General features: G+C 39.3%; 2 protein-coding genes across 2 annotated transcripts; both read left to right on the plus strand.

The window, feature by feature from the left end:
• Positions 1-3,514: 3,514 nt before the first annotated feature.
• On the plus strand, positions 3,515-26,047 carry LOC122136664 (gastrula zinc finger protein XlCGF8.2DB-like). The gene is made up of 3 exons (XM_042721067.1): positions 3,515-3,818; positions 3,941-4,075; positions 24,820-26,047. The coding sequence occupies exons 2-3, from the start codon at positions 3,991-3,993 to the stop codon at positions 25,668-25,670; spliced, it is 936 nt and encodes a 311-aa protein (XP_042577001.1). The 5' UTR covers positions 3,515-3,818; positions 3,941-3,990; the 3' UTR covers positions 25,671-26,047.
• An 18,824-nt stretch (positions 26,048-44,871) lies between these two features.
• On the plus strand, positions 44,872-61,392 carry LOC109050052 (gastrula zinc finger protein XlCGF8.2DB-like). Its single transcript, XM_042721065.1, has 2 exons — positions 44,872-44,927; positions 59,984-61,392. The coding sequence occupies exon 2, from the start codon at positions 59,989-59,991 to the stop codon at positions 61,138-61,140; it is 1,152 nt and encodes a 383-aa protein (XP_042576999.1). The 5' UTR covers positions 44,872-44,927; positions 59,984-59,988; the 3' UTR covers positions 61,141-61,392.
• Positions 61,393-72,089: the final 10,697 nt, after the last annotated feature.

Below are 72,089 nucleotides of genomic sequence, written 5' to 3' on the forward strand. Positions count from 1 at the left end.
GCATATCTTTTTGGCTTTGTCTTGCTTGTAGGTCAGCTATGTTCTGGACAAGGGTAGGCCTGCCCATGAAATTATTATTAAGGATGGTCCTACATGTTTGACCAGGGAGAACCTTTTATCTTTAGGTCTAAACAGGCGAATGGACTCAATGGTGGGTGAAAGATTTTGTTGGAACGTGAAAGCACTCAATATGTTTTATTTGTAAATACAGTACAAAAAAAAATAATTCAATCATATGCACAGGTGGGAAATGCCTGTCTAGGGCTTGTGAAGGAGGGAGTCGAGCTACAGGTATGTATACATCTGGCATGAGAAGAACAGTCAGGCCTGGGTGTTGAGGTAATGATCATTTACAGCACAATGAAAATATACAAGAAATACATGTATAAGGTTGACAGTCATTGTAAATTCTTCATAATTTGTATTTTTTCTTCAAATAGGGACTACCTCTACAACATTTTGGGATTGACTGTGGAGTATTCATGGTTATGGTGAGTTGCCAAGCTCATTTTAAGGATGTTTATTAATGTCTACACAACAATATGCAGCTGTTTCCTAAACAATCTGTTTATTTATGTTTGACTTTTTGAAGGTAACTACACTCCCAGCAAAGATCGCAAGGGTTTCACAGGATGGTGCAGTGACCACTATTTTGCAGGCACGTGTTAATAATGTTAATGAAAATGGCTTGACTTGACTCTATATTACTTGTAAATCATGTTTCATATCTACAGTTGCCAGATGACATTCTCCAGAGTATCCTTGTCTTCGTCGTTCTAGAAGATGGCTGCTCTGCAATCCTCAGGCTGGCTCTGACATGCCAGAGATTTAACAGCATTGTCAGCCAAGAGAATTTTCAACAGGAGGCACACTTCAGCTGGCTTGATAGTGAGTTCAATAAAGTGTGGTTGTCCCCTCTTGTTTTTTGTGGGTAATCTCACTCTCTTTCCTAAAATGAAACTTTTGACAGTTAAAGATGTTCATTTATTGTCTGAATTGTGTCTGAATGGGCTGTCATAATTGTGTTTTGATACTGAACAGGTGTAGTGAATTGGAAAAAATATTCAAAGAGACACATTCAAATGTACAGAAAGCCGTACACCATAGGTGCAGTCGCCTACAGTGCAGCCAGCTTTACAAAGACTGTGGGGCTGGCTGCCAGGGAAATGGCCAACAGGGAGTGCTTTTGGGGTTTTACTCCTCTATGACCACCCTGGCTACTATAGCTGGGATTGCTTCATAGATGATGGAGGTCTTGGTACAGACGAAGAGTGTAGTTTGTGTGTGTGTGCGTGCAATGTGTCTTCACTGTAACAAACACAGTTACTTGCAGTACATGTGGTTTCAATGTAGTGTAAGATGTATTTTTATACAATTAAACAATTAAAACTTAAATTGTGGATATTATTATTATTATTATTTGCTGTGGTTGATTTATATATTTAGTTTAAAATACAAATAATGTTTCATTTAATGTTCACAGCTAAATATAACAAACATAGTGTTTACTTTCTAAAATGTATGGAATGTTACATTGGTAGTTGAACTATGTATAGTTAAAAAACCAACATGAACAAAAAGGCAGAGGCCCTCAAGATGTGTATTTTAAACCTACTGCAAAAAGCTTAGTTTCTTTTTATTATTATTATTAATGCCCAGATAAAAGTACCAACGACAAAAGTACAGAAAATATCAACATTACGTACAAAGAGGTGCAAAACACCGTTGATAAATGTGTATATAACAATTGATAAATAATACAAAACGAAAACTTCAACAAAATAATTGAAAAGGAATAGCTGTTTTAAAAGTTTGCCCGGACCAACATGGCGGCTGCGTCGCTAGTGGAGGTGACGTATTTGTCGCTAGTGGAGGTGATGTATTTCCGCTCTTGAGTGGAGCTCCACTCGTCCCTATGTCTGCAGCCAGACCCTCTTGCCATTTTAATAAATTTAATAAAAATAAATTGAATAAATGCAGATGAGTCCTACAACATTAAGATCCAATGAAAGGTTGCCTATCATATTTCATAATGTTGCACTCAACATATTTTAATCTGGCGTTATAGATTGGGAAAAGTTCAACAAGTGAATGCGTTTATGTCACAGTAACACTAATATAGGTAAAAACAAATGACTCAACAGAATGAGAATCATTACTTGGACTGAGCCGTGTCGCATCGCAAAACAAAATAACACACCCTTTTTGTTGATATTGGAAGTGTATACAAATAATACTCATAGTTCTTTCATTAATTTAATATTGATGGAAAAATTACATGAGTTTTTCTTTGTAGTGTATTTTTTTTTTAGGTTTGATTACTTTCAAGTTTACATTTCCAATTATTTAGTAATCTGACTACTTTTTAAATGCAGTAATCGGTAATGCAATCAGATTACAATTTTAAGGAACTAATTAGTGATTTGTAGTGGATCACATTTTTCTGAGTAACTTACCCAACACTGCAAATGACACATTTTACAAATATACACTATTAAAGGGATAGTTCGGCCAAAAATGCAAATTCTGTCATTAATTACTCACCCTCGTGTCGTTCCAAACCTGTAAGACCTTCGTTTGTCTTCAGAACACAAATTAAGATATTTTTGATGAGTTCTGAGAGCTCTCTGATTTGAGTGATTTGAGCTCTCATTTTTGGCTGAACTAACCCTTTAAGTAGGCCATGGACTATTACTACATTAAACAAACTTTACATTAAGACTGATTATATTAGTGTTTGTGTAAGACTGATGTCTGAGAAACAGATGCTGTTCCACTGAAACACCTCTGTTTTACATTATAAATGAAGTCTGTCATATCAAACCTTTTCTCTGATTTCATGCTGGACTTAAGAAAAGATCACTGAGAAATTAATACATTAATAAACCTACAAGGTTGATGTACAGATCTGCAGGTATTTATCACGCTAATGCTGTTTGAAGACAACTGCAATTACAAACAAATGTAGCTTACATTTACCTTTGCACAATTAATAACATCACAGCATGTCTAATGACTGTTGAATATTTGCTTGTTTTTGAGTAATCTCTGGACCTAATAAAAGCTCATTTTCATTGACAAACATAGTTCATTGTATAACAGTAAAATAATGAGGCTTACAAGATTTTGGCTCTGGCACTAGAAAATGCATTCACCAAAAATATTAAACTGTCTTCCCATACAAAAATTAACCATGGTTTTATTATATTAAAAGTGGAGTATTGATTTTGGTGTATTGATTACCATGTTTGTTTGTTTGTTTGTTGTTGTTTTTTTATAGTAAAACCATGGTTAATTATTATTATTTATTTATTTAGTTTTTTGGAAAAAAAATAATGGTTCTTAATTCTTACAATAATAATGTATTAAGTGGTTAGAAAAGGTTCTAGCCAACATTTATTTAACCAATAATTAAACTTCAAATAACTAAAAAAAAATACTGAATAACTGCTTGATTTGTTTAACGTGTGAAGGACTTTTATTTTGGTACGCCGCTGTGACGTCATAAGGCAGCGTCGCGCTCCTGTCTGTTGTGATTCGGCTGAAGAAGGGTTTGTGTTTTTAAACATTTACACTTTTTACATCAGTGTAAACCGTTGAGTCTTAGTTTTTACAAGCGATAATTCATTAAGCAGGGAGGGCTTAGTTCAAGCCAGGATTTTGCCGTAGTTCAGTCATTGAAGTAGTTTTTATAAAACTGTGTTAGAAAAAACATTACTGTTGTTCGTCTTGAGACAAAACAAAGGCACTGATATATTTTAAGATCAGTCGGTGCACGTTTCTTTCTGGAGAAAGCGCTCAGACTGTGAAACTTGTAGGTGTGTTAATTATTGTTACTCTAATCGAGTCCCTTACCAGTGTGCTGACTACTGAACTAGGGATTGAGATTTAGTTTGGATTGATTTCTCTTTGTTAATTATTCTCATCTTAAACATGACAGATTGTCCAAACAGACAGAAAAACTCCTGAGATCCACACACTGTTATAAAGATGGAGTTTATTAAAGAGGAGAGAGAAGATGTGAAGATTGAAGAAACATTGAGAGTCAAACAAGAAGATACTGAGGAACAAACAGGTTGGTTTTCATTCTCCTTTGATACTTATTAAAAAAATGTCCAGGTGTGTAAAATACTTGAGAAATTTAACTTAATTACTGTACTTAATACTTTTGGGGAATTTGTTTTTGACTGAAGTACAATTTCAAACTTTTAAACTTTCATTTGATCACGTTTCTGAGGAAAAATTCATACTTTTTACTCCTTACAATTTAATTTCAACTTGAGAAGTAGGCTACTAGTACTAGTTATATATATATTTTTTTGCATTTTATTTAGTAAAGTTGCTTCCCCCAAAAAAATTTTCATTACTTTTGACTGTTTTGATGTAAACGTTAGCTGTCCATGTAGTGTAATGGCTGAATGCACAAGACTGAGTGCCAAAAATAGTGAGAAATTACATAAAATGTAATATTTTGGATGCAGTTCTTTCTCTCTTTCTTTCAATTAAATCTTACAATTCTTCAAAAATTGGATGACACAATGACATAATGACATATTGAGTAATAATTAGGGATGTAAGGATGAAAGAACCTGAGATCCTATGATTTCCTGAGAAACAGACAATACAAACATACACGGGCATCTTCGAGACACCCCACAGAGTGGAGGTGCAGGAGACCTCCTTCCCTTCTGGCCATTTGTTTCATTTTAAATCTCTTCACCCATGCTTCCTTCTATTCAATCTGCTCAAAATGATTACATGTCAATGCGAGTGAACTAACAGTCATGTCTGGTATCATTTGAAATGTCTCAGTGCAACTGGTACAATGGTCTCAATCTTACAAAAGTAGATTAAAAGATAATACAGATCCTAAGAGTTAAGAGATATTTTGCCTACTGTAACGGGAGTGCCCCTTCCCAGGGTCCTCCATGTAAATTACCTCCTGTTCCCATTGAGTTGTAAAACCACCCAGGCTTGGGACCTGAGTTAATGCAAATTCCAATTGTTAGATCCTGTCTCCATCTCGGGGGATGTTTGTCTTGGTCTGAGGTATTTAAACGATTGCAGCAAAAGGATCAGGGCCTTCTGTAGCCAGAATGAGCCCTTAGCATGAAGTGTATCCACACACTTCATACTTATGTATTTTTCTAAAAGTCAGGTATGCATCTTTTACTCTTAGATTCACCTTGAGAATTTGATGTCTTGTATTGATTTGATATCTCTGAATTGGCTATGTAATTGGCATAAAACTTACCTGACTGATAATAAATTGTTACATTTGATTTACTCTGAGTTAGGGCTGGGCGATATGGCCTAAAAAAAAAATCCCCGATTTTTTTCACCAAAAATCCGATTTACAATTTAAATAGATTTTTTGCCCCCCCTACAATATTCAAATGACAAAGAAATTGTTCAAAACACGTTTTAATATAATTCATTATTTATTATTTACCAGTCAAATTTATAACTGAGAAGATGATTTTTTACAATTTTTATTTAATACTAGCCCATCATGCATCTAATCATCCACTCGGCGTTAAGAACTGTTAAAATTAAAATTGGCAACTACGCAGTGAGTCATTTTTTTCTTATATAAATTATTTGTAAATAGAGCAGACACTGTCTAACTGTGTCTACACTGGACGCGAGAGTTGTCGTGCTGCGCCCCGCTGTGCTAAAAGTCTGTCTAAACTTGACCTCACACTACAGTTGCGAATCATCTGAACGTAGTGTCAGAACATTTTGTCATAAATAGAACGAGCATCAGTTTACTGATGGGGTTGGTGTCGCATCACGCCGCGTCCAGTTTAGACAACATCACTGGGTTCTATTGTCTTTTGTCGGATCGCACCATTCATGCCCGGTGTGACATTGCATGCGTTTTTAAATGGGTTATGTTACAGCCCTGCTTGTTTTTAATTTTTTTATTAAATATCTGTATTGACTGCATGATCATATCATCGTATTATTTACTGCCATGCGAGCCACAAAAGTAAAGCTTGGTGAGCCGTGAAATGAGCATTGCTGCAGGTTGCTTTTTGGCGGATATGCTGTGCTTGTGCTGCCGCGGTCTTGTTCATTTTGTAGGGCAAAACATCTCTCTCACTCGGTAGCGGAGTATGTGAGTGGAGTGGAGCAGCAACTATTTCCCTCCGCGTTCCGAGCATTTAATAATCACTCCACGCTCACTGATACCAGAAACACCGCTCCGCCTTCGCTCCGTGGCTAAAGTATTTCAGTATGTTTGAAATGTTATGTTAATAACATAGCCTATATTAAAATAAAAAGTAAATAAAATAACAGTAGAGTTTCAAAGTGGCTTAGGCTATTGTGTGCAAACTTTTTTTTTTTTTTTCCTACCACATGCCAAACTAATGACATTGTCAGCATTAAAAGGTATAATTGCTGCTTTCTGCTGTGCAAATTTTGTTTGTAATGAAAATAGCAGTTCATTTTCGTCAGTTATTTTATCTACAGATCGATGCATTTCTTACAGATTTCAAAATCAGATAAAGATGAAGTATTGTAAGATTACATTTGTTTGAATGCATTATTCCGAAAGCGATTGCGTGTGAATGTGCTGTATCTGTTTAAATCATGCTTTAAACCCAGAAATATTCAGTAAAAAAGAAAAGACAAACTCCTTGAGAACTAGCCTATAACTTCCCGCTCGGTTATTCCCGTCATTATAATCTTCTGATTTGAGAAATTCATCTGTATCAAGCTATAGCTAAATATGTTTAACATGTGAATTATTGCTAAATATGCAGTTATATTACGGGCCGTTCGCATGAATTGTACTCGTGATGGAGCAGTGGAGGAGTGCTCTTGGAGCGAGTGAAAACCACGACGCTCTGACTTTTAAAAAAACCCGCGCCTCGCTCCAGTCAAAATCACACCGCTCTACTCCGCGCTCCGGAGAAACATACTTTGCTCAGCAGCATGTCTTTATGGCAAACGCACGGAGGAGGGTTGAGCCCAATCGGAACAACGGGAGCCCTGAGTGGAGCGTCGGTGGATGTTAAAAAGAAAACCGATTTTCATTCAAACAAACCGATGTAAACTACACATTCGAGTTAATCGATAAAATCGATTTATCGCCCAGGCCTACTCTGAGTTACTCTGAAATTGTTTCCTCAAGTAGATTAAGTGAAGGCTAGGTTTCCGCAAATCTGCGTCCAGGGTTAAGTGCATACTAAAACTCAGGCTAGATGGAGCATGGGGCACATCAGGTGAGGTTTTAGATTTCTGACAAACCGCTTGACTTTAGTTAAGTTGTACTCAGTTGCAGTAACTATGGGGGGCTAGTCAGACCACTGGTCATAACCGCTGGTTATTGCCTCAGCTTTAATTAAGTTGTACGTAGTTATATAACTGTCGGGGGACTAGACAGATAGTGCTAGCATAACCGCTGATTATTGTGGTGAGCTTTAACTAAGTTGTACATGGGTAACTGAGGGGGACTAAACGAAAATACGGTTTCAAATATGGTAAGTATGGGTAACCTATTAAATAGTATTAGTCATAACCTCTGACTACTGTTTAGACTGGCGAGTTTGTGATCGTGGGGCACACGTAGAAGAACGGCCGTCGTGGGGCACCCTGAGCGACATAGATTCCTAATGAACGAGTAAATATAAAGTAAAGAGTTAACTAGAATAATCCAAGGTCAGAATAATAACAATAATAATTAGAGACAGACAATCAACCAATTTGCCTTTCAACCTAAATTCGAGGTCATACTAAAATGGAGTCAGATTACATCATTAAATGGAGTCAGATTAGAATTGGATTTAAATTGAATAACTCTACGTGCTGAAAAGACCGAACGCGCAAGAAACCTTCAGCCAGCACCGGGTACCTTCCTTGGACCGTGTGCGTGGACCTTACAGGGATGTCAGTTAATTATTTTTTAATCTAAATAAGTGGATGATTTTTTTCATGAATTAATCTAATTACAAATAACTACATAACAATAATTGTGGAGAGAGAAAAAAACCCTCTAAATGCCCCAAATAAATATTTAAAAGTTCATTATTTCAGACATGGACATTGAATACACAAAACAAAAGGTGGTCTTTTTAAAACATTTTAATTCTGTCACTCATCATTAAGGGTGTATTCACAAGTGTCCTGTTTGGTTCAATTTAATCAAACTCAAGTTCATTTCCCCTCTTAGTGCGGATCTTTTGGGCAGGTGTGAATACAGCAAACAACCGAACCGAGAACCAGCTCAAGAGGTGGTCTTGGTCCACTTCCAAAATAACTGGCACAATTCGTTTAAAGCTGCAGTCTTGCAAGTTTTAGCGCTTAATAAGCAGAACTGCATGCGTCTTGCAGAAGAAGATTGTAGCCAGAGCTACTTCTCTCTGTTTATGTCTATGACGAGTCACGCAGGTCTGGTCTACACCCCAGTGGTTCCTACTCGAGTCTAAAATAGTCTGAATATAAACACTTATTATAGGTGTACCGTAGTGCCACTGTCAGCATGCCATGGCAGGTGCACATAAGAAGAGATTAGGCTCTTTCACACAGTAACACCAGTAAATTGCTGTAAAATTACCAGAACGACTTTACCGGGAAATTCAAAACTGCGCTGTTCACACGGGCAACAGCATTCTGTGTTTTTTTCCGGAAAGGTACCATTCTATGGAATTACATTTGCTTCTATAAAAATGAACGAAACTTTATAAAACTGAACGTAACTTTTTCAGAAACTATCAAAAATATGCCATTACAAAAGAAGAAAAACACAATGAAAATGAAAAAAAATGAACTCAGTCGCACAAATTTAACTGGCTCTTCAAATATGCTTCATTCTTTGTTAATGTTTTTCAAAGATTAATTTTCGCTAATCGTGGATTCTGAATGCATTGCCACAGATTTCGCTTACGCTTTGAAGCTTTTCGTTTGGTGTTTTGACACAAACCTCTCGTGGGGGCGGGCTTAACAGTGATCTACTCTGATTGGATAGTGAGCTTTTGATGGACAGGTGCTCTCTGACCAGGAAGTACAGACACCACTCGGTGGCGCGCATATTGGAAAGCTCTCGCGGTGCTTTGTATTGCTAAATATGTAAATAATATTTGGCCTTCGATCGTCTCAGTCTGTAAAGATGAGCTCTTGTCCTGCAAGGCAGCTTGAAGTAAGCTTGTGTTACTGAATGACAATAATAACCCGCAACGAACTGCTGCACACTGTAACATGAATAAAACTTGTATCGATGTTATTGGTTACTTCAGTTACACAAGCTTACTTCAAGCTGCCTTGAAGGACAAGCGGAGGAGAAAGATGATGGCGCTCCGTGTGTCTCCTGAGAGCTCATCTTTACAGACTGAGACGATCGAAGGTCAAATATTATTTACATATTTAGTAATAAAGGCACGACGTATTGCATACAAATCACCGCGAGAGCTTTTTTTTTCTTTTTCTTTTTTTATTAATGCAGAGAACAAAAACATACAAAAGTATAAACATACATCACATAATATCAACCACAAAAAAAGAAAGAAAAAAAAAACAATAAAGAATAAAATGGAACTAAAGAAAAAGAGGGCCAAAATCTAAACAAAATTACACAAGGAGATCAAAGGCAGAGCAAATTCTAACAGTCCTTATAGCTTTCTTATTAGTAGATACTGAGATTACATTCAAATAGTTTTCCATTTCTTTTAGGAAAACAGGAGACAGGTTTACAGTTGGAGAATTTGCATTTGTGAATGTGAAATTTGTTTAGGAAAAAAATTAATAATTAATAACAAAACTGATATTTTCGTTTGTGGGGTCAGAGTCATAAAACCCAAATATAATGTTTTACATATGTACTGAGAAGCCTGGCAAAATCTTACTTGACAAACACACCAATATCATCCCAGAGTTTCTGAGTGTAGTGACATGACCAAAATAAGTGTACAGTTTCTTCAGAACTCGAACAAAAAGAGCTTGTAAAATCAATGTCAGATTTAAATCTTTGTATAAACTTCTTTACATGGTAGAACCTGTGTATAAGCTTAAAATAAATTTTTCACTTTGTCTGTGAAAAAGAATTTTTTGTGGTAGAGGCCAGATTTAATCACCGCGAGAGCTTTCCAATATGCGCGCCACTGAGTGGCGTCTGTACTTCCCGGTCAGAGAGCACCTGTCCGTCAAAAGCTCACTATCCAATCAGAGTAGATCACTGTTAAGCCCGCCCCCACGAGAAGTTTGTGTCAAAACACCAAACGAAAAGCTGCGAAGCGTAAGCGAAATCTGTGGCAATGCATTCAGAATCCACGATTAGCGAAAACGAATCTTTGAAAAACATTAACAAAGAATGAAGCATATTTGAAGAGCCTGTTAAATTTGTGCGACCGAGTTCATTTTTTTCATTTTCATTGTGTTTTTCTTCTTTTGTAATGGCATATTTTTGATAGTTCTGAAAAAGTTACGTTCAGTTTTATAAAGTTATGTTCATTTTTATTGAACCAAATGTAATTCCATACCATTCACACATCAGTTTTAAATTACTGGTAAATTCTGTGACATCATAAAACGGGAACGACCTCTAAACCTGTATTTGTAAACATGGAGGGGTAAACGCGATCAGTATTTTTGTTGATGTTTTCACTTTTGTGCCAAACGTTCACATTCATGCTGCTTCTTTTGGCCCAGAGACATCGCATTACACGACTTCAAACACAGCACGTGGAGTAAATGCATCAACTGCATCAGAATGTTATGATTGGCCCAGAGCTGTTGAATTTTGAATTTCAGTGGCTCTGGATTGGCCCGGAGTAGATGTCTTATGTCACCACGTTCTGAACTCGTACGTGCTTATACCGGTAATTTTCCTTCTGCGTTCACACACAGCAGAATTCCAGCAATTTACTGGTAATGCTACAACTTCTCATACTTCTCATTAAATTGCCGGAACGAATTTATCGGTATTTTCGAAAAGGTCCTGTTCACACATGATCTCTTTATGGCAATTTACTGGTAAATTTGTGGAAAAGTCTGTATTTGTGAAAGGTCTTATTGATTTATCAGCTGGGGTCATATGGGTAACCATAATGTTCACTTTCTGTAGTTTTACAAAAACTATATTTCAACATACGAAACAGTTTATTTTAGAGCAGTGGTTCTCAACCACAGTCCTGGAGGACCACCAACACTGCACATTTTGCATGTCTCCTTTGTCTGACACACCCATAACAAGTCTGTGAGTTTCTACTAATGAGAAGGTGACCTGAATCAGGTGTGTTTTGATTAAGGAGACATGCAAAATGTGCAGTGTTGGTGGTCCTCAACTATATATTAAATTGTACAAGACAAAAGAGTATGACCAAAACTCTATTTCATGGTATGAACAGTTTTATTTCACTGTAGTGATATCGGGAAAATTGGCAAGAAGGCCTTTATATAATAAATAAACAAATATTTCTCAACCGTAAAGGACTTCACCTTATTTGATTACGTTTTTACTTGGAACTTGATAAATATAGCCCATGAAACATGAACTAACATTAACCTTAGCATAACAACAATTTCACTGTATGCCACTTTTCACAGTATGATGTGGACAAACCTATTATGAACTTTCCTCAATTAATATCTTTGACAGGTGTGATATAAATTCAAATTCAACAATGGGGGGAACATTTGAAAATATATAAATGTGTAAATGCTTTAAGAAAATATAAAACTTTTTTTTTCCCCCAAAAAAAATCAGTCACATGTTTAAAGTATAATAAATATCAAATGAAATAAACACTTTAATAATAATTAATTAAACAAAATAAAAATATAAAATTTTTCTATCGAAAAAATACAAATTGGGTGCAAGGGACACAAGCTGGTCAACTTTATTATGGCACTTTTCCACAGCATGGTAAGGCACGGTACAGTTCAGTACGGCTCACTTTTAAGGGGTCTTCCACTGGGTACAGTACCTGGGTACTTTTTTTAGTACCACCTCGGCCTAGGTTCTAATTGAACTGTACCGTTGGCAAAACGTGACGTGTAAACTCTGCTGATCACTGATTGGCTGGAGAAAATCGTCACTGCCTGAACTTGCAGCAGAAGACACAACAGACCCGCTAGATTTAAATCAACAGTCAGCGAAGGGTTGAACGCAGGGGCACGGGAAGATGTTTTAGGTTGGGGGTGCTGTACGGGCTGGGGGTTCACGAGATAGAGCTAAGTGTAAATAGCAGTATTTTTTAGTGATATGCTATTAGCTAGATTCTATTTATACTAAAATAGCAGATTATTCTGTTAATTACTTGTTGCAAATAGTGGCAATTATATGCACCTCAGCATTGTAATACATTTTAAAACAGTATCCAATAATAACATTGATTTATTTCAAATAAATATATTGATTTAATTCAAGATATATAATGGATGCCACCTTACTGGGACAAAAGCACTAGACCTACCCGTTTTTATACAGTCTATGGACCTACCCTAACCCTACCCAATACTTTATTTTCAACTTTTTGATTATTTCCTTAATTTTTATTAATCTGATGTGATTTGAAATTTGAAAAGGGAGGAAAAAAAGTTCACCATAAGGCAGATTTGAACCAGGGTCGATCGTGTCAAAATGAATATGACCCACATTTTATCATCTACACCACTGCATCTGATATCTGAAGACCGTCTTTTATAATATTGACTAGCCCAATCACACATTGGTGGGTGAAGCTGGTGTCTCTCCCAACAAGGCGACCTATTTGTGCTTAGTGTAAATAGACACTCCGATTTTTTTTTTAATTATTATTCAGTTATTATAACCATTAAACAGTTGCCCACAGAAAAAAACAAGGGGTGCTGCAGCACCCTCAGCACCCCCACTTCCCATGCCTATGATCGAAAATAACTGTTTTGGATGAGTGCACCTTTCTTTTAACAACCAAAAAATGGCTGTTTCGTTGTCTGTTGAGGAAGTGCAGACTGTCCTCTCGTTGATGGCAGAGGAGCGGATCCAGCGAGAGCATGACGGAGCGACGCGGAATTAAAAAGTTTTTCAGTAGTCACAGCAGTAGAGTTGGTGCAACTATAACGACATTTTTACTACAGGGCCATCATCTGATAGAGGTCTTGAGGTGTGGTAACCGTAGTATAAGCGGAATACTCCGCTTTGCGTCATGGCCGCATCACTACCTCGGGTGTGACCACGCAAGTAATCCAGGCCACTCTTAAGCGTTACTAAACTGCAGTGGAAACTCAAACCGAGCTGAACTGAGCCGAGCGGTACCACACAGTGGAAAAGCACCATTAAGTTTTAGTGCTGATCTGTGGCATGTGATATTCCCACTTGTGCTGAAAGCCTGCTCAGATGGGGAACTTGTGGCAGGGATGCAGAGTTATTTTTTTGCTAGACTGGCCACTCCAGGAAAATTAGCCTTGTGCTGCTCACCATCAACTTCAGCTGTCTGTAAATGTTCAGCTCCATTTCAGTGGATTCTCTGACTGAGGGACAGTTTAGCATTTACATCAGGGATAGGCAACTTCGGTCCTGGAGGGCCACTATCCTGCAGAGTTTAGCTCCAACCCTAATTAAACACACCTGAACAAGGCAATCAGTGTTTTCGGGATTACTAGATAGATACAGGCAGGTGAGTTTTTATGAGGGCTGAAGCTAAACTCTGCAGGATAGTGGCCCTCAAGGACCGGAGTTGCCTATCCCTGGTTTACATGATGCGATTTTGAAGAAGCTGCCCAAAATAATCTTTTTCTTAGCAGGAATTTCTGTCTTCTCTACATCTTCAACTGGCCCAGATATAATTCAAACAAAGTTTGTTTTCTTTATTCTTTTGGGGGCAAAAAGAAATTTGAAAAGGCTGAGCGACAGTATACTGTTTTCAAACATTCCAACACCCCTGCGCTGCTGGAGGCGGGGTGTAAATTTATGTAAATGTGTTGTGCACAGCAACACAACAACAATGCAATGATGAAGTGTATCAAGATATGAGATGAGCACCAATAGTCAGAATATTATTGACAAAAGAATAATGATTAGTAGCAGTTCAGAGTCAAATTTGCAATACAAAAGAACCATTCCATTTCCATTATCAGTCCTTAATGGGAAGTGTGAATTGCTCATAGACTGATAATTTTAGCATGATGTAAATAAAATTAAATTTAAAAAAATCACAACACAAACCTGTTTGTTACTTTATTATTCATTTATTTTATTAAACTGGGTAAATTATTACACTTTTTATATTTTTTGGTGTCATTATTTAATTTTGGTAAAACAAAGATTTATTATTATATGGTCATTTGCCTTTTCATTTATTGCTTAACTTTTATATTCTCTTGTTAAAAAAAAAGCAGCATCAACAGTATTGTATAACATTTATTTGAAACATGTTTTTGGTGTTTTGCCGCCTTGTCTCCACTCTTTTCAGTCATTCTTTTCATGCTTTTGGAAAACTTGTCTCAGATGTTCCTCTACATCGCTTTTTTGCATAAACCCGATTTGTCGACAACAAGCTGTGTTGCAATTTCTTTCTAGGAATTAAATGCCTTCAAGCGATGGTACAGGTGTGGATACAGTTGTACATACTCAGCTATTCGACACAGTGTATTCATGTTGCTAGTAACTTCTTGTTCTCCTGTCTGACCTACGTGGAATGAGAGAAAGTCAAAGTAGGTGGAGTTCCTGAACACACCCACTGATTACATAATTGCCACAGACCAGTGGTTGCTCAAAGGTGTTAAGGAGCCAAAGTGAACTCCTCCAGGAAGTTTGTTATGGTGAGCCTTTTCAAACTGCCAAAATGAGCCAAAAAAAAAAACCAACACGTTACATGTCCCACCAGAGACAGTAATACAGGTGCTGGTCATATAATTAGAATATCATCAAAAAGTTGATTTATTTCACTAATTCCATTCAAAAAGTGAAACTTGTATATTATATTCATTTATTACACAGAGACTGAAATATTTCAAATGTTTATTTCTTTTAATTTTGATGATTATAACTGACAACTAAGGAAAATCCCAAATTCAGTATCTCAGAAAATTAGAATATTGTGAAAAGGTTCAATATTGAAGAAACCTGGTGCCACACTCTAATCAGCTAATTAACTCAAAACACCTGCAAAGCCTTTAATTGGTCTCTCAGTTTAGTTCTGTAGGCTACACAGTCATGGGGAAGACTGCTGACTTGACAGTTGTCCAAAAGACGACCATTGACACCTTGCACAAGGAGGGCAAGACACAAAAGGTCATTGCAAAAGAGGCTGGCTGTTCACAGAGCTCTGTGTCCAAGCACATTAATAGAGAGGCGAAGGGAAGGAAAAGATGTGGTAGAAAAAAAGTGTACAAGCAATAGGGATAACCGCACCCTGGAGAGGATTGTGAAACAAAACCCATTCAAAAATTTGGGGGAGATTAACAAAGAGTGGACTGCAGCTGGAGTCAGTGCTTCAAGAACCACTATGCACAGACGTATGCAAGACATGGGTTTCAGCTGTCGGAATCCTTGTGTCAAGTCACTCTTGAACAACAGACAGCGTCAGAAGCGTCTCGCTTTCAAAAAGGACTGGACTGCTGCTGAGTGGTCCAAAGTTATTTCTGATGAAAGTAAATTTTGCATTTCCTTTGGATATCAGGGTCCTAGAGTCTGGAGGAAGAGAGGAGAGGCACACAATCCACGTTGCTTGAGGTCCAATGTAAAGTTTCCACAGTCAGTGATGGTTTGTGGTGCCATGTCATCTGCTGGTGTTGGTCCACTGTGTTTTCTGAGGTCCAAGGTCAACACAACCGTATACCAGGAAATTTTAGAGTACTTCATGCTTCCTGCTGCTGACCAACTTTATGGAGATGCAGATTTCATTTTCCAACAGGACTTGGCACCTGCACACAGTGCCAAAGCTACCAGTACCTGGTTTAAGGACCATGGTATCCCTGTTCTTAATTGGCCAGCACACTCGCCTGAAATCTATGGGGTATTGGGAAGAGGAAGATGAAATATTCCAGACCCAAGAATGCAGAAGAGCTGAAGGCCACTATCAGAGCAACCTGGGCTCTCATAACACCTGAGCAGTGCCACAGACTGATCGACTGCCATGCCATGCCGCATTGCTGCAGTAATTCAGGCAAAAGGAGCCCCAACTACATATTGAGTGCTGTACGTGCTCATACTTTTCATTTTTATACTTTTTAGTTGACCAAGATTTCTAAAAATCCTTTCTTTGTATTGGTCTTAAGTTATATTCTAATTTTCTGAGATACTGAATTTGGGATTTTCCTTAGTTGTCGGTTATAATCATCAAAATTAAAAGAAATAAACATTTGAAATATATCAGTCTCTGTGTAATGAATGAATATAATGTACAGGCTTCACTTTCTGAATGGAATTAGTGAAATAAATCAACTTTTTGATGATATTCTAATTATATGACCAGCACCTGTATATTGGATCATTGTTACACAGCTATAAAGGATGCATATTACACAGGCAGCTTTGGGGCTCTCTGATCACTGTCTAGTTCATCTCATACTGACATACAAGCAAAAACTTAAATCAGCTAAACCTCTATTAAGGAAAATATGGACCAGTGAAGCAGAGAGGGATTTACAAACCTGTTTCTCACTCACTGATTGGAGTGTTTTTGAAGCTGCTGCCACCGATCTGGACGAGCTCATAGAGACTGTATCGTCTTATATCAGTTTCTGTAAAGATATGTGCATTCCTACCAGGACTCCAACTATGACAAACCATGGTTCACTGTAAAACTCAGACAGCTCTGTCAGGCCAAAGAAGATGCTTACAGGAAAAGGGGACAAAGTCTTGTATAAACAGCCCAAATACACACTGGGAAAAAGAGATCAGAGTGGCAAAGTGGAATTATTCTGGATAGCCAGACCAATTCTCTTCCAGTGATTCTGCTTCAGTGTGGAACGGTATGAAAGAGTGGAATCCAAATCTTCAATACTTATCTTGCTTGATCTGTCCACTGCTCTTGACATGGTTAACCACCAGATTCTCCTGTCAACCATACTGGAGAGGTGAGATGTCCAAATCGCAACATCTAACTACTGGGGTGCCTCATGGCTCAGTTCTTGGACCACTTTTCTTCTCTGTTTACATGACATCATTAGGTTCTGTCATTCAGAAACATGGCTTTTCATACCACTGCTACACTGATGACACTCAACTCTACCTCTCATTACATCCTGATGATCCAAAGGTAGCTGCTCGCATCTCAGCTTGTCTAACAGACATTTCTTTCTGGATGAAGGACCATCACCTTCAACTCAACCTTGCCAAGACAGAACTACAAGACATAACAATTTCACCATCCAGTTAGGCACATCAACCATAACTCCTTCAAAAACAGCCAGAAACCTTGGAGTTATGATTGATGATCAGCTGACTTTCTCAGACCACATTGCTAAAATTGTCCGGTCCTGCAGATTTGCTTTATTCAACATCAAGAAAATCAGGCCCTTGCTTTCAGAACATGCTGCACAACTCCTTGTTCAAGCTCTTGTTCTGTCCAGGCTAGACTATTGCAATGCTCTCTTGGCAGGTCTTCCAGTCAGTTCTATCAAACCTTTACAATAAATCCAGAACGCGGCAGCAAGATAAATTTTTAATGACCCGAAAAGAATACACATCACACCTCTGTTTATCAATTTGCACTGGCTACCAATAGCTGCTCGCATAAAATTCCAGGCATTGATGTTTTCCTACAAAACCACCACTGGCTCTGCACCCCTTTATCTAAATTCATTACTTCAGACTTATGTGCCTTCTAGAAGCTTGCGTTCTGCAAGTGAACGTCACTTGATTGTGCCATCCCAAAGAAGCACAAAGTCACTTTTATGGACTTTTAAAATAAATGTTCCCTCTTAGTACCTGCCCAACTCAATCCAAGCAGCTGAGTCCTTAGCCATCTTCAAGAATCGGCTTAAAACACATCTCTTCCATCTTTATTTGACCCTCTAACTTTAGCACTCACTATTCTTATTCTATTCCTAAATGTGTGTGTGTGTATGTATATGTGTGTGTGTGTGTGTGTGTGTATATATATATATATATATATATATATATATATAATATATATATATATATATATATATATATATATATATATATATATATATAGCTTTCTAATCATTTTGTATTCTATCTGTTTTTCATTTATTATACAATTAACAAAAGCAAAAAAAGAAAAAAAAACACCTCTTACACTAGCTTGCTCCATTCTTTTTCTATTGTTTTATTTTTATTAATTATATTATTTAAAAGCCCTTGCAACGTGTACTGCGTTAAGCTAACTGAGATTTGTTATAGCACTTGTATAGCATTGCTCTTTTGTTGATTTTGATTACTTCCATTGTCCTCATTTGTGAGTCTCTTTGGATAAAAGCGTCTGCTAAATGTAAAGACATGACCAATTACAAGACACCATCCCCCAGCACTGTGGAGAATCAAAAACTGGCAGACGATCTGAATGAGTTCTATCGAAGGTTTGAAAAAACTCCATTAATACCTCCTGCAATCCCCCCTCTCCCCCACACCTGCACTGCAGATAAGTGAAGTTTATGTGCGCCAGGTCTTTATATAGAACAAAAGAAGAAAGGAACCAGGCCCAGACTGTGTGACTCCAGCCTGTCTGAAAGCCTGTGCTGACCAGCTGGCCCCCGTCTTCACACGGATCTTTAACCCTCTGGGACCTGAAGGTGTTTTGGGGGACTAGAGGAGTTTTAACATGCACTGATATTTGTGTTTTGTCAGTTGCTTACAAACACATAAATGGCTAAAGTCTAATAACACTGAAATCAGCAAAAACTGAGCTACAATAATATGTGAGCAGCATGTATGTACATGATTGTGTTTTTGAGAAAGCACCGTTTATGCGTGGTTAGTGAAAAACTACAATTTTGAAGTCACTGAAATAAGGCAATAAAACAACTAGAGAACATTTGTTCACAAGACTTTTGAGAACAGATTTTGAAGCCTGGAGTTTTTGCTTCAAAATGATGTGAAAATCATCTTGATAACTCGTTCAAAGAAAACAAAATATTGATTTACATTTTTTAAGACACTTTTTGTGTAGGAAAGGTATATGCGAGAAGGCGTCAACTATCTTGCATAATACTGTGAGTCACACCTGAGAAGACAAAGGCCCGCATAATGAGCTGCATAATGAGCCTTTCAGCCAGGTGTGTGACTGAGAGAGAAGAGTTACAAGAAAGACTCTGAGGACAAAATATATTTTTTAAACTACATTATTAACATTATTGGGATGGTCACTGATACTAGTACAAATTTGTAGAAAAAAAAAAGAACACAATTACCACATAGCACACACATTATGAGTGATATTTAGAGATTACTTAATACATTTACACCTCAGAGGATCCCGGGTATAACACATTCAAAATACTTACACCAAAGTAGATATTTATGAAAAGAAGCTTAGTTACATAAATACAAGAATGCTTTGTATGTAGGCCTATACAATATATATAGTTATAAACATATTTGGCTATATTCATGAACAGAGAATAGCCTATCTCAGTAAAGTTTTATCTAACCATTCTTACTGACATTAGGCTAGCAACAGTATTTTTTTTATATCGTATTGCTGTTTATGTTATATAACATTAAAAAAACATCCTGGCATGGTGAGACATTTAGATGCTGTGAATGAAACTTTATAATGTTTCACTTGATTATACATTTAGTCAGGAGTTATAGTTTGTAAAATTATAGCTAGTAAAATGTGTACAGGTTATGTGAAAACTAATACAAGTAGGATAATAAAAAAAGACTTACTCATGTTTAGGATCTCTGCTTGATCAAGCTGCTGCGTCAATAATCCAAAGTTTCTTGAGGTGAATTCTTTCTTATTTGTCACAGCAAGTCTTTTCTGTGGTGAATTCAGTCTCATTCCTCTCAGCACGAAGTGCAAAGTAAAATGTAAAAAACTTGCTGCTTTGTTTGTTGTTATGGGGCATTTACCAGCTTCAAGATTATAATCTCAATAGCACGATCGGTGCGTGGGCATGGTCACATTAGATATAATGAAGGGAGACGTGAAAGACTGGACATAGCATTGGTTTCATATAGATTACTTTATCACAGAATATTTGTTTTTGGTAGCACTTACTAGTAGACATGTAGACAAAAGTAGACATGTCAAGCTTTCTATAGATATATCTCTCATGTCTCTGTGTTGAGTATTCTCTGAGTTACAGTTCATTTTAAGTCAAGTCAAGTCTGCTTTATTGTCAATTCTTCCACATGTACAGTACATACATACAGAGAATCGAAATTGCGTTACTCTCAGACCCCCGGTGCATACAGATAACACTAACAGTAGAGCCTAAAAATCTAGATCAAATATAAAATATAAGATAAAACTATACAATAAGTGAATGTAAAAAAGACATAATAGAAAAAATAAAATAAAAAAATAAGGTTAAATAAAAGCAGCGCAAGGCACATGGCAGATAGAGTGCAAACCAGTGAACAAACAGTGCAGATAAAAAGATTTTTAGTGCATAAAAAAATAGCTTATTCAGTCTGATTAAAAGTGACAAAGTGACAAAGGGCTCAAGAGCAGTTATTTTATTAAACTGACTGATGAGGTGGTAGAATGACGTCAGTTCCATGGTGAATGAGTGAATGAGGTAGTGAGCAGACCCCTGCTGCACAAAGTGACTGGTGCATGACATCGTATGTTAGGGGGGGGGGGGGGGGGGGGTGGACCTGGGGGGGTGGGACCCTGGGGGGGGGGGGTTCATAGTTCAGTGGTGCCTGAGGCAGAAGAGGGACGGGGGGGCAAGTTCGGGAGCGAGTTCAGCTTCCTGACAGCCTGGTGGATGAAGCTGTCCTTCAGTCTCTGGTCCTGGCCTGGAGACTCCGCAGTCTCCTCCCTGATGGCAGCAGACTGAAGAAGCTGTGTGACGGTGAGTGGGATCACCCTGCAATGGAGAGGGCTTTTCGAGTGAGATGGGTTCCATAAATGTCCTGGAGGGAGGGGAGAGAGACACCAATGATCTTCTCAGCTGCTCTCACTATGCGTTGCAGAGTCTTCCGGCAGGACGCGTTGCAGGCGCCATACCACACAGTGATGCAGCTGGTCAGAATGCTCTCGATGGTGCCTCTGTAGAAGGTGTACATGATGGGGGGTGGGGCTCTGGCTCTCCTCAGTTTGCGGAGGAAGTAGAGACGCTGTTGTGATTTCTTGCCCAGTTGTCGGTCCAGGAGAGGTCCTCTGTGATGTGCACACCCAGGAACTTGGTGCTGCTCACTCTCTCCACAGTCGCACCGTTGATGGTCAGAGGAACATGTTGAGTGTGCACTCTCCTGAAGTCAACAACAATCTCCTTCGTCTTCTCCACTTTCAGAGAGAGATTGTTGTCACTGCACCACCCGGCCAGGCGACTCACCTCGCTCCTGTAGTTTGTCTCATCTCTGTTGCTAATGAGACCCACCACAGTCGTGTCATCCGCAAACTTAATGAAGAGGTTGGAGTTGTGTGACGGTGTGCAGTCGTGGGTCAGCAGAGTGAAGAGGAGGGGGCTCAGCACACATCCTTGGGGGGCCCCAGTGTTCAGTGTGATGGTGCTGGATGTGTTGCTGCCGACGCCACGTACTGCCTGAGGTCTTCCAGTCAGAAAGTCCAACAGCCAGTTGCACAGCGAAGTGTTGAGCCCCAGCTCGACCAGTTTGTGAATGAGCTGTTGAGGAATGATTGTGTTGAATGCTGAACTGAAGTCTATAAACAGCATTCTGACGTATGAGTCTTTTTTTTTCTCTAGATGTGTGAGTGCTGAGTGGAGGATAGTTGAGATGGCATCATCGGTCGACCGGTTGGACCGATATGCAAACTGGAATGGGTCAAGGGAGGGGGGGGAGGGCAGACTTGATGTGGTGCATGACTAGCTGTTCGAAGCACTTCATGAGGATGGGAGTAAGTGCAACTGGACGGTAGTCATTGAAGCAGGATGGAGATGGCTTCTTCGGGACTGGAATGATGGTGGTAGCTTTGAAGCATGTGGGAACAACAGCCTGACTAAGTGAGATGTTGAAAATGTCTGTGAAGACATCAGTGAGTTTCTGCTGCACAGTCTCTCAGTACACGCCCAGGAATGTTGTCAGGACCCGGAGCTTTGCGTGCATTGATCCTTCTGAAGGATCTCCTCACGCTGTCCGGGGTCAGCATCATCACCTGGTCACCGGGAGGAGGTGGAGTCTTCTGTGCAGTGGTGCTGTTTTGTGCCTCAAAGCGAGCGAAGAAGGTGTTAAGCTCGTTCAGCAGAGAGATGTTGCTGTCACAGGTCCATTGTGGGGGCTTGTAGTCCGTAATGGTCTGTATCCCCTGCCACAGGCTCCGAGTGTCTCTGCTGTCACTGAATTGATGGGCTATCCTCCTGGAGTACTGTCTCTTAGCCTGTCTGATGCCGCGGGATAGGTTGGCCCTGGCTGTTCTCAGGCCCCCCTCGTCTCCAACTCTGAAGGCAGCGTTCCGTGTCTCCAGGAGTCTGTAGACTTCCCCTGTCATCCACGGCTTCTGGTTGGCCCGGACAGTAATGGTTTTTGTGACTGTTACATCCTCAATACACTTGGTTGATGTAGGCAGTGACAGTCTCCGAGTACTCCTGGAGGTCAGTGGAGTTATTGTAAGTGGCAGCCTGCTTAAACATATTCCAGTCAGTTGTATCAAAGCAGTCCTGAAGAGCGTCAGACGACCCTTCTGGCCACACTTGAATCTGTTTCCTGAACTGGTTTGGTGACTTTAACGAGCGGTCTGTATGCAGGCATTAGCATGACAGTGATGTGGTCTGAGGCACCGAGGTGGGGGAGGGGGAGGGCTTTGTAAGCTCCCCTCTGTGTGGTGTAAACAAAGTCTAAAATGTTGCTACCTCGTGTTGGAAAGTTAATGTGTTGGTGTATTTTTGGAAACACACACTCTTTAAGTCAGCATGGTGGAAATCCCCAGCTATGATGAGAAAAGCATCGGGGTGTGCTGTCTGCTGCTCGCTGATGTGCTGGTACAGTTCATTTAGTGCATCGTTCCTGTTGCTGTTGTTGTTGTTCGGGGGAATGTAAACCGATACGAGCAGTATGGCAGTATATTCCCTCGGCAGATAGAACGGCTGGCACTTAATAATCATCAACTCCACCAGGGGTGAGCAGTATTTGCAGATCACAACATCACCCCACCACCACCCGCTCTGTCTGTAAACACAAAGCCCGCCGCCGCGGGTTTTTCCTCCCGCGACGCGAGCTCTGTCTGCTCGATAGCACGTCAGCTGGTCGAGCTGAATGGCGCAGTCCGGAACGCTGTCGCTGAGCCATGTTTCCGTGAATACAAACACACACAACAGTCTCTTACAGTCCTCTGAGTTGAACGTAGTAATCGGATGTAGACCAGTTTATTGTCCAAAGAGCGTACGTTAGCCAGAACGATGGTGGGGATAGATGGCTTGTGTGGGTTAGCCGTTAGCCTAGCCCGGATACCTCCGCGCTTACCCCTCTTCTGCTTCCTCTCACGCCGCTTGTGGCGCCTCCGCTGTGGGCGAGATGCAGTAGTGGGGGTCGGTGATGATGTAGGCCTCCGTAGTAGTCCGAAGGCCCGCAGCTGTTTTAGAGTTTAACTCTAAAAATGCGGCTCTGCCGACATCCAGCAGAAACTCACGACTGTATGCGCGCTTAAAGACAGATAGACGCGATGACGACGTACAAAAACACTGCGACTCACAAGACAAAAAACACGAAAACACTGTTCTGTCGGGACAGAGAGAAGCCGCTGCGTGTGGACGCGCCGCCATCTTGGTTAAGGTTATAATGACACGTTTGTAACTGAAGATCAGCGCAGACAAAGGCTGCAGACAGCACACCCTGTTTGTTTTCTTTATTTTATAAATGCACAAAGTTTTGTTATCGTGTGTAAACAAATAAAAGTAGACCCTTTACAGATTCAATTGTTGTATTGCTCTTATCTGTACGATCAAAACTGAAAGTGTAATTTAAGTTCTTTTGGGGGTTATCAGGAGAAAATGCCTCAAAACGCATATTTGCGTTAATCGGCCCCAGAGGGTTAACAGATCAATGGAGCTTTATGGAGTCCTTTCTGGTCTTTGGATGATGCAGTCAACATGGGACTGCACTACATCCTGCAACATCTAGACAGAGCAGGGACTTTCATGAGGATCCTGTTTGTTGACTTCAACTCTGCTTTTAACCATCATCCCATCACTCCTCCAGACCAAACTAACTCAGCTCTCTCTGTGCCCGCCTCCATCTGTCACTGGATCACCAGCTTCCTGACAGACAGGCAGCAGCTTGTGAGGCTGGGAAAATACACATCCAGCACCCGTACGATCAGCACTGGAGCTCCTTAGGGCTGTGTTCTCTCTCTACACTGCTCTTCTCCCTATACAACAACGACTGCACATCTTAAGACCCCTAAACACTGTAACCTCGTCCAGTCGTTAAGTTTGTTTGTTTGTGGCATTATCACTAGTGACGCAGACTCGGTGCTCCTCTCGCAATGAAGCACTTCCTTTAATAGATTAGTGGATATAGTTCGGGGATGTCAAACTCAGTTCCTGGAGGCTTGAAGCTTGAAAAGTTTAGTACAAACCCTGCTCCAACACGCATATCATTGTTTTCAAATAAGCCTTAATGACCTGATTAGCTATATCAGGTGTGTTTAATTAGGGTTGCATCTAAACTGTGCAGGGCTTTGATCCTCCAGGAACTGAGTTTGAAACCCCTGATCTAGCTTGTTGGTAAATGTTTTGATGTCTGTTTCTTTGTGCTATTAAACTGGGCTAACTTTCATTTGCCTTTTTTCATCATAGACCTCATGCTGCTGAAAGAGGAGCGCATAGTACCGAATGAAACGGAGGAGGAAGAACAATGTGACACTCATCATGATTTTAAAACCGAAAAAGAATCTTTCAGTTGGCCACAGATTAAAGAGACTTTCTCACAGAAAACAGCTCATAAAACTGGAACTAAAAATTATTTCAGTGAACATGGAAACCTTAAGGTCCCCCTGAAAATTTACACTGGAGGGAAGACATTCTCCTGCCAACAGTGCGGAAAAAGTTTCAAGCATAAAGGAGACCTTAACAGGCACATGAGAATCCACACTGGAGAGAATTCTTTTACCTGCCAACAGTGTGGAGTCAGTTTCACATATAAAGGAAACCTTTACAGGCACATGAGAATTCACACTGGAGAGAATTGTTTTACCTGCCAACAGTGTGGAGCCCGTTTCACATATGAAGGAAAACTTAAAGAGCACATGAGAATTCACACTGGAGAGAAGCCTTACACCTGCCAACAGTGTGGAGTCAGTATCACATATGAAGGAAACCTTTACAGGCACATGAGAATTCACACTGGCGAGAAGCCTTACACTTGCCAACAGTGTGGAGCCCGTTTCACATATGAAGGAAATCTTAAAGAGCACATGAGAATTCACACTGGAGAGAAGCCTTACACCTGCCAACAGTGTGGAGTCAGTTTCACACATAAAGGAAACCTTTACAGGCACATGAAAATTCACACTGGAGAGAAGCCTTACACCTGCCAACAGTGTGGAGTCAGTTTCACAAATAAAGGAAACCTTTACAGGCACATGAAAATTTCACACTGGAGGGAAATCTTACACCTGCCAACAGTGTGGAGTCAGTGTCACTCATGAAAGAAACCTTAAAGAGCACATGAGAATTCACACTGGAGAGAAGCCTTACACCTGGTAACAGTGTGGAGTCAGTTTCACACATAAAGGAAACCTTAAAGTGCATTTGTGATCCTGGACTACAAAATCAGTCATAAGGGTAAATTTCTAGAGACTGAGAGTTATACATCAAATAAATAAATAAGCTTTTCATTGATATAAGGTTTATTAGGATTGAAGAATATTTGGCGAAGATACAACTTTATGAAAATATGGAATTTGAGGGTGCAAAAATATCTAAATACTGAGAAAATTGCCTTAAAAGTTGTCTTAATGAAGTTTTTAGCAATGCATATTACTAATCAAAAATTAAGTTTTGATATATTTAGAGTAGGAAATTTTACAAAATATCTCCATGGAACATGATATTTACTTAATGTCCTAATAAGTTTTGGCATAAAAGAAAAAATCAATTTTGACCCACACAATGTATTTCTGGCTACTGCTATAAATATACCCCAGCGACTTAAGACTGGTTTTGTGGTCCAGGGACACATTTGAGAATTCACACTGGAGAGAAATCATACTAATGTCTTCAGTGTGGAAAGAGTTTTTCTCAAAAAGGAACCCTTAAAATGCACGAGACTTCACACTAGAGAGTCCTTTTATCTGCCAACTGTTTGGAATAAGCTTTGTTAAAAAAGGATTCTTTAACAGGCACATGAGAATTCACACTGGAGAAAGTGTCACATGTGCCATCATTGTGGAAGAAGTTTCAACTTTCAGAGTAATAATAAATAACAACTTGCTCTCTGAAGATAACCTGCTCCGGAGTATGTTCTGTTTCAGGTTTAGCTTACTTCAGAGCTATCAGCGCATGTGTGCGTGACTTATGAATGAGATCTCCATTTTCTATAATGTATTTCTATAATAAAAATATATATCTGATATGACTTGTATAAAGGCATTAAACAAACAATACAATTCTTATTTTCAAGGATTAAAGATAAATTACACTGCACACCAGCTTTTGTCCCTTAAACAGAACTATCCTCTGGCCAAAGACATCTATAGCTGCGTTTCAACTGCTGGAAATTTACCCAGGAACTAGGGTCTTTGGGCTGGTACTCGGTGTGTTTCCACAGCAGGAACCAGGATCTAAATAAAGTTCTTGGTAGAAAATGTCCCTCAGAAAGTCCCTGCTGGCGAGGTAGTACTTTTTCAAAGGTCGGGAACTCTCAGGGTTGGGACTTGGGCGCTTAACATGCTGACTGGTTGAGTTCACGCAGCATCATGTTTCAACCACCATTTATTGTAATCATTTTCAAAATATTACTGTTATTGTGTCATGAAATGTAGTTTTAAAAGTATTTCAGGCGAGAATGTAGTTGTTTAAAACTCAAATCTGTGGTTTATTTATAAAGACAGCGCCTAATTAAAAATGTGTTTCGCCGATTTCGGAGACGATCAGCTCCACGCGATCAGCGGGAGCTCAGTGCTCATGTATCCGCCTAGAGCAGCCTCACCTCGGCTAGTCCTTCTGATATCTCTTTAGTGGTTATACATAAAATATAATTCATTTTGGGTAAATCTAACAGGTAATCTTTGGTCTTTATTTAATTTATCTATTGTAATGGTTGTATATATACACATTTCCCTGAATGAAGTACATTTACAATGAAAACAAAAGGAGGCAGTGGTATTTGATATCATATTTCATCTTATTGTAAATATACAGTGAGGAAAATTGCAGTAGGCAAGGCGAGCTGACTGATGTTATCAAGCACGCTGCTGTTTGCAGAATTACAGGACTTGCCTCGTTTCGTCCGCGGGAGATCACAAACTCGCAAAGTCCGAACTAACGAGGATGCAAGTCCGAAATTTGCATACTTTGTATTGAGAAACACGCGCAAGTTTACGTCACCAGACTATTTGCCTAATCTTCACTGTAAGGGAAACAGGTCAATTTAGCTCAAAGGGAATCATTTAAGATTTTAAAGGGAATTCGAACAGAATCACTGTTTCACGGCTGATCACTGAAACGGCCAGCGATTCACTGAACGAGCCGTATAACATCAAATCTGCGCTGGATATTAATATCCAAAGTATAGTGAAAACACTATTAATTAGCACAGTAACAAGATCGGCAGTTTAAGACATTAACTTGTGAGCACAAAACACAAGATACTTCTCTTTTCAATATAAATAAGGCTTTATTAGATAAATCTAAGACATATAAACTAATCTAACACATAAGCACACGCACTCACACATTCACACAAGTTGCAGGAGGATAGAACGTTAGGAAAGAATGAGTTTAAGAGAATGAAAATGTGAAATCCCAAGTTTACAGCAATACGTGAAATTGCATAGACATGAACAAACATCAATCACTCAATTAACCCTCGCATTGAGTTCATCAATTAGGTGAAAATTATAATAGATAACACCAGTACAGATCAGAGTCTGGAGGTACGTTACTTGTGATGCCTGTTTAACGGGGTTCCCTTTGTTGTCGCTGAAAAGGGGGTTTCCCGAAGTTGCTGATTGGCTGGAAGTTCAGTAGTCGTTGAAGTGACGTCTTGGGAAGCCCGTGGTTGGGCGTTGGCTGAAGATGCGGAGTTGTGGGCTGGCTGAAGTTGAACGGGCACTCGAGGTCAGACTCGGAGACACGGCGTTACAAAACTTAACTCAGAACACGAAACTCTCAAACGGAAAAGAAAAGAAGTAAAGTTTGACGAGACTAGGTGGTGTTTCTTCTCATCGTGGCTAAGTAGCAGCAGGCGTGCAGGCCGAAGCACGCTGGAACGGCGCTCGAAGAACGCTAAAAGTGATGACAAAGCATGACTAAAAGCTAAAGCTAAAAGCTAAAGCTAGGAGCAGGCTAAAAGCCGGCATGACTGATAGCAAAAGCTAAACGAAAGCTAAAAGCTAAAAGCATGACTAAAAGCTTAAACTACAAGCAAAGCTAAAAGCCGGCATGACTGATAGCAAAAGCTTGACAAAAGCTAAAAGCAAAATTTGATGGTGTCCTGAGTATTTAAACTGGCCTTTTGGCCACACCTCAAATGTTGTCTTGACCAATTAGATGCTGTCTTTTCTCAGGGTGTTGCATTGTCTGTCCCACCCATTCATAAATCATATGTTATCTTATCAAGCTCGTGGTCCGAATTTTCCCGCTCTTGCAGGGTATAATTTGGACATGATTCCTATAACAAGAATATGATACATTTGACAAATAACTAATGGTCAGAAACGTTTCAAGCAAGAATATTTGAACACACACATACTAAACATGAATATGATCCCTTAAGCTATTCAAGAGTTATTTAAAAAAGACATACACAATAAGTGATTAGAAACATTAAAATCAAATGTGTCGGTTACATAAATGATATGGAGTTAAGCAATGGACTGATATCCATTTAGAAGTCTTTTTTTGAGTTCATTTTGGTGCATATATGCATTGGAAGGCATTCTCTGTGCCATTCTGGGGAGTAAGGATATGTCCTGTGGAGACCAGAGGGGTTAACAGGTCTCCTTAGGAATTTCAGTCTGGTTTTGCTAGGTGGGGGGAAGTCAATCCAACGATCTTGTTTTCTCTGTCATGGCTTTACATGTGAGTGTCAGACTGTCCATCTCTTCGATTACTTGCCCCAAATTAGACAATCTCTTTGAATTGAAATTGTCAATAATTGTTCTAATGGTGTTAATGTTGAAAGCTGTTCTGTGAAAGAGTTGGTTATCAGATTGTGGTGCTGGGAGTTGATTTACAACATCCTGCCTTTCTGTGGAATTCGGCTCATGTTTCACCCAGGACCCCCAACGAATCTTTAAATTTTATTCATCACACAACATAACGGTACTTTAGACCGCGGTAGAAACACAGAAAGCAACAGGTCTGCGGGGGAAAATGGTTCCTGGGAAAAAAGTTTGTTACAATTGTTCCGGGAATTTCAGTGGAAATGCGGCATATGACTGCTGCGGCCAAAGCAGCACATTCACTGGAGTACAAAGTAAAGACTGGAATACCCTGGTGTTGTCCCAGGTAATTTACTACCATTGCCCTGGGTGGATCCTACTTTTCTCAGATTATTGTAAATAGCCTAAATAATCCCAGGCAGCACTTTCACACTGTTAACTGTCTTCTTAAAGTGATGGTGCTAATTCTCAAACTGCTTCAGTTCAGTTGTGTAATGATTTTCTCACCCATTTTAGTGCTAAAACTGCTCGTGTCCGTAAACATGCATTTTATTTCTCTGGCTCACAGACATTGGCAGTCAATTTTTCATGTTTTTCTGGTACTCCTCTATCCACATTTTCTTCAGTTCACCCTGGATCACTCTGTGTGCAGGTATCTAGTATGAAAGCTACCAATTGCGTACTTGATCCCCTGCCAACTAAACTAGTTTATTTAAATCTTGCTTTGGCATTCTGTGTTCTACTGTTCTTTCAATCATAAATGATTCTTTGTTAAACAGTGTTGTGCCAGCAGCAATTGAAACTGCTGCTATCACCCCTTTTCTAAAAAAGCAAAATGACGATGTGAACAATTTAAACAGTTTTCGACCAGTATCAAATCTTCCATTTTTGGCTAAAATTTTAGAGGGTGTTGTTGCTTCTCAATTACACAATCATTGGACTGTTAACAAACTTTTTGAGCCATACCAGTATGGGGTTCAGAAACTGCACAGTACTGAGACAACCTTGGTCAAAGTTACTAATGACTTGATATTAGCATCTGACACTGGATCTGTGTCAATCCTTATCCTTCTGGATCTAATTGCAGCTTTTGATACCATTGATCATACGGTATTACTTAAGCCCTGTTCGCACGGGATTAGTATCTGGGGAACTTGTGTGATTTTGAAATTACCCTCCCACATCTGAATTTCGTGTGGTGCATTCGCACGGGATAAGAGAAGCCTGTGAATATGGTAGGTCTTTTGCGGGGGAATTTTTACTTTACAAATTACAGACATGGCTGATTCGCACGGGATTAAGATCACAGACAACATCCGCAATTATTACAAATGACTGGAGGTCACCAGGTAATACAGGTCCTTCTCAAAAAATTAGCATATTGTGAAAAAGTTCATTATTTTCCATAATGTAATGATAAAAATTAAACTTTCATATATTTTAGATTCATTGCACACCAACTGAAATATTTCAGGTCTTTTATTGTTTTAATACTGATGATTTTGGCATACAGCTCATGAAAACCCAAAATTCCTATCTCAAAAAATTAGCATATCATGAAAAGGTTCTCTAAACGAGCTATTAACCTAATCATCTGAATCAACTAATTAACTCTAAACACCTGCAAAAGATTCCTGAGGCTTTTAAAAACTCCCAGCCTGGTTCATTACTCAAAACCGCAATCATGGGTAAGACTGCCGACCTGACTGCTGTCCAGAAGGCCATCATTGACACCCTCAAGCGACAGAAAGAAATTTCTGAACGAATAGGCTGTTCCCAGAGTGCTGTATCAAGGCACCTCTGTGGGAAGGAAAAAGTGTGGCAAAAAACGCTGCACAACGAGAAGAGGTGACCGGACCCTGAGGAAGATTGTGGAGAAGGACCGATTCCAGACCTTGGGGGACCTGCGGAAGCAGTGGACTGAGTCTGGAGTAGAAACATCCAGAGCCACCGTGCACAGGCGTGTGCTTTTGAACCAGAGCGGCAGCGGCAGGAGCACCTGACCTGGGCTACAGAGAAGCAGCACTGGACTGTTGCTCAGTGGTCCAAAGTACTTTTTTTCGGATGAAAGCTAATTTTTGCATGTCATTCGGAAATCAAGGTGCCAGAGTCTGGAGGAAGACTGGGGAGAAGGAAATGCCAAAATGCCTGAAGTCCAGTGTCACGTACCCACAGTCAGTGATGGTCTGGGGTGCCATGTCAGCTGCTGGTGTTGGTCCACTGTGTTTTATCAAGGGCAGGGTCAATGCAGCTAGCTATCAGGAGATTTTGGAGCACTTCATGCTTCCATCTGCTGAAAAAGCTTTATGGAGATGAAGATTTCATTTTTCAGCACGACCTGTCACCTGCTCACAGTGCCAAAACCACTGGTAAATGGTTTACTGACCATGGTATTACTGTGCTCCAATTGGCCCATGCCAACTCTCCTGACCTGAACCCCTTATAGGGCCTCCATAAACACCTCAGAGTGGCACTGCTGGGATATTGTGAAGAGAACCAGTTGAGAGAAGCAAATTATTTGAAGGTTGACAACACTCTGGATGATGCTTTTTTTGAGATAGCTATCGGGTTTTCATCCTGGGCCAAAATCATCATAACATAAAAGACCTCAGCAGTGGTGTGCACTAGGAAAGTGATTGCCTCCATGCCACGCTGCATTTTTGAAGCAGTACATTTCTGCAAATAGGATTCCGACGACTTTGGGGTGACAGAGTATGCTCTGAGTGCATAAACTGACCATAATTCATTTGAAGGTTGACTTTTTTACTGTATTAAAAACACTTTTCTTTTATTATATGTTTCGGGGAAATATGCTAATTTTTACGCTGAGATAGGAATTTAATCCGGGTTTGAATATTTACATGAGCTGTATGCCAAAATCATCAATCAATTGTATACAAGTGTAATAACAGTAATGGTTGCAAATTGTTTTATTTTGACTATAAGTCTATGTTAATTCACAAATTATCTCAAATAACATACACAGCGTTTTCTTTGTATTTTCCTGCACTCAAACCTGCCATCTAGTTTATGCATTCAGCAAATTAATTTTGTGTTGGGCGATGACCTTGTTGGGAAACCAAATACTACCTCGGCGATGTGGAGCCATCTCCATTCATGTCACCCATCCACATTTGCACAAGTTCCCATGATCGCAAACACCTGGCTGGTCAGATTTGGTGAGGCTTTCTCCAAACACAAATGAGACTGTGATAAATGAAAGATGTTAACAAGAAACATGGCAACGATTCCTATTTCAAAAAGAGCGCATGCAGACAATGAGTTAATGCGCTGCTTGCTTGGCAGGGGAACAGTGAACCGTGTCTACACCGGACGAGACACCACTGCATCGCAACAGGTTTAGTCTGTCTAGTGTCTACAGGACATTTGAACTCTGTGTCAGTACCTCATAAATAGGACGAGGCAGTATACTGTCAGGGATTTGTCATGTCGTGTTGTGCTGCATCCAGTGTAGCATCACTGATGTCCGTTAGACGGTGTATTATATAAAATTTCTTATTTAGGCTACTTTCTTGTTTAACTGTATTATTTCTTTGATATTTATTTTAGTGTTTTGCAGGCTGTGTATTCACTGACAGAAGTGCTAAAATAAACACGAGCTGACGAGTTAAATCGGGTGTGTTAGATGAGTGAGACAGTGCTGGGCTGTTTTTAGAGACGTGTATAAATATATATATGATATATAAAAATATATTACATGCATGCACAGTTTTAAGGCAGCTTTAATTGCCTTTTTGGTAAACCCACAACTAAACTGAAAAAAACAATTCAATAACCTATTATATTTTCCATATAAAAGTATAATAAGAAAAAACATTCATAAAAAACACTATCCAACAACCCTAAAATATTTTAACAATTGTGTTAAATATTTTTAAGGCGTTAAACAGAAAAAAGTAATTGCCTTTGTTAATGCGCAAATTTTGACACCACTTATATATTTATTCAAATATTTTATATATCCACATTATTTTTCACATAAGCGATGGCGCCGCCATTTTAGAACCATAATGTGTCAGATTTCCGGTAAAGCACTAACGCTAATAGTAGCTGTATAGTGATTCAGTAGTTTCGCAGTCACTGTGTAGATCTTACAGGCTAGTTTACTTTTAATATGGACCACAGAAAGACTGCCGTACTTTGCGTAGTTAAGCGGTGTCATAATAGCTGGTTCAAGAGTGAAAAATACCTGCAAGACACTTGTTTTGACCATAATCCACACACCAGAGCTGAATGTGGATGGGGACCCTATGATTTGCACGCCCCTCAGAAGGGAGAATAAGCTTGTTGGCTTTGGTTAAAACTAAAAGCCTTAAACTTAAAGAAACCACCAAAATTTCCGTAAGTTTGCTCTTTCCACTTCGTTGATGGTAGTCTGATGGTTGATGGTAAATCATCCATTCCCCGAGAAACGATGATCCAGTGAAGACTCCGAGGCGACGTCTCATCAGGATATATCCATACACAAGTATGTTACAGATTCTTGTTGAGTTAGGTGCTCTAACAAAAGACATTGTTATAGATGACATTCCTATTGGGCATGAATAAAATTCAGTGCTAAGCTGAAGTTGTTGATAACAGTAGAAAACTGTAACAAAACAGCGCATAGAGGGATAGCTAAAATTAATTAAATATGTCATTTACTTACTCTCAAGCTGTTCCAAAACTGTGGAAAAGGAAGATATTTCAAAGAATGTTTGTTACCCAGCAAATCTTGGGTCCCATTCACTTCCATAGTAGTAAGAAATAAGGATGGAAGTGAATAGGATCCAAGAATAGTTTGTATATTAACATTATTCCAAATATCCTCCTTTGTGTTCAGTAGAACAAATAAATTTATAAAGGTTTAGAACAACACAAGGTTGAGTAAAGGATGAAAATGTTCATTTTTGGGTAACTATCCCTAAAAGCCAGGTAACATTACTGTGATTGTATTGAATAAAAGTACCACTGTACTGGGACCTGAACACCATGGTGCCATGTACAAAATACTTTGCTACATTTGTAAATAGGGGGTGGAGAACTTATCAGTTTCTCCTGAGCATCTGACTGACTTCAGTGTTGTGTTTTTTGCGGATGATGAGCAAGGTGACCATGAGACCGGGCACCCTTCAGTACAGTGATGCCTGAAGTCCAGGCATTGACTGACCACACTTATAGGATAAAATAATGTTACACAAGGCAATACAGTTTCACAGTGAAGATCCCTTAGCCCTTGCCATTCTCAAGAAGGACACTATCTCTTTATTGTACACTGTTAAATTCTACACTTCCAATTTTGAGATGCACATAATGGATCAAATTCTGATGACCATGATGAAGCTGAAGTTGAATTTATTTCAAGGAGATCTTGCTGAATGCTTTGAGAAGGAGCACATGAAATTTAGAATGGTGTAGTAATTTTGGAGACATTGGGTAGTTGTTTGGTGTTTAGGTGTTTGAATTATTCAGTAAATATACTGTTTTTACACAATTTTTTTTTAAATATCTTATATTACTTCTTTCTCCTTATATATGCACACACACAATTAAAAAATATCAAGGTGCAGTTTTAGACCCCCCCCCCCACTGAAAATAATGACACTTTAGCAATGCTAGGTAAATAATGGGCAATTTGTCATTTTTTTCAAAATTCATGGAACAAAAGGAAAACATTATGAATATTACTGTAAAAAAACGAATAATTGCAATCCAAAATAAAAAGTTATATAAATAAATATATAAAAAGTACACATTTATTTAGTTACAACTTATATTTTAGATGCAATTCTGCATTATACAGTAATCAGTTTACGGATAAGGGTAAAAAAAACAATTAAGTTTTCCTACTTAAAACATTAAGTTTTTTTACAGATGAAAGTGAAAAAAGGAGACACTCATAGAGGGACAATACCAGTTACCTAAATCCTCAATGCAATCACATAATTTAGGGGCAGCTGTGGCTTAAGAGTTGGACCTGTAACCTGAAGGTCGGAGGTTTGAGTCTCAGTGCCAGCAGGAGTTGTAGGTGGGTGGGGAGTTAATGAACAGCACTCTCTTCCACCCTCAATACCCATGGCTGAAGTGCCCTTGAGCAAGGCACTGAACCCCCAGTTGCTCCCTGGGTGCTGGATATATAGCTGCCCACTGCTCCGGGTGTGTGTTCATGGTGTGTTCACTTCTCACTGCTGTGTGTGTGCACTTGGATGAGTTAAATGCAGAGCACCAATTCCGAGTATGGGTTTTTTTTAACTACAGGGATTCACGTCTGCTGTTAAAAACATGAATTCGCTTTCTGTTTCATGTACCAGCACTTGGCAGACTTTTCCGCTGTGCAGGTAATGTTACTGATAAATAGGTAATGTTACTCAGTGTTTTATAATTCGCCTCGAAGACCTGTCTACTCCAAGCACCAAAACAAAATATTTAAAAAGTTTTTGCAGGCCACTTCTTCATTTCATCCTCCATCTATGTCATACACCGCGGGTGTGGAAAATATTTACCATCACATTGTTTAATTAGTGTTCTGTGTGTGGGGCCACCATATCGCTCATAAGCTTCTTACCTACCGGCTAGTGAAACGGAAGTTTAACACATTATAAGTACGTCATTGTACCTACTTCTGCATTGCAAAATAAGGTGGATATAATTTATATATATATATATATATATATATATATTCAAATATTTTATATATAAAAAAACACCACTGGCCGGCTTGTTGGTCCATTACCACCGATTATCGTGTGGTAAAAATTCTTCCACCGTCATATCCCATTTCACACTGTCTTTCTGAGATAAAGTTGTGGATGTCTAAAATGATATTGTGTTTGAATCGACGAGGGCAACCTACCTTCTCTCTGGAAAGCCTAAAAGCAAGTGACTAAAACTGCACATTCATCGACTGGCCGCTAGAGGCCGGCTCCAAAAGGGACTCAGTCCCGTAGACTCCTCATGTTAAAATACACAAGAATTACATCAAAAATTCTTTTACAAAAAGTGGTTTTGGTCTACATAGCTAATTTTGCCCTTCATGACAACTCCATTTCATTACATGGAAAGTGACAACTGTGAGGGGTGATTTTTTTTTCTTAGAACCCATCCGTTGTGCTAAATTATATTAAGCACTTAAAGTTTTGTATAATTAAGGCCGTGAACCACGGTTAAGTGACTCGCACTTTATTCAGTGAAGGGACTAGGTGGATTGTGCTGACTGCTCACCAACGGCTTTTTTTGGGGGGGCAGGGGAGGGGTGTCTTGGCATATACTGGAATTTGGCCGCATCGTCTCCCGTGTGAAAGGGCCTTATGGGTGCTTTCACACTTGGTTCGCTTGCCAGGTCTGAACCTGACAGCGTTCACATCATCCAAACAAACCGAATTCTGATGTTAATCGAACCCGGGTGCGCACCAAATGTGCTAGTGTGAAAGCACCCTATCTTGCAACATGGAAGCAAATATGATTACGTACTTCCTTACAATGTGTTAAACATCCGTTTTGCTAGCATGGCATAAGGAGCGTATGGAGTGATGTGGTGGGAGCACACACAGAACACCATTAAACACCATGATGGAAAATATTTACTACACCCGTGGTGTATAACACAGTGGGAGGATGAAATGAAGAAGTGACCTGCCATAACTTTTTGTGAGAAGAGTACTACTCTGGTTAGGACCCTAAAGTTCCCAATCTGGGTTGTGCACTGTTCTCAGCAAATTCTTTATTTTAATTGCTATTAATATGAAAACACTTTAAATAATTAAACTTGAAATTATTTTGATTGAAAGTCCTATGAACAAATATTAAAGACATACATACTCTTTCATTTTGCTGTCGTTCCATAACATGCTCAGACTCATAGATGGAGTGTTTGGACAGACATGAAAAGCAGAAAAATACTTTCTGTTTGCCTGTTATGCCTCTGCTTCTTTTTCTCGGTGGCAATGTAGCTAAACCACATTTGAAGAACTCCCTCTGTAAAAACAATATGAGAACCTCAAGGTAAGTTAATCCTTTTAAACCGGCTGTGGATGTGCTCCGGTTGAATTGTAAACAGTGGCATCATGTATATTGCTTATCAATTTGAGCCTAAATGAGACTCTGAAAATATTATTGAAGAGGATTGGGCAGAACCTGTGCCAGCACGGCTCTTAATAGTATGTTTGTTGTTGTCTCATACTTTTAGATACACTGTTTATTGTAAATGCTACTGCTTCTGTTAGCTTCTAATATACGATTTTATTTTGATTAAAGCGTTAAAACAGTACGGAAACTCAGGGGTCCATGTATAACGCTTCTCATAGCTATGTGAAATTAAGTGTGTAATTGGAACAGTTTGTTGGAGCTGATCTGACAGTCTGAATGAGAGAGAGATGCAGAGTGTGTGCAGAGCAGGTGACGCAATGAACAGTATTAAGAGCCAATGCTTAAGAACATTGATTTTGAAACTTGTGAATACATTGGAATCATTAGAAGACAGAATACCAATTCATATATGAACAGATTTCACATGCACCCCCTAGTTTTCTCTTCCTCTACTCTAAAGAAGCACAGCATGGCCTTGCCCCCTTTATTGCGTGTTCCTGGGGGCAGGGTTTATCTGGATTTGTGACGTAACAGACCTGGGAAGAACCTCATTGAAGTCTCTTACCAGACATTTTTGTAGGCATTAAACTTCCAGAACTTTAAATGACAGAATCTCTGTTTGCATTGAACTTTCAATTTGATTATGCTCAAACAGCAACATTACACATTAACGTTTAAAAGTGAAATTGCAATTAATCACCCTTTTAAACCTTTTATCAGTATAAAGTTAAAGAGATAGTTGCCCCAAAAAGGAAAATTCTGTCATTAAATACTCACCCTCATGTTTTTCCAAACCCCTACAAACCTACAAATCACATCATCCGTCATTATGTTGAGTATCATGATGCGTGCATGTGCTTTCCTCTACACCTGATGTTCTTACTTCATAGCTTTCTGACCCTCCATAGACAGCAATGCAGAGGAACAACACATAACACACCTCAGTACTGCACATACACTGTAAATAACTCATCAAACCTTAATCTGTAAATAGCACATATGCACATTCACAGTTCTGTCACCAATGGACATTTTACATATATAATATATGGTGTGTGTGGTGTGTGTGTGTATATATATATTATATAGATATATATATATATATATATATATACGATATATATACACACACACAAAACCCGATTCCAAAAAAAGTTTTGTACAGACACTGTACAAATTGTGAGTAAAAAAGGAACGGAATAATTCACAAATCTCATTAGCTTATATTTAATCACAATAGAATATAGATAACATATCAAATGTTGAAAGTGAGACATTTTGAAATGTCATGCCAAATATTGGCTCATTTTGGATTTTATGAGAGCTACACAGTCCAAAAAAGTTGGGACAGTTAGCAATAAGAGGCCGGAAAAGTTAAATGAAAATATAAGGAACAGCTGGAGGACCAATTTGCAACTTATTAGGTCAATTGGCAACATGATTGGGTATAAAAAGAGCCTCTCAGAGTGGCAGTGTCTTTTAGAAGTCAAGATGGGCAGAGGATCACCAATTTCCCCAATGCTGCGGCCAAAAATAGTGGAGCAATATCAGAAAGGAGTTTCTCAGAGAAAAATTGATTGCAAAGAGTTTGAAGTTATCATCATCTACAGTGCATAATATCATCCAAAGATTCAGAGAATCTGGAACAGTCTCTGTGCGTAAGCGTCAAGGCCAGAAAACCATACTGGATGCCCGTGATCTTCGGGCCCTTAGATGGCACTGCATCACATACAGGAATGCTACTGTAATGGAAAACACAACATGGGCTCAGGAATACTTCCAGAAAACATTGTCATGAACACACAGTCCACCGTGCCATTGCCGTTGCCGGCTAAAACTCTATATGTCAAAAAAGAAGCCATATCTAACATGACATAAACATGATCCAGAAGCGCAGGTGTTTTCTCTGGGCCCAAGGCTCATTTAAAATGGACTGTGGCAAAGTGGAAAATACTGTTCTGTGGTCAGAAACGAATCAACAATTTGAAGTTCTTTTTGGAAAACTGGGACGCCATGTCATCCGGACTAAAGAGGACAAGGACAAGTTGTTATCAGCGCTCAGTTCAGAAGCCTGCATCTCTGATGGTATGGGGTTGCAGAGTGCGTGCGTGTGGCATGGGCCAGCTTACACATCTGGAAAGGCACCATCAATGCTGAAAGGTGTATCCAAGTTCTAGAACAACATATGCTCCCATCCAGACGCCGTCTCTTTCAGGGAAGACCTTGCATTTTCCAACATGACAATGCCAGACCACATACTTCATCAAAGTATCACATCATGGCTGCGTAGAAGAAGGATCCAGGTACTGAAATGGCCAGCCTGCAGTCCAGATCTTTCACCCATAGAAAACATTTGGCGCATCATAAAGAGGAAGATGCGACAAAGAAGACCAAAGACAGTTGAGTAACTAGAAGCCTGTATTAGACAAGAATGGAACAACATTCCTATTCCTAAACTTGAGCAACTCAGTCCCCAGACGTTTGCAGACTGTTATAAAAAGAAGAGGGGATGCCACACAGTGGTAAACATGGCCTTGTCCCAACTTTTTTGAGATGTGTTGATGCCATGAAATTTAAAATCAACTTATTTTTCCCTTAAATTATACATTTTTCTCAGTTTAAACATTTGATATGCCATCTATGTTGTATTCTGAATAAAAATATTGTAATTTTAAACTTCCACACCCTCATTGCATTCTGTTTTTATTCACATTTTGTACAGTTGTCCCAAACTTTTTTGGAATCGGGTTTGTATGTGTATATATATATATATATATATATATATATTATATATATATATATATATATATATATAATATTAGTGTTTTATTTCCTTAATTTTATGTATATCTGGACTATGTTTGTACTTTCTGTACTGGAAAGATCCTAACACCGAGACAAATTCCTTGTGTGTGTAAATGCTCTTGGCAAAAACACTCATTCTAATTCTGAAATTATATGTATTTTCCCAAAACAGCAGTTTATTCCATTTATGTCTCAAACCCACTGTACTGAACAAAACCACACATTATCAATATTATTAAAAATGATCACTGTTTTCTGTAGTATCAGCACCAAACCAGCAAACAAAAACAGACTAACTGAAAAATGTTTTACACATGATGATAAATTGTGTTTTTGTGAAGAATCATCTGACTGGTGTACATCACATGAAATCAAAACTGTACAGTGTATAGTCTTCTATAGAAAGTGTTTTATATACATTACAAATGACCAGTTGGGCATAATGCATTACACAGTAACTTACTGTATTCTACCTTACTGTATAATTACTTTTCTTGGTAATGCAGTAATGCGTTACATTTTAACTTAATGTAATTTTATTACAGTTACTAATGTCAATAAAATTGTTACTTTTAGTTTCCACGAATGCAGTGTTAAAAATCTGAAATAAAAATCATGTTTTGTGTGTCAGTATGCTCATTAAAGGGGTCATCTAGTACAATTTCACCCTTTTAACTTTTGTTAGTGTGTAATGTAGCTGTGTGAGCATAAACAACATCTGCAAAGTTACAAAGTTCAATGCAAAGGGAGAAATTATTTTACAGAATTAACATATCATCGCCTACAGCAAACGGCTGGTAAAGGACTACAACAAAATAGTTACAGGTTAATGACATCATACACCAGGATAACCCCCCGCCCCTGGGAACATGCTAAGTGGGTGAGGCCATGCTGTGCTGCTTTAGAGAAAAGGAAAAACGTGGACGTAATAATATATTCATAAACTGTATGAACAACAATTCTCCCCTCAAACCATTCAAATCCTCACAATCACACTCTCCACAAAAACACACACATTCAGATCAGCTCAACTCCAACAACAAACTGTTCTCTTATCTGCATCTCATCGGGCTGAAATTGATAAGCAAAATAGACGACAGTCGCATAGGCGCAATTCAACTTGAAGCAGCAGCACTGTGCAGAATGATCATTGTATAACATCAAAGTATCGCAAGAGCGATTCGAATGCATAGGATCCGTCTGCTCTCATCGCTTTTGTGGTACTTTGATGTCATACACTGATCATTCTGTGCAGTGCTGCTTCAAGTCGAACACGTCTATTGTTACACAATACAACCGGAGCACGTTGCTGAGCTGAGGGGCATTATATTTAGACGCGTAGTAGAGGCAGTTTAGCCAATCACAACACATTGGGCCAGCTAACCAATCAGAGACCATTGTGAATTTCTGAGGGAGGGCCTTCACAGAACCCGGAAATCAAACCGGCCGTTTTGATGCTAGCTGAATATCAGTGTTCAATACAGGTAAAATGTTTGAAAAATAATGTGAGTTTTTTTTTCTAAATGAAGCATGAACACACGTTGCTTGTGTGAATAAATTGAATAAATGCAGATGACTAATAAAAGTAGCTGAGATGAACTTGATGAATCTTTCTTTGTTTACAGAGGTGATGTGGGCATTTACATATTCCACCTCTCAATTGGGTTTCGAGTGGACGATTATCATATAGCACGCTATGTATGTGGATGTGATCACATTACGGGTGAGCTCAGACGGGAAAGACTGTACCTCGCATTGGTTTCAAATAGATTATTTTATCAGAGAATATTTGTTTTTGACATGACTTCATTTAAAGGGGTCATATGATGTTGCTAAAAAAGAACATTATTTTGTGTATTTGGTGTAATGTGTTTATGTGGTTTAAGGTTCAAAAAACAATATTTTCCACATAATGTGACATTATTGTTTCTCCTCTATGCCCCGCCTTCTGAAACACGCAAATTTTTATAAAGCTCATCGTTATGAAAAGCGAGGTGTGCTCTGATTGGCCAGCTATCCAGTGTGTTGTGATTGGCCAAATGTTTCAAGCGTCTGACGGAAATGTTACGCCCCTTAACATGTACTGTTATGGCGTGTCCCGGTCAGAATACAGGTGCGAAAAGACAAAACCAATAAAACCCATTACAAACCAGGCATTTGTTGCATCCAATGGGGACATAATTACCGATTATAATGACTTGTACTGTCTTTTTATGCATTGTGTTGCATATCGCGCAGCGTAAACATAAAACCATGTCTGCATTTGTGATCGGAGAAATGACAAACAACAAGTGCTACTCTGATGATTCAAACACGAGTTTGGTAGTGGCAAGCAGTGTAGTGGCAAATCATTTACATATGTAAACCTACTTACAGGCCGTGAGTCAGAAGCGCCAGGCTGTCCTTGCAAAGAGTAAGGAATGGCCAGCAGCTTGAGTGAGCAGCAGCCAGCGGCTATAACGAGAAATGGCCGGTGGATTCGACGAAGGAGTGGCCGGGGGTTGCGGCAACTACATGTGACGACCCCGGGCTGTGAATGTGAAGTTTGTGAAGTTGAGTTGAGCCACAGTATATTGTATTTCCTCAGCGACCAGCACAGATCAGCTCTAGGCATGACGAAGCAGATATCGTGCTTTTTTGAAAGGCCAAACAAAATAGTTTCACTTTCACAATGAAACACACAGCTTCTCCACAAAATGGCACCGGCGGCAACAGAGAGAATAAAAGGTACGTTGCGTGAACATTTGGGCTACGTTTTGCAGATTTTCCCACACAGTGACGTAGAGATGTGGGGGCGTGTTTAAACGAGTCATTTTAGGGGGCTGTGGACGAGGCTTAACTTTTATAAAGAATATCTCTTTGGATTTGAGACTTCAGTCTTTGCAACTTTACAGATCTTCTTTATGCACCAAGAGCTTGTAACACTTCAAAGAGAAAGGAAAAATTAAAATCGCATCATATGACCCCTTTAAAAATAAACACTTAAAGCTTTCTTTAGATATATTTATTGTAATCTTCGTTCAATTTAAAAGACTTGTTTCAGGAAGATATTCACAGAGACTGAAAAGTGCACCCTATTTGTTTTATTTATTTTACAAAACAGAAAAAAAGAATTGTAGATATTGGAATTGTATACAAATAATACTTATATTTCTTTCATTAATTTAATATAGACTGAAAAATTACATGAGTTTCTACCTCAATTGTAATTACATTAACGTTAGATCAAATTATATATATAGGGATCAAGTTAATTAGTAAATCTGATTACAATTTTAAAGAAGTAATTAGTGATTTGTAGTGGATCACATTTTTTCTGAGTAACTTACCCAACACTTGCAAATGACACATTTTACAAATATACACTATTAAAGGGATAGTTCGGCCAAAAAATGCAAATTCTGTCATTAATTACTCACCCCTCGTGTCGTTCCAAACCTGTTAAGACCTTAGTTTGTCTTCAGAACACAAATTAAGATATTTTTGATGAGTTCTGAGAGCTCTCTGATTTGAGTGATTTGAGCTCTCATTTTTGGCTGAACTAACCCTTTAAGTAGGCCATGGACTATTACTACATTAAAATACACAAACTTTACATTAAGACTGATTATATTAGTGTTTGTGTTAGACTGTGTCTGAGAAACTGATGCTGTTCCACTGAAACACCTCTGTTTTACATTATAAATGAAGTCTGTCATATCAAACCTTTTCTCTGATTTCATGCTGGACTTAAGAAAAGATCACTGAGAAATTAATACATTAATAACCCTACAAGGTTGATGTACAGATCTGCAGGTATTTATCACGCTAATGCTGTTTGAAGACAACTGCAATTACAAACAAATGTAGCTTACATTTACCATTGCACAATTAATAACATCACAGCATGTCTAATGACTGTTGAATATTTGCTTGTATTTGAGTTTTTGAGTAATCTCTGGCCCTAGCAAAAGTTCATTTTCATTGACAAACATAGTTCATTGTATAACAGTAAAATAATGAGGCTTACAAGATTTTGGTTCTGGCACTAGAAAATACATCCAACAAAAATATTAAACTGTCTTCCCATACAAAAATTAACCATGGTTTTATTATATTAAAAGTGGAGTATTGATGTTGATGTATTGATAACCCGTTCTATAACCACAGTTTTACTATACATACGATGGTTAAACTCTTGAATAACTGCTTGATTTGTTTAACGTGTGAAGGACTTTTATTTTGGTACGCCGCTGTGACGTCATAAGGCAGCGTCGCGCTCCTGTCTGTTGTGATTCGGCTGAAGAAGGGTTTGTGTTTTTAAACATTTACACTCTTTACATCAGTGTAAAACGTTGCGTCTTAGTTTTTACAAGCGATAATTCATTAATATTGACTGTAACATTGTACAGCTTTATCTAACGATTATATACACGTTATTTTGAGCGCATCCACTCATGAATCAGTTTAATCTAATCGAGTCCCTTACCAGTGTGCTGACTACTGAACTAGGGATTGAGATTTAGTTTTGGATTGATTTCTCTTTGTTAATTATTCTCATCTTAAACATGACAGATTGTCCAAACAGACAGAAAAACTCCTGAGATCCTCACACTGTTATAAAGATGGAGTTTATTAAAGAGGAGAGAGAAGATGTGAAGATTGAAGAAACATTGAGAGTCAAACAAGAAGATACTGAAGAACAAACAGGTTGGTTTTCATTCTCCTTTGATACTTATTAAAAAAATGTCCAGGTGTGTAAAATACTTGAGAAATTTAACTTAATTACTGTACTTAATACTTTTGGGGAATTTGTTTTTGACTGAAGTACAATTTCAAACTTTTAAACTTTCATTTGATCACGTTTCTAAAGAATAACTCATACTTTTTACTCCTTATAATTTAATTTCAACTTGAGAAGTAGGCTACTAGTACTAGTTATATTTTTTGCATTTTATTTAGCAAAGTTGCTTCCCCCAGAAAAGTTTCATTACTTTTGACTGTTTTGATGTAAACGTTAGCTGTCCATGTAGTGTGATGGCTGAATGCACAAGACTGAGTGCCAAAAACAGTGAGAAATTACATAAAATGTAATATTTTGGATGCAGTTCTTTCTCTTTCTTTCTTTCTTTCTTTCATTCAATTAAATGTTACAATTCTCCAAAAATTGGATGACATAATGACATATTGAGTAATATTAAGTTAGGGCTACATAACAATAATTGTGTTTGGTTCAATTTAATCAAACTCAACATCAATTAACCTAATAACAAATAACTACATAACAATAATTGTGGAGAGAGAAAAAAACCCTCTAAATGCCCCAAAATAAATATTTAAAAGTTAATTATTTTAGACATGGACATTGAATACACAAAACAAAAGGTGGTCTTTTTAAAACATTTTAATTCTGTCACTCATCATTAAGGGTGTATTCACAAGTGTCCTGTTTGGTTCATTTTAATCAAACTCAAGTTCATTTCCCCTCTTAGTGCGGATCTTTTGGGCAGGTGTGAATACAGCAAACAACCGAACCGAGAACCAGCTCAAGAGGTGGTCTTGGTCCACTTCCAAAATAAACTGGCACAATTCCTTTAAAGCTGCAGTCTTGCAAGTTTTAGCGCTTAATAAGCAGAACTGCATGCGTCTTGCAGAAGAAGATTGTAGCCAGAGCTACTTCTCTCTGTTTATGTCTATGACGAGTCACGCAGGTCTGGTCTACACTGCAGTGGTTCCTACTCGAGTCTAAAATAGTCTGAATATAAACACTTATTACAGTAAAACCCTAGTGCCACTGTCAGCATGCCATGGCAGGTGCACATAAGAAGACATTAAGCTCTTTCACACAGTAATACCAGTAAATTGCTGTAAAATTACCAGAACGACTTTACCGGGAAATTCAAAACTGCGCTGTTCACACAGGCATCAGCATTCCATGTTTTCCATGACATGACAGGTACCATTCACACATCGGTTTTAAATTACTGGTAAATTCTGTGACATCATAAAATGGGAATGACCTCTCATTTTGTTGTTTTCACTTTTGTGCCAAACGTTCACATTCATGCTGCTTCTTTTGGCCCAGAGCCATCGCATTACACGACTTCAAACACAGCACGTGGAGTAAATGCGTCAACTACATCAGAATGTTATGATTGGCGCAGAGCTGTTTGAATTTTGAATTTCAGTGGCTCTGGATTGGCCCAGAGTAAGTCAGAGCTGTCACCACGTTCTGAACTCGTACGTGCTTATACCGGTAATTTTCCTTCTGCGTTCACACACTCAGCAGAATTCCAGCAATTTACTGGTAATGCTACAACTTCTCATACTTCTCATTAAATTGCCGGAACGAATTTACCGGTATTTTCGAAAAGGTCCTGTTCACACATGATCTCTTTATGGCAATTTACCAGTAATTTTGTGGAAAAGACTGTATTTGTGAAAGGTCTTATTGATTTATCAGCTGGGGTCATATGGGTAACCATAATGTTCACTTTGCAAGTGTACGGGATGTTCAAAGATGACACTTCAAAAACTACACACTTAAAGTATGACCAAAATTCTATTTCATGGTATGAGCAATTTTATTTCACTGTAGTGATATCAGGGAAATTGGCAAGAAGGCCTTTATATAATAAATAACCAAATATTTCTCAACCGTAAAGGACTTCACCTTATTTGATTATGTTTTTACTTGGAACTTGATAAATATAGCCCATGAAACATGAACTTACATTAACCTTAGCGTAACAAATTTTACTGTATGCCACATTTCACAGTCTGATGTGGACAAACCTATTATGAACTTTTCTCAATTAATATCTTTCACAGGTGTGAAATAAATTCCAATTCAACAATGGGGGGAACATTTGAAAATATATAAATGTGTAAATGCTTTAAGAAAATATAAAACTTTTCCCCAAAAAAAATATTGTCACATGTTTAAAGTATAATAAATATCAAATGAAATAAACACTTTAATAATAATTAATTAAAATAAAAATATAAAAATTTTCTATCGAAAAAATACAAATTGGGTGCAAGGGACACAAGCTGGTCAACTTTATTATGGCACTTTTCCACAGCATGGTAAGGCACGGTACAGTTCAGTGCGGCTCACTTTTAGGGGGTCTTCCACTGGGTACAGTACCTGGGTACTTTTTTTAGTACCATCTCGGCCAAGGTTCCAGTCGAACTGTACCGTTGCCAAAACGTGACGTGTAAACTCTGCTGATCACTGATTGGCTGGAGAAAATCGTCACTGCCTGAACTTGCAGCAGAAGACACAACAGACCTGCTAGATTTAAATCAACAGTCAGTGAAGGGTTGAACGCAGGGGCACGGGAAGATGTTTTAGGTTGGGGGTGCTGTACGGGCTGGGGGTTCACGAGATAGAGCTAAGTGTAAATAGCAGTATTTTTTTTAGTGATATGCTATTAGCTCGATTCTATTTATACTAAAATAGCAGGTTATTCTGTTAATTAGTTGTTGCAAATAGTGGCAATTATATGCACCTCAGCATTGTAATACATTTTAAAACAGTATCCAATAATAACATTGATTTATTTCAAATAAATATATTGATTTAATTCACAATATTAAATGGATGCCACCTTATTGGGACAAAAGCACTAGACCTACCCGTTTTTATACAGTCTTTGGACCTACCCTAACCCCTACCCAATACTTTATTTTCAACGTTTTGATTATTTCCTTAATTTTTATTAATCTGATGTGATTTGAAATTTGAAAAGGGAGAAAAAAAAGTTCGCCATAAGGCAGATTTGAACCCGGGTCTATCGTGTCAAAATGAATATGACCCACATTTTATCATCTACACCACTGCATCTGATATCTGAAGACCGTCTTTTATAATATTGACTAGCCCAATCACACATTGGTGGGTGAAGCTGGTGTCTCTCCCAACAAGGCGACCTATTTGTGCTTAGTGCAAATAGACACTCCAATTTTTTTTTTATTATTATTCAGTTATTATAACCATTAAACAGTTGCCCACAGAAAAAAACAAGGGGTGCTGCAGCACCCTCAGCACCCTCACTTCCCATGCCTATGATCGAAAGTAACTGTTTTGGATGAGCGCACCTTTCTTTTAACAACCAAAAAATGGTTTCGTTGTCTGTTGAGGAAGTACAGACTGTCCTCTCATTGATAGCTGAGGAGCGGATCCAGCGAGAGCATGACGGAGCGACGCAGAATTAAAAAGTTTTTCAGTAGTCACAGCAGTAGAGTTGGCGCAACTATAACGACCTTTTTACTACGGGGCCATCATCTGATAGAGGTCTTGAGGTGTGGTAACCGTAGTATAAGCGGAATACTCCGCTTTGCGTCATGGCCGCATCACTACCTCGGGTGTGCATTATTTTTCTAATAATTCAACGGCCCATCATCAATTATTCCTTACGCAAGTAATCCAGCCCACTCTTAAGCGTTACTAAACTGCAGAGGAAACTCAAACCGAGCTGAACTGAGCCGAGCCGTACCACACAGTGGAAAAGCACAAGTAGGTTTTAGTGCTGATCTGTGGCATGTGATATTCCCACTTGTGCTGAAAGCCTGCTCAGATGGGGAACTTGTGGCAGGGATGCAGAGGTATTTTTTGCTAGACTGGCCACTCCAGGAAAATTAGCCTTGTGCTGCTCACCATCAACTTCAGCTGTCTGTAAATGTTCAGCTCCATTTCAGTGGATTCTCTGACTGAGGGACAGTTTAGCGTTTACATCATGGATAGGCAACTTCGGTCCTGGAGGGCCACTGTCCTGCAGAGTTTAGCTCCAACCCTAATTAAACACACCTGAACAAGGCAATCAGTGTTTTCGGGATTACTAGATAGATACAGGCAGGTGAGTTTTTATGAGGGCTGAAGCTAAACTCTGCAGGATAGTGGCCCTCCAGGACCGGAGTTGCCTATCCCTGGTTTACATGATGCGATTTTGAAGAAGCTGCCCAAAATAATCTTCAATATTCTTCAAATATGCATTTCCTTTAGAAATCAGGGTCCCAGAGTCTGGAGGAAGAGAGGAGAGGCACACAATCCACGTTGCTTGAGGTCCAATGTAAAGTTTCCACAGTCAGTGATGGTTTGCGGTGCCATGTCATCTGCTGGTGTTGGTCCACTGTGTTTTCTGAGGTCCAAGGTCAACACAACCGTATACCAGGAAGTTTTAGAGTACTTCATGCTTCCTGCTGCTGACCAACTTTATGGAGATGCAGATTTCATTTTCCAACAGGACTTGGCACATGCAAGTCATGGCCTAATGGTTAGAGAGTCGGACTCCCAATCGAAGGGTTGTGAGTTCGAGTCTCGGGCCGGCAGGAATTGTGGGTGAGGGGAGTGCATGTACAGTTCTCTCTCCACCTTCAATACCATGACTTAGGTGCCCTTGAGCAAAGCATCGAACCCCCAACTGCTCCCCGGGCGCCACAGCATAAAATGGCTGCCCACTGCTCCGGGTGTGTGTTCACGGTGTGTGTGTGTGATCACTGCTCTGTGTGTGTGCACTTCGGATGGGTTAAATGCAGAGCACGAAGATGCATATATAAAAAGTGAAACAATATCCCCACTCTCCCTTACTCTCTGTCACAGTGCCAAAGCTACCAGTACCTGGTTTAAGGACCATGCTATCCCTGTTCTTAATTAGCCAGCAAACTCGCCTGAAATCTATGGGGTATTGGGAAGAGGAAGATGAAATATGCCAGACCCAAGAATGCAGAAGAGCTGAAGGCCACTATCAGAGCAACCTGGGCTCTCATAACACCTGAGCAGTGCCACAGACTGATCGACACCCATGCCATGCCGCATTGCCGCAGTAATTCAGGCAAAAGGAACCCCAACTACGTATTGAGTGCTGTACGTGCTCATACTTTTCATTTTTATACTTTTTAGTTGGCCCAGATTTCTAAAAATCCTTTCTTTGTATTAGTCTTAAGTTATATTCTAATTTTCTGAGATACTGATTTTGGGATTTTCCTTAGTTGTCAGTTATAATCATCAAAATTAAAAGAAATAAACATTTGAAATATATCAGTCTGTGTGTAAAGAATGAATATAATGTACAAGTTTCACTTTCTGAATGGAATTAGTGAAATAAATAAACTTTTTGATGATATTCTAATTATATGACCAGCACCTGTATATTGGATCACTGTTATACAGCTATAAAGGATGCATATTACACAGGCAGCTTTGGGGCTCTCTGATTACTGTCTAGTTCATCTCATACCGACATACAAGCAAAAACTTAAATCAGCTAAACCTCTATTAAGGAAAATATGGACCAATGAAGCAGAGCGGGATTTACAAACCTGTTTCTCACTCACTGATTAGAGTGTTTTTGAAGTTGCTGCAAACGATCTGGACGAGCTCATAGAGACTGTAACATCTTATATCAGTTTCTGTAAAGATATGTGCATTCCTACCAGGACTCCAACTATGACAAACCATTGTTCACTGTAAAACTCAGACAGCTCTGTCAGGCCAAAGAAGATGCTTACAGGAAAAGGGGACAAAGTCTTGTATAAACAGCCCAAATACACACTGGGAAAAAGAGATCAGAGTGGCAAAGTGGAATTATTCTGGATAGCCAGACCAATTCTCTTCCAGTGATTCTGCTTCAGTGTGGAAAGGTCTGAAAGAGTGGAATCCAAATCTTCAATACTTGCTTGATCTGTCCACAGCTTTTGACATGGTTAACCACCAGATTCTCCTGTCAACCATACTGGAGAGGTGAGACGTCCAAATCGCAACATGTAACTACTGGGGTGCCTCAGGGCTCAGTTCTTGGACCAATTCTCTTCTCTGTCTACATGGCATCATTTGATCCTGTCATTCAGAAACATGGCTTTTCATACCACTGCTACACTGATGACACTCAACTCTACCTCTCATTACATCCTGATGATCCAACGGTAGCTGCTCGCATCTCAGCTTGTCTAACAGACATTTCTTGCTGGATGAAGGACCATCACCTTCAACTCAACCTTGCCAAGACAGAATTGCTTGTGGTTCCAGCAAACCCATTGTTTCATAACAATTTCACCATCCAGTTAGGCACATCAACCATAACTCCTTCAAAAACAGCCAGAAACCTTGGAGTTATGATTGATGATCAGCTGACTTCCTCAGACCACACTGCTAAAATTGTCTGGTCCTGCAGATTTGCTTTATTCAACATCAAGAAGATCAGGCCCTTGCTTTCGGAACATGCTGCACAACTCCTTGTTCAAGCTCTTGTTCTGTCCAGGCTGGACTATTGCAATGCTCTCTTGGCAGGTCTTCCAGTCAGTTCTATCAAACCTTTACAATAAATCCAGAACGCGGCAGCAAGATTAATTTTTAATGACCCGAAAAGAGAATACACATCACACCTCTGTTTATCAATTTGCACTGGCTACCAATAGCTGCTCGCATAAAATTCCAGGCATTGATGTTTTCCTACAAAACCACCACTGGCTCTGCACCCCTTTATCTAAATTCATTACTTCAGACTTATGTGCCTACTAGAAGCTTGCGTTATGCAAGTAAACGTCGCTTGATTGTGCCATCCCAAAGAAGCACAAAGTCAGTTTTATGGACTTTTAAAATAAATGTTCCCTCCTAGTGCCTGCCCAATTCAATCCAAGCAGCTGAGTCCTTAGCCATCTTCAAGAATCGGTTTAAAACACATCTCTGCCTTTATTTGACCCTCTAACTTTAGCACTCACTATTATATCATTTTGTATTCTATCTGTTTTTCATTTATTATACAATTAACAAAAGCAAAAAAAAAAAAAACCTCTTACACTAACTTGCTCCATTCTTTTTCTATTGTTTTATTCTTATTTATTATATTATTGAAAAGCCCTTGCAACGTGTACTGCGTTAAGCTAACTGAGATTTGTTATAGCACTTGTATAGCATTGCTCTTTTGTTGATTTTGATTGCTTCCATTGTCTTCATTTGTGAGTCTCTTTGGATAAAAGCGTCTGCTAAATGTAAATGTAAATGTAAAGACATGACCAATTACAAGACACCATCCCCCAGCACTGTGGAGAATCAAAAACTGGCAGACGATCTGAATGAGTTCTATCGAAGGTTTGAAAAAACTCCATTAATACCTCCTGCAATCCCCCCTCTCCCCCACACCTGCACTGCAGATAAGTGAAGTTTATGTGCGCCAGGTCTTTAGATAGAACAAAAGAAGAAAGGAACCAGGCCCAGACTGTGTGACTCCAGCCTGTCTGAAAACCTGTGCTGACCAGCTGGCCCCCATCTTCACACAGATCTTTAACCCTCTGGGGCCTGAAGGTGTTTTGGGGGACTAGAGCAGGGGCGTGTCTAGAGCATTTTAAATGGGGTGGCCAGTCTGGGGCACTGGCTGAAAAGAGGGTGGCCGGGGTTGGGGGGGTTATGGTTTGCGGCATGATGTATGTTAAAATACATCGTGTATACACTCACTAAACAAAGAGTGGCAGCTTTTTTAGTGGTAATGAGCACTCTTTGCAAGCTTTCTAGTCTATGATCCATTTAAAATGTAGAACTTTGTTTTCTCAGCCACACACACGTTGCAAAGTTTCGGGAATGACATCTGCATATTTATGTGGGATTCACTCTCGAAGAAGCAGTGATTGACACAATGATGACCAAAGCAATAGACGAGAGAAAATATGTGAAAATGGGCATTAAGACTTTAACTTTAATTAACTATATTTAATTTATAGATCTAATACAGATGTAAACTCCTGTTTCTGTCAATGCGCCAGTGAAAAATACCACAAACCATACCATAAATAAATCCATGTAAGATTTTATATGGTCACATTATGTAATTATATATATATATATATATATATATATATATATATATATATATATATATATATATATATATATATATATATATATGTTTAATGTTTTTAAACATTTTATATATTACATCATTTTAACACCTAAATGTTTCAGAAGAGTATAGGGTACATGTGATATTTAAATCAGAACTCAAAGGATTGCTTTGTTGTGTTTATATGTGTATATAAAAAAAAGTTATGTCGATTTCCTGAACCTGTTCTGCACGTTGTAGATTCGTCCAAGAAAATCCTTATCCCGACGGTCAAATTTTGAACTTCATATAACTTCATGTAGTTTGACGTCCAGATATGTACCGGATTTGCACGTCGAGTAGACGTCCAGATATGGTCCAGATGACCAACGCAATTTAGACTTGATCTGCATGTCGTATAGACGTCTCATGTTTGTTGGGTAGAGCACCCTCGCTATTTTTAGAAGCACCCTCAGTGATTATTTCTGGAACCTGGTTAATACGCTTTTATTGCAAAACTATATACAAAAACAACAAAATACAAATGCACTTAATAAAACAATTGAATAAATGCATATTTATAAGTTAAGCACTTTATTTATTTATTACCTTTATTTAACCAGAATAAAACTCATTGAGATTAAAAATCTCTTTTCCAAGAGTGTCCTGGCCAAGACAGGCAGCAGCACAATTAACAAGATTACAAACATAAAAACATATAACATATAACATCAACGTATAACAATTTGTACAAGTAATAAATAATTATAAAGTCATAACAAATCAGAATTTCACATATTATCGCAAGCGATAAGCAACAGCAAGGATCGGCCGTCATAACTGAGTCAGTCATAACATCTACAGCCAATTTGTGTAGCTTCCATGTTATTTAAAAGTAATTTAAAATCAACCAATGAAACTGGCCCCTTAAGATTCAGGACATTTTGCAGCTGATTCCAAGTGCAGGGGGCCGCATACTTGAACGCCCCTTTTCCAAATTCGGTCCGGACTTGAGGGACAGATAATAATAAGTCCTCAGAACGAAGACAATATCTTCCTGTACTTTTCTTTTCGATATAAGATTGGAGGTATGGGGGAAGTAGACCAAGAATTGCCTTATAGATAAAATTTACCAATGATTAAGTCTACGGGTGGACAATGCAGACCAACCAACCCGATCATACAGAGAACAGTGATGAGTAAGTGCTCTAAAGTTTGTGATAAACCTAAGAGCTCCATGATAAACAGTATCCAACAGTTTCAAGCTTGTGATGGAAGCATTCATGTATATAACATCGCCATAGTCCAGCACTGACAAGAAAGTGGCAGCAACAAGCCTCCTTTTGGCCTCAAAGGAAAAACATGACTTGTTTCTAAAATAAAAACCCAATTTCAGCTTTAGTTTTTTTACCAACTGTTGAATGTGAGGTTTAAAAGAAAGTAAATCATCAATTAGGATATCAAGATACTTGAATTGAGATACAGACTCAATCTCGGAGCCCTGAGAAGTAGTGATGGGTAGAAGCTTCCGTGACTTTGATTTTACATTTGAGAACAACATAAGTTTTGTTTTGTCATCATTCAAAACAAGTTTTAAATCGAACAAGGTACGTTGTACAGTATCAAAAGCAAGTTGAAGCTGACAAAGAGCTTGGTTTGGAGTTGATGCAGAGCAGTATATCACAATATCATCAGCATAAAAATGAAAGTTTGCGTTGGAGACATTTTGATCAAGATTGTTGATATATAAAATAAATAGAAGTGGTCCCAGCACTGACACCTGGGGCACACCCTTGGATATACTAAGAGGGCTTGAAGTGAGACCATCTGCCTGTACACACTGGGATCTACCTGATAGATAGTTGTCAAACCAGCAAAACTGTATGTTCTGACAACCCGACACTGAGAAGTCTTTGTTTTAATATTGCATGATCCACAGTATCAAAAGCCTTCGATAGGTCAATGAAGAGGGCTGTGCAATGTTGTTTTTTATCTAAAGAGTCAATAAAATCATTTACTACTTTTAGGGCTGCTGTAGTTGTGCTGTGTTTTTTATGAAAACCTGATTGAAAATTAGAGAGAATATTGTTGATAGTTAGAAACTCTTTCAATTGTTCATTTACCAGAGTTTCCATAACCTTGGCCAGGACAGACAATTTCGAGATGGGTCTATAATTATTTAAAACAGTTTAAAACAAATGCGGATTTCCATATAAGTGGAATTTAATTTGTGTCCAGAGAAAGATTAAAAAGATAAGTCAAAGGCGGTGCAATAAAATCAGATGCTAACTGTAGAAAATAAGGCTCCAAGTTATCAGGACCAGCCGATTTTCTAATGTCTAAAAGTGTGAGGGCTTTATGCACTTCTGAAACTGAAAGTGGCTTAAAACTAAAAGAATTACTGACTCCAGAATGATCATGAGAATTACCTTTTGGATGATTCTGATGTGAATTGTTGAGGGAATCAAATAATAAACCAGAGGCAATAAAATGCTCATTAAAACAGCCAAGCATCTCAGCCTTATCAGATAATTTATGTGAGTCCTTAAGAATACATGGTGGCAGCTCAATGCCAGTTTTGTTTCCAGCCAAGGATTTAATCGTCTTCCAGAATTTTAAGGGTATATTTAAATTATTTGAAGTTTCTATAAGAAAGTGGTCAGCTTTGGCCTTCCTGATAGCCACAGTGCACAGATTACGCAGTCTCCTGAAAAGCAGCCAATCAGAATCCAGGCTTGTTTTCCTGGCTTTTGCCCAGGCCTTATCACGCTCATGAAGAGAGTTGGCTAAATCTACAGTGAACCATGCATTGTTTTGACCTTTTACTCTGTTTTCTGAGGGGAGCATGCTTGTCAACAATTCATAAAAACCATCATAAAAAAATTTCCAAGCGTTTTCAACATCTGCAATAAGATACATTTTATCCCAATCAAAATAAAACAGGTCATATAAAAACCCTTGTACCGAAAAATGTTTTGTGTCACGCTTAATAATGATACGTGGCTTGGTTTTGGGAATTTTTGTGTTTCTGACCGTGGCAACAACACAATGGTCACTAATGTCGTTTGCAAAACAGAAGCTGCTGAGTATTTGTAAGGAACGTTGGTTAGGATAAGATCAATTAAAGATGATTTATCTGGACATTTCAGGTTAGGTCTAGTGGGACTGTCAACGAGCTGAAAGAGATTTAGCGAGTCACAATAAGCTTTAAATTCATCAGATACTTGATGTAACCAGTTCCAATTTAGATCTCCAATGACTACAATTTCGTTCTGATTTAGCCCTGATAAAAGCTGCATTAAAGAATGCAGAGCACCCCTGAAAAATTCGAATTGCTTACTCACTGATTTAGAGAGAAGCATATTTACACAAAACTTATTTTTAACATATACCGCGACACCCCCACCCCTTCTGGGACGATCAGTCCTATATACATTGTAACCATCAATACTGATATCCTCATTCAGAACAGATTTGCTTAGCCAAGTTTCTGATAAAACAATTACATCAGCTTCAGTTGAGTGTGCCCAAATATGAATCATATCTATCTTTGCAATCAAACTACGAACATTCAAGTGAATAAAACCAAGGCCAGCCCTGGATTTAAAATCAGCAGGGGTATTGAGACATATAGCAGAGTCTGGGCCTGGATTAGGTTGCACATTTCCTGAAATCAACAGCAACAGAACAATTAAACACCTCAGCTTAAGTGATTTAAATGATTGAGTAGAGGATTCATTCTTTGAACTTATTTTTAGTACAAAGCTACGAAGGCAGCTTTCAGAAATAGTACAATTTGTCTTTTAAAGCCATAACACTGATCAGACGGGCCAAGTCCGCAGTGTCAGAGGAGAGGAACAGAGGCAGGTGCATTGATTTAATGTCTGGCGCACAAACAGATGCGCACGTCCCCCAGCGTATTGTGACTGTATTTAAAAGACCTGCACGGGAGTAGTTGGACCTGTGCGGGCTTTCATACAATCCACTCAAGGGTAGTAAACACATTACAAAAAACTTAACTAAAATAAGTAGGCTATTAATAAAATAACTAGTGAAGGCTGACTATAATCAGCTTGCTTCCATTTAATGATAAGCCTACTCCTCATCTGAATTAGAAAAAAAGCGCTTCTAGTCTTCAGTGATGCAAGAACGTTTGAGCATACACGTAATCTCTGAGCAAAAGCAGAGCCAATTCATAGAAGAACAATGTATATTTAAAAGCACACATCCAGTTTTGTGTGAGTGAAGGAAATCCACTTGAGAGTGGAGATTCGTGCTCGCGCATTACATGGACCACGTAACATTATGCGCTCTCGATATGTCAAATATCACGCTATAGAAACCGCCTAAAATTAAGTATAAAGAGGAGAAGAAAGCGGCCCTAGGCAGCTACACATGCCAGGATCCGCCACTGCCAGATGCAGTTAGAAATTTACTAAAAACAAGTCTATCGCAAGACATCTGGTGGGGGGGCACCTGGGGTGGCCAGCCAAATTTCGGGGGGGGGGGGCACCACATAGCCACCACATAGCCACCACATAGACACCACATAGACACGCCTCTGGACTAGAGAAGTTTTAACATGCACTGATATTTTTGTTTTTTCAGTTGCTTACAAACACATAAATGGCTAAAATCTAATAACACTGTAATCAGCACAAACTGGGCTATGATAATATGTGAGCAGCATGTATGTACATAATTGTGTTTTTGAGAAAGCGACGTTTATGCATGGTTAGTGAAAAACTACAATTTTGAAGTCACTGAAATAAGGCAATAAAACACCTAGAGAACATTTGTTCACAAGACTTTTTGAGAATAGATTTTGATGCCTGGAGTCACACCTGAGAAGACAAAGGCCCGCATAATGAGCTGCATAATGAGCCTTTCAGCCAGGTGTGTGACTGAGATAAGAGTTACAAGAAAGACTCTGAGGACAAAATAAATTTTTTTTTACTGCATTATTAACATTATTGTGATGGTCACTGATACTAGTACAAATTTATAGAAAAAAAAGAACACAATTACCACATAGCACACATATTATGAGTGATATTTACAGATTACTTGATACATTTACACCTCAGAGGATCCCGGGTATAACACATTCAAAATACTTACACCAAAGTAGATATTTATGAAAAGAAGCTTAGTTACATAAATACAAGAATGCTTTGTATGTAGGCCTATACAATATATACAAACATAAACAAATCTAGCTATATTCATGAACAGAGAATAGCCTATCTCAGTAAAGTTTTGTCTAACCATTCTTACTAATATTAGGCTAGCAACAATATTTTTTTTTATATCGTATTACTGTTTATGTTATATAACATAAAAAAAAAACATCCTGGCATGGTAAGACATTTAGATGCTGTGAATGAAACTTTATAATGTTTCACTTGATTATACATTTAGTCAGGAATTATAGTTTCAAAAAAGTCTAACTAGTAAAATGTGTACAGGTTATGTGAAAACTAATACAAGTAGGATAATAAAAAAAGACTTACTCATGTTTAGGATCTCTGCTTGATCAAGCCGCTGCATCAATAATCCAAAGGTTCTTGAGGTGAATTCTTTCTTATTTGTCACAGCGAGTCTTTTCTGCGGTGAATTCAGTCTCATTCCTCTCAGCACGAAGTGCAAAGTAAAATGTAAAAAACTTGCTGCTTTGTTTGTTGTTATGGGGCATTTACCCGCTTCAAGATTATAATCTCAATAGCGCGATCGGCACGTGGGCGTGGTCACATTAGATATAATGAAGGGAGACGTGAAAGACTGGACATAGCATTGGTTTCATATAGATTACTTTATCACAGAATATTTGTTTTTGGTAGCACTTACTCAGTTTAAAAGTAGACATATCAAGCTTTCTATAGATATATCTCTCATGTCTCTGTGTTGAGTATTCTCTGAGTTACAGTTCATTTTAATGATGCATTTGTAAATGAAGATCAGCGCAGACAAAGGCTGCAGACAGCACACCCTGTTTGTTTTCTTTATTTTATAAATGCACAAAGTTTTGTTATCGTGTGTAAACAAATAAAAGTAGACCCTTTACAGATTCAATTGTTGTATTGCTCTTATCTGTACGATCAAAACTGAAAGTGTAATTTAAGTTCTTTTGGGGGTTATCTGGAGAAAATGCCTCAAAACGCATATTTGCGTTAATCGGCCCCAGAGGGTTAACAGATCAATGGAGCTTTATGGAGTCTTTTCTGGTCTTTGGATGATGCAGGTCAACATGGGACTGCACTACATCCTGCAACATCTAGACAGAGCCGGGACTTTCATGAGGATCCTGTTTGTTGACTTCAACTCTGCTTTTAACCATCATCCCATCACTCCTCCAGACCAAACTAACTCAGCTCTCTGTGCCCGCCTCCATCTGTCACTGGATCACCAGCTTCCTGACAGACAGGCAGCAGCTTGTGAGGCTGGGAAAATACACATCAGCACCCGTATGATCAGCATTGGAGCTCCTAAGGGCTGTGTTCTCTCTCTACACTGCTCTTCTCCCTATACAACAACGACTGCACATCTTAAGACCCCTAAACACTGTAACCTCGTCCAGTCGTTAAGTTTGTTTGTTTGTGGCATTATCACTAGTGACGCAGACTCGGTGCTCCTCTCGCAATGAAGCGCTTCCTTTAATATATTAATGGATATAGTTCAGGGATGTCAAACTCAGTTCCTGGAGCCTCGAAGCTTGAAAAGTTAGCACAAACCCTGCTCCAACACACATATCATTGTTTTCAAATAAGCCTTAAAGACCTGATTGGCTATATCAGGTGTGTTTAATTAGGGTTGCATCTAAACTGTGCAGGGCTTTGGCCCTCAAGAAACTGAGTTTGAAACCCCTGATCTAGCTTGTTGGTAAATGTTTTGATGTCTGTTTCTTTGTGCTATTAAACTGGGCTAACTTTCATTTGCCTTTTTTCATCATAGACCTCATGCTGCTGAAAGAGGAGCGCATAGTACCGAATGAAACGGAGGAGGAAGAACAATGTGACACTCATCATGATTTTAAAACCAGAGAAGAATCTTTCAATTGGCCACAGATTAAAGAGACTTTCTCACAGAAAACAGCTCATAAAACAGGAACTAAAAATTATTTCAGTGAACATGGAAACCTTAAGGTCCCCCTGAAAATTTACACTGGAGGCAAGACATTCTCCTGCCAACAGTGCCAAAAAAGTTTCAAGCATAAAGGAGACCTAAACAGGCACATGAGAATCCACACTGGAGAGAATTCTTTTACCTGCCAACAGTGTGGAGTCAGTTTCACATATAAAGGAAACCTTTACAGGCACATGAAAATTCACACTGGAGGAAAATCTTACACCTGCCAACAGTGTGGAGTCAGTATCACTCATGAAAGAAACCTTAAAGAGCACATGAGAATTCACACTGGAGAGAAGCCTTACACCTGCCAACAATGTGGAGCCCGTTTCACACAGAGCGGGAGCCTTAAAGAGCACATGAGAATTCACACTGGAGAGAAGCCTTACACCTGTCAACAGTGTGGAGTCAGTTTCACAAATAAAGGAAACCTTTACAGGCACATGAAAATTCACACTGGAGGAAAATCTTACATCTGCCAACAGTGTGGAGTCAGTATCACTCATGAAAGAAACCTTAAAGAGCACATGAGAATTCACACTGGCGAGAAGCCTTACACCTGCCAACAGTGTGGAGCCCGTTTCACATATGAAGGAAAACTTAAAGAGCACATGAGAATTCACACTGGAGAGAAGCCTTACACCTGCCAACAGTGTGGAGTCAGTTTCACACATAACGGGAGCCTTAAAGTGCACATGAGAATTCACACTGGAGAGAAGCCTTACACCTGCCAACAGTGTGGAGTCAGTTTCACAAATAAAGGAAACCTTTACAGGCACATGAAAATTCACACTGGAGGGAAATCTTACACCTGCCAACAGTGTGGAGTCAGTGTCACTCATGAAAGAAACCTTAAAGAGCACATGAGAATTCATACTGGAGAGAAGCCTTACTCCTGCCAACAGTGTGGAGTCAGTGTCACTCATGAAAGAAACCTTAAAGACCACATGAGAATTCACACTGGAGAGAAGCCTTACACCTGATAACAGTGTGGAGTCAGTTTCACACATAAAGGAAACCTTAAAGTGCATTTGTGATCCTGGACTACAAAATCAGTCATAAGGGTAAATTTCTAGAGACTGAGAGTTATACATCAAATAAATAAGCTTTTCATTGATATAAGGTTTATTAGGATTGAAGAATATTTGGCGAAGATACAACTTTATGAAAATATGGAATTTGAGGGTGCAAAAATATCTAAATACTGAGAAAATTGCCTTAAAAGTTGTCTAAATGAAGTTTTTAAGCAATGCATATTACTAATCAAAAATTAAGTTTTGATATATTTAGAGTAGGAAATTTTACAAAATATCTCCATGGAACATGATATTTACTTAATGTCCTAATAAGTTTTGGCATAAAAGAAAAAATCAATTTTGACCCATACAATGTATTTCTGGCTACTGCTATTAATATACCCCAGTGACTTAAGACTGGTTTTGTGGTCCAGGGACACATTTGAGAACTCACACTGGAGAGAAATCATACTAATGTCTTCAGTGTGGAAAGAGTTTTTCTCAAAAAGGAACCCTTAAAATGCACAAGACTTCACACTAGAGAGTCCTTTTATCTGCCAACTGTTTGGAATAAGCTTTGTTAAAAAAGGATTCTTTAACAGGCACATGAGAATTCACACTGGAGAAAGTGTCACATGTGCCATCATTATGGAAGAAGTTTCGACTTTCAGAGTAATAATAAATAACAACTTGCTCTCTGAAGATAACCTGCTCCGGAGTATGTTCTGTTTCAGGTTTAGCTTACTTCAGAGCTATCAGTGCATGTGTGCGTGACTTATGAATGAGATCTGCATTTTCTATAATGTATTTCTATAATAAAAATATATATCTGATATGACTTGTATAAAGGCATTAAACAAACAATACAATTCTTATTTTCAAGGATTAAAGATAAATTACACTGCGCACCAGCTTTTGTCCCTTAAACAGAACTATCCTCTGGCCAAAGACATCTATAGCCGCGTTTCCACCGCTGGAAATTTGCCCAGGAACTAGGGTCTTTGGGCTGGTACTCGGTGTGTTTCCACAGCAGGAACCAGGATCTAAATAAAGTTCTTGGTAGAAAATGTCCCTCAGAAAGTCCCTGCTGGCGAGGTAGTACTTTTTCAAAGGTCGGGAACTTTCAGGGTTGGGACTTGGGTGCTTAACATGCTGACTGGTTGAGTTCATGCAGTATCGTGTTTCAACCACCATTTATTGTAATAATTTTCAAAATATTACTGTTATTGTGTCATGAAATGTAGTTTTAAAAGTATTTCAGGCGAGAATGTAGTTGTTTAAAACTCAAATCTGTGGTTTATCTATAAAGACAGTGCCTATTTAAAAATGTGTTTCGCCAATTTCGGAGACGATCAGCTCCACGCGATCAGCGGGAGCTCAGTGCTCATGTATCCGCCTAGAGCAGTCTCACCTCGGCTAGTCCTTCTGACATTTGCAGATGACTCTGATGTCTCTTTAGTGGTTATACATAAAATATAATTAGTTTTGGGTAAATCTAACAGGTAATCTTTGGTCTTTATTCAATTTATCTATTGTAATGGTTGTAATGGAAGAACCAGTCGAGCGACAAATAAGGACAGCAGTTTGAAAGTGTTTGTGCCTCGTTTTCTCATTAGACTACTGCGTGATCGTCGTTGCTAGGGAAACTTTGCTTTAATTACTGTGTGTCTTACCCTGGTAAATACGTGTGAAGTGGCGTTTGTAAAGACCATCGACTCTACCTGTGCGACTCCACCGAGCAAGGACACCGACAGGGCACTTGAGTATTGCTTTTCTGCCCTTAAATTTTTGTACAGCTCATCCTCAAATACTTATTTTGGTCACTTGTAGTCACTATGTGCTTTCAGATCTCTACTCTCACTACCAACACTCGGAGAGCACGCTATGTACGTCGAAGGAAGGCCTGCCCGACAAATCTAAGGCCTGTCCCTCTGACCTCTACTACAATGCTCTCTATTCCAGTTGGTCTCTGGAACTGCCAGTCCGCTGTTAACAAAGCAGACTTCATTTCTTCTATTGCTACTCATTCCGGTCTCAGCCTCATAGCACTGACTGAGACTTAGATCAAACCTGAGGACACTGCCACTCCCGCAGCCCTCTCCACTAATTTCACTTGTTCCCACACCCCTCGTACGACTGGGAGGGGTGGAGGTACTGGTCTCCTTATATCGAAAGATTGGAAATTTGATCTTCAACCACCACCTACAGGTAACGTTTCATTTGAATCACATGCTGTTACTGTAACCCACCCTGTTAAAATCCCCCAGGTCAATTAGGAAACTTCTTGGAGGAGTTGGACGTGCTGCTATCACACTATCTTGAAGATGGTATTCCTCTGGTACTGCTTGGTGACTTCAACATCCACCTAGATAAACCCCAGGCTGCTGACTTCAACACTCTGCTCGCCTCATTTGATCTCAAGCGAGTGTCTACTACAGCGACCCACAAATCAGGCAACCAACTGGATCTCATCTACACGCGCTGTTGATCAGTGGACAACACTTTAGTTGCTCCACTGCACACCTCAGACCACTTCCTCATTACTGCTAACCTAGCACTTACTCCTGAAGCGGCACACGCTCCAACGCGGGTCACCTTTCGACGGAACCTATGCTCACTCTCTCCATCTCGCCTATCCTCTGTGGTTTCATCCTCACTTTCTTCACTCTCGCAGTTTTTAGCTCTGGACACGAACAGTGCTACAGACACTTTTTGCTCCACTCTAACCTCTTGCTTGGACAACTTTTGCCCACTGTCGTCTAGACCAGCACGCACCACCCCATCTGCCCCCTGGCTGTCCGATGTACTCCGTGAACATCGCTCTAAACTCAGGGCTGCAGAGAGGAAATGGCATAAATCAAGAAACTCTACCTACCTCAGTGTGTATCAGTCTCTCCTCTCTTCCTTCTCTGCAAACGTCTTCGCTGCTAAAACATCATATTACCACGACAATATTAACAACTGTTGTGACGCTCGGACACTCTTCAAAACCTTCTCTTCTCTTCTTAATCCGCCTCCACCTCCTCCTCCATCGACTCTTACAGCTGACGACTTTGCAGTTTTCTTCACAAAGAAGACGAGAACCATCAGTGACCAATTCTCCACACCGCAGACTGAGGATAACTTCACAACGACTAATGCTCATTCTTTCTCCTCCTTCTCTCCACTCTCAGAGACGGACGTTTCCAAACTTATCCTGTCCAGTCATCCTACTACTTGCCCACTGGATCCGATCCCCACTCACCTCCTTCAAGCGATTTCTTCTTCAGTCATACCTTCACTTACTCACATTATCAACTCCTCTCTTCAATCTGGAACATTTCCCTCAGCATTTAAGCAGGCTCAGGTAAGCCCACTGCTGAAGAAACCGTCTCTAAATCCAGCACTTATAGAAAACTACAGACCGGTATCCCTTCTTTCCATCCATTGCAAAGACACTTGAACGAGCTGTGTTCAACCAGCTCTCTATGTTTCTTGTACAGAACAACCTCCTGGACAGCAACCAATCTGGCTTCAAAAGTGGCCACTCAACTGAGACTGCCCTGCTCTCGGTTACTGAAGCCCTGCGACTGGCAAGAGCAGCTTCAAAATCCTCAGTACTCATTTTGCTGGACCTGTCTGTTGCTTTTGACACCGTTAATCACCACATTCTCCTGTCCACCCTCAGAAAGATGGGCATCTCTGGAACCGCACTCCAGTGGTTTAAGTCCTACCTTTCTGATAGATCCTTCATGGTGTCTTGGAGGGGTGAAGTTTCTAAGTCACAACAACTTGCTACTGGGGTTCCTCAAGGCTCAGTACTTGGACCGCTTCTCTGCTCCATCTACATGACGTCATTAGGATCTGTCATTTAGAAGCATGGCTATTCCTATCACTGCTATGCTGATGACACTCAACTCTACTTCTCATTCCAACCAGATGACCCGACGGTAGTTGCTCGCATTTCAGCCTGTCTGAGTGACATTTCTAGCTGGATGAATGACCATTCCCCTTCAGCTCAACCTTACTAAGACTGAACTGCTGGTGGTTCCAGCTAACCCATCGTCTCATCACAACTTCTCTATACAGCTGGGTTCGTCAACCATAATTCCTTCTAGGACAGCCAGAAACCTAGGAGTTGTGATGGATCATCAGTTAAGCTTCACAGACCATATTGCTACAAACGACCCGTCCTGCAGATTTGCCTTATACAACATTAGGAAGATTAGACCCTTCCTGACAGAGCAAGCCACCCAACTTCTTGTCCAAGTTCTTGTTCTCTCCAGACTGGACTATTGTAATTCTCTCCTGGCGGGCCTTCCTGCATGTACTATCAAGCCTCTACAACTGATCCAGAATGCAGCAGCGAGGGTTGTCTTCAAGGAGTCAAAAACAGCTCATGTTACTCCTCTCCTCATCAGGTTATACTGGCTACCAGTAGCCGCTCGCATCAAATTCAAGGTACTGATGCTTGCCTACAAAACGACCACTGGCACGGCGCCAACATACCTAAACTCACTAGTTCAATCTTATGCACCCTCCAGAAGTTTGTGCTCTGCAAGTGAACGACGCCTTGTGGTGCCATCCCAAAGAGGTTCAAAATCACTCTCACGGACCTTTTCCTGGACTGCGCCCCAGCTGGTGGAATGACCTCCCGATCTCAATTCGAACAGCTGAGTCTTTACTCATTTTCAAAAAACATCTAAAGACTCATCTTTTTCGCCTGCACTTAACCAACTAATAACCCTTTCTTTTTCTTTCTTGCTTATCTATCATATTCAAAAAAAAAAAAAAAAAACCCTGGCTACGTGTTCTGTACTAGACTAACTGAGACTTGTCATAGCACTTGTATACCGTTGTTGTTCTCTCGTTGATCTGATTGTTTCTACTGTTCTCATTTGTAAGTCGCTTTGGATAAAAGCGTCTGCTAAATGATTAAATGTATATATACACATTTCCCTGAATGAAGTACATTTACAATGAAAACAAAAGGAGGCAGTGGTATTTGATATATTTCGTCTTATTGTAAATATACAGTGAGGAAAATTGCAGTAGGCAAGGCGAGCTGACTGATGTTATCAAGCACGCTGCTGTTTGTAGAATTACCAGACTTGACTCGTTTCGTCCGTGGGAGATCACACTCCCGAGTCGAACTCGCAAAGTCCGAACTACCGAGGATGCAAGTCCGAAATTTGCATACTTTGTATTGAGAAACACGCGCAGGCTTACGCCACCAGACTATTTGCCTAATCTTCACGGTACTTTAGACCGCGGTAGAAACACAGAAAGCAACAGGTCTGCGGGTGAAAATGGTTCCTGGGAAAAAAGTTTGTTACAATTGTTCCGAGTAATTTCAGTAGAAATGCGGCATATGACTGCTGCGGCCAAAGCAGCACATTCACCGGAGTACAAAGTAAAGACTGGATTACCCTGGTGTTGTCCCTTGTAATTTACTACCATTGCCCTGGGTGGATCCTACGTTTCTCAGATTATTGTAAATAGCCTAAATAAACCCAGGCAGCACTTTCACACTGTTAACTGTCTTAATGTTGACGGTGCTAATTCTCAAACTGCTTCAGTTCAGTTGTGTAATGATTTTCTCACCCATTTTAGTGCTAAAACTGCTTGTGTCCGTAAACATGCATTTTATTTCTCTGGCTCACAGACGTTGGCAGTCAATTTTTCAGGTTTTTCTGGTACTCCTCTATCCACATTTTCTTCAGTTCACCCTGGATCACTCTGGGTGCAGGTATCTAGTATGAAAGCTACCACTTGCATACTTGATCCCCTGCCAACTAGTTTATTTAAATCTTGCTTTGGCATTCTGTGTTCTACTGTTCTTTCAATCATAAATGATTCTTTGTCAAACGGTGTTGTGCCAGCAGCAATTAAAACTGCTGCTATCACCCCTTTTCTAAAAAAGCAAAATACCGATGTGAACAGTTTAAACAATTTTCGACCAATATCAAATCTTCCATTTTTGGCTAAAGTTTTAGAGGGTGTTGTTGCTTCTCAATTACACAATCATTGGACTGTTAACAACCTTTTTGAGCCATACCAGTCTGGGGTTCAGAAACTGACCAAGGTTGTCTCAGTACTGTGCAAAGTTACTAATGACTTGTTATTAGCATCTGACACTGGATCGGTGTCAATCCTTATCCTTCTGGATCTAATTGCAGCTTTTGATACCATTGATCATACGGTATTACTTAAGCCCTATTCGCACAGGATTAGTATCTGGGGAACTTGTCTGATTTTGAAATTACCCTCCCACATCTTAATTTCGTGTGGTGCATTCGCACGGGATAAGCGAAGCCTGTGATTTAACTCGAATTTACTGACTTATCTTCTGGATACCCGGATGTCAAGGCTTTGAGATTACCATTCTATGGTTCAAATGGATTAAAAATAATAATAATAATATAGTTTCTTGCGCTGTGTCATTTACATTTCACCAGGTTAAAATAATATCTCAAGCTTTATGCTTGACTTATTTGTAACACATTAACCTCAAAACCTTTTCAGCTTTCTCTTTCAGCAGATTGTATGGTGTAGCGATATGACAGCACCCAACATACTATTAAACACTGAAGATGGACAACATTCTTCGTGGAAGATGGATAAAAAGGCGCACAGGAAACAAAAACCTCGAAAAATTATATATACGACCCGCCAAATCACAGAGATGTCAATTCGCACGGGACTAATATTAACACAGGACCTCGGTGTTCGGCGAAATATGGTAGGTCTTTTGCGGGGGAATTTTTACTTTACAAATTACAGACATGGCCGATTCGCACGGGATTAAGATCACAGACAACCTCCGCAATTATCCATAGTTATTTCATTTTTATGGATGATACTAATCCCGTGCGAAAAGGGCTTTAGTCGACTTGAATTGGTCTTTGGGGTGACAGAGATTGCTCTGGATAGGTTCAGATCCTATTTAACTGACCGTAGTCATTTCATTTTTATGGATGATCACGGCTCAGAGGTCGGTCCTGTTAGTACTGGTGTCCCTCAGGGCTCATTACTTGGTCCCTTGCTTTTCAGCATTTATATGTTTCCTCTGGGGCAATTATCTCTAACTGAACTATAATTTTTACGCTGACGATACGCAGATTACATCCACTCTAATCCAGGTCAAGATGTGAATATTTACCATCTTTCACACTAGGGCTGTGACGGTTGCCATGACAACCTCATTACTGCTATGTTCGGTTGCCACCGCGTTTGTCTGTAGCCACTGGCGGTAACGCACGTGACATTACGCACTCTATAGCAAGCATAATACGAAGTTTTGTATACAAGTGTAATAACAGTAATAGTTGCAAATTGTTTTATTTTGACTTCACAAATTACCTCAAACACCATACACAGCGTTTCCTTTGTATTTTCCTGCACTCAAACCTGCCATCTAGTTTATGCATTCAGCAAATTAATTTTGTGTTGGGCGATGGACCTTGTTGGGAAACCAAATACTACCTCAGCGATCTGGAGCCATCTCCATTCATGTCACCCATCCACATTTGCACAAGTTCCCATGATCGCAAACACCTGGCTGGTCAGATTTGGTGAGGCTTTCTCCAAACTGGCCAAATACAAATGAGACTGTGATAAATGAAAGATGTTAACAAGAAACATGGCAACGATTCCTATTTCAAAAAGAGCGCATGCAGACATTGAGTTAATGAGCTGCTTGCTTGGCAGGGGAACAGTGAACCGTGTCTACACCGGACGAGACACCACTGCATCGCAACAGGTTTATAGTCTGTCTAGTGTCTACAGGACATTTGAACTCTGTGTCAGTACCTCATAAATAGGACGAGGCAGTATACTGTCAGGGATTTGTCATGTCGTGTTGTGCTGCATCCAGTGTAGCATCACTGATGTCCGTTAGACAGGGTGTATTATATTAAATTTCTTATTTAGGCTACTTTCTTGTTTAACTGTATTATTTCTTTGATATTTATTTTAGTGTTTTGCAGGCTGTGTATTCACTGACAGAAGTGCTAAAATAAACACGAGCTGACGAGTTAAATCGGGTGTGTTAGATGAGTGAGACAGTGCTGGGCTGTTTTCAGAGACGTGTATAAATATATATATGATATATAAAAATATATTACATGCATGCACAGTTTTAAGGCAGCTTTAATTGCCTTTTTGGTAACTCCATGACTTAACTGACAACAACACTGCATGCACGTAGTTTATTTCCGTTTATTGGTTTGATATGAAAGGATATGCAGAAAAACAGTGTTGAAGAACCCTAGCCCCCGTGCGTTAATTGCGTTAAATATTTTTAACGCGTTAAACAGAAAAAAGTAATAGCCTTTGTTAATGCGCTAATTTTGACACCACTAATATATTTATTCAAATATTTTATATATCCACATTATTTTTCACGTAAGCGAGGGCGCCGCCATTTTAGAACCATAATGTGTCAGATTTACGGTAAAGCACTTCCGCTAATAGTAGTTGTATAGTGATTCAGTAGTTTCGCAGTCACTGTGTAGATGTAGACTTTTAATATGGACCACAAAAAGACTGGCGTACTTTGCGTAGTTAAGCGGTGTCATAATAGCTGGTTCAAGAGTGAAAAATACCTGCAAGACACTTGTTTTGACCATAATCCACACACAAGAGCTGAATGTGGATGGGGACCCTATGATTTGCACGCCCCTCAGAAGGGAGAATAAGCTTGTTGGCTTTGGTTAAAACTAAGAGCCTTAAATTTAAAGAAACCACCAAAATTTCCGTAAGTTTGCTCTTTCCACTTCGTTGATGGTAGACCCATGGAAAATCATCCATTCCCCGAGAAACGATGATCCAGCGAAGACTCCGAGGCGACGTCTCATCAGGATATATCCATAAACAAGTATGTTACAGATTCTTGTTGAGTTAGGTGCTCTAACAAAAGACATTGTTATCGATGACACTCCTATTGGGCATGAATAAATTTCAGTGCTAAGCTGAAGTTGTTGATAACAGTAGAAAACTGTAACAAAACAGCGCATAGAGGGATAGCTAAAATTAATTAAATATGTCATTTACTTACTCTCAAGCTGTTCCAAAACTGTGGAAAAGGAAGATATTTCAAAGAATGTTTGTTACCCAGCAAATCTTGGGTCCCATTCACTTCCATAGTAGTAAGAAATAAGGATGGAAGTGATGGAAGTGAATAGGATCCAAGAATAGTTTGTATATTAACATTATTCCAAATATCCTCCTTTGTGTTCAGTAGAACAAATAAATACATACATATAAAAAAAAAAACTAAATTAAATAAAGAAAATGTTCATTTTTGGGTGAACTATCCCTAACCCACCATGGTGCCATTTACAAAATACTTTGCTACATTTGTAAATGGGGGTGGAGAGAGCATCTGACTGACTTCAGTGTTGTGTTTTTTGCGGATGATGAGCAAGGTGACCATGAGACCGGGCACCCTTCAGTACAGTGATGCCTGAAGTCCAGGCATTGACTGACCACACTTATGGGATAAAATAATGTTACACAAGGCAATACATTTCCACAGTGAAGATCCCTTAGCCCTTGCCATTTTTAAGAAGGATACTAGCTATTTATTGTACACTTTTAAATTCTACACTTCCAATTTTAAGATGCACATAATGGATCAAATTCTGATGACCATGATGAAGCTGAAGTGGAATTTATTTCAAGGAGATCTTGCTGAATGCTTTGAGGAGGAGCACATGAGTGTACATCCCACGTCATTTTATATGAAATTTAGAATGGTGTAGTAATTTTGGAGACATTGTGTAGTTGTTTGGAATTATTCAGTGTGACTATTAAATACAGTCGTGGCCAAAAGTTTTGAGAATTACATAAATATTGGAAATTGGAAAAGTTACTGCTTAAGTTTTTATAATAGCAATTTGCATATACTCCAGAATGTTATGACGAGTGATCAGATGAATTACATAGTCCTTCTTTGCCATGAAAATTAACTTAATCCCAAAAAAACCTTTCCACTGCATTTCATTGCTGTCATTAAAGGACCTGCTGAGATCATTTCAGTAATCACCTTGTTAACTCAGGTGAGAATGTTGACGAGCACAAGGCTGGAGATCATTATGTCAGGCTGATTGGGTTAGAATGGCAGACTTGACATGTTAAAAAGGAGGGTGATGCTTGAAATGAAAGTCATTGTTCTTCCATTGTTAACCATGGTGACCTGCAAAGAAACGCGTGCAGCCATCATTGCATTGCATAAAATATGGCTTCACAGGCAAGGATATTGTGGCTACTAAGATTGCACCTAAATCAACAATTTATAGGTTCATCAAGAACTTCAAGGAAAGAGGTTCAATTCTTGTAAAGAAGGCTTCAGGGCGTCCAACAAAAGTCCAGCAAGCACCAGGATCGTCTCCTAAAGAGGATTCAGCTGCGGGATCGGAGTGCAACCAGTGCAGAGCTTGCTCAGGAATGGCAGCAGGCAGGTGTGAGCGCATCTGCACGCACAGTGAGGCGAAGACTTTTGGAAGATGGCCTGGTGTCAAGAAGGGCAGCAAAGAAGCCACTTCTCTCCAAAAAAAAAACATCAGGGACAGATTGATCTTCTGCAGAAAGTATAGTGAATGGACTGCTGAGGACTGGGGGCAAAGTCATATTCTCCGATGAAGCCCCTTTCCGATTGTTTGGGGCATCTGGAAAAAAGGCTTGTCCGGAGAAGAAAAGGTGAGCGCTACCATCAGTCCTGTGTCATGCCAACAGTAAAGCATCTTGACCCCATTCATGTGTGGGGTTGCTTCTCATCCAAGGGAGTGGGCTCACTCACAATTCTGCCCCAAAACACAGCCATGAATAAAGAATGGTACCAAAACACCCTCCAACAGCAACTTCTTCCAACAATCAAACAACAGTTTGGTGAAGAACAATGCATTTTCCAGCACGATGGAGCACTGTGCCATAAG

This window comes from Cyprinus carpio, chromosome B3, assembly GCF_018340385.1.
Source record: "Cyprinus carpio isolate SPL01 chromosome B3, ASM1834038v1, whole genome shotgun sequence".
NCBI lineage: Eukaryota > Metazoa > Chordata > Actinopteri > Cypriniformes > Cyprinidae > Cyprinus > Cyprinus carpio.

Coding starts and splice junctions, on each gene's coding strand:
- LOC122136664 (XM_042721067.1), top strand. CDS start 3,991: ATGGAGTTTATTAAAGAGGAGAGAGAAGATGTGAAGATTGAAGAAACA. Junction 4,076..24,819: donor AGATACTGAGGAACAAACAG/GTTGGTTTTCAT, acceptor TTTTCATCATAG/ACCTCATGCTGCTGAAAGAG.
- LOC109050052 (XM_042721065.1), top strand. CDS start 59,989: ATGCTGCTGAAAGAGGAGCGCATAGTACCGAATGAAACGGAGGAGGAA.